Raw genomic sequence first — 72,089 nt, forward strand, 5'->3', positions numbered from 1 at the left:
AAATATCTAATTTTTAATATGTTATAATGAAATCAAAATTATTGAATTCATAATATATTGTTTCAATTTATTTCAAATGATATTGAAATTATTAAAAATACTTTTAAGAAAAATATAATGAATTAAAATTTAAAAATGTAAAGTTAGATTACAAGTTTTTTTTAAAATTACCATTTCAATAAAAGACCAATTTACTTATAATATACATCTTTTTTATAGTCATGCTTAGTGTCTACAAAATGGTAAATTAGTGGTAGATTAACAGATTAGTAAACTAAATTAATAGCAATAACATGGATTTGTAAATTGACTTAAATGTAAGGAGCAGAGGAGTAATTTCTTGAGAAGCAATATAAGCTAAAACTCTTGTAAATAATTCACATTCTCTCATCTCTTCCTCATTATCAATTATGAATTTAAAAGAAAGTGGGATAAGAGAGAGAGAGAGAGAGAGAGAGAGAGAGAGAGAGAGAGAGAGAGAGAGAGAGAGAGAGAGAGAGAGAGAATGGGAAGGAAATAAAAGCTTGTTCAGTGAACAAATCTTTTATTTGCCTGTGGAATCTTTGAAGACCTTGAAGAAGAATCAAGGTTATTTTGGTGCAAAGCATTGAGTGATTTACATCATCTTAAACTCACCTCCTAAAAATTCAAGTTTTTATTAAGAAAACGTGGGTTTTTAGGCTTCATTTTGGGATTAGGATCAAAGCATGAGGGGAATTGGATTCAATTTTTATAACTTGCATGTTTGACCATCTGAATTTCCTTTCTAACAATGAATATGTTTGAATTTAATGCTTGCACCTGTTTTATGAAATGTTTGGCAGACTTCCCTATATGTTAGTTTGTATATATCACGTGTTTGAATCTGAGAAAACATGAAAATCAAGTGAATTCTTTTAGTTTAGACGGCCTGTAATCGACTATGCTCTGATACTATCAGGTTACCTCCCCTGAAATCAAATATTTTCAAGTAAGTGTGGATATGTGAACAGTTTACGTATTTTTTGAAACATGTTACTGCCCTTGATAATTGCCCATATTTCAAATAGAATTGTCACGTAACCGATTACGCCAATTATATAATAGGTTACACACTTTACAAATTAGTTTTTTTCACTTGTATACCAAATTCCTTGTGAAATTTTGATAAATTTGAAATTGTCATGTGTTTCCATGTGTAGATCTTATGAACTATTAAGTTTATAAACAAATTATTTTTCCCAAAAATGTATAATTGAAACAACAAGTTATAAATTATAGTTTTCTTAAAATTTATTCTTATAGGAAACATTTTTACGTCACAATAAAAGAGTTGTAAGTGCAAATAAATTCACAAAATAAAAATTAAAAAGGTTTTTCCAAAGCTAGGAGTCGAACCCAGTATTCATCAAATTGAATTTGCCATGTGTGCTACTTTGGATGATCTGTTAAATGTCTACAAATTTATATTTATATACTTTATTAATATTTGTTTTTTTAATATACCAAAATAACTCACATTTTAAAAGTAGTCAATCAATGTAATAATTACTCTGATAGTTATATAACAAAAGTTGTGCACATAGTTTTTAGTGTTTTTGAAAAGTTAGTTTTAATAAGATTTTATGAAAAATAAAATAAAAATATACTTTTTTTAAATTTTATATAAGGACTTAGCTAAACATATTACAAGATAATTTATATAGAATTGGTTGTGGGTAGCTACTCCTTTAATAACAATATTTTATATTTTGTTTTTTTGGCAAAAATATCTAATTTTTAATATGTTAAAAATTATTGATTGCAAAATATATTGTTTCAATTAATTTCAAATGATACTGAAATTATTACAAATACTTTTAAGAAAAATATAATGAATTAAAATTTAAAAATGTATAGTTAAATTACAAGTTTTTACTGAAAAATACCATTTCAATAAAAGACCAATTTATTTGTAATATACAGATTTTTTATAGTCATGCTTAGTGTCTACAAAATGGTAAATTAGTTGTAGATTAGTATACTCAATTAGAAGCAATAGCATATGGATTCGTAAATTGACTTAAGTGCAAGGAGCAGAGGAGTAAATAGGGAATAGTCTGCTTTGGACTACGAGAAACCTAAACCAATAATAGTCGTGGTTAATTTGTTATGCCATTTTTGACAAGCCTGCTTTAGGCCATAGAGGGACTTATTTAACTTACAAACAAGGTTTTTCGAGGGGAGGACAAGTCCAGGAGGAGGTTTCATATAGACATCCTCATATAAATCCCCTGGAAGAAAAGCGTTGTTGATGTCTAATTGGTGTAAATGACATTGTTTAATGGCAGCAATAGATAAAAGGGTCCTTACGCTTGTCATTTTAACGACGGGGCTGAAAATTTCATGATAGTCAAGTCCCTCTATTTGGGTGAAACCCTTAGCAACTAAGCGGACCTTGTATTTTTCAATGGTCCCGTTGGAGCAAAATTTTAGCTTAATTATCCACTTGCGGCCTATAGTTTTTTTTTATGGAGGAGGTGGGTTAGATGCCAAGTGTTATTATCTGTGAGTGCCTTTAATTCAGAATCAATGGTTGGTTTCTAATGATGACCGGTAATGGCAGTGTTATATGAAGTAGGTTCAGCAGAATTAGATAAAGGTAAAGTAAACAACTTATAATTTGATGATAAATTATTATATGATAAATAACGAGATAAAGGATAAGGAGTACAACCTGTATCAAAGGAGGAGGGATTAGATTATCCTTAAAGAAAAGAACAATGGAAGCTTTGAGATAGGTGGGAGGTTTGGAGATACGGGTGGTTTTCCTTATTGTTTGGGAGGGAATGTTTGAAGGTGTGGGTGGATGATGGTGAGGAAGAGTTGGTTGCGGAAGTGTGGAGGAAGGGGTTATAGGTGTTTGATCAGTAGTGATATTAGGCAGTGAGGGAGGTAGGGGAAGGTAATCAAAGGTGAAGTCAGGGTCAGGGGTGGGAGGGGGTTAGTAGAAGTGGTTTGTTGAGTTGAAAGATAGGTAAATTGTGTTTCAAAGAAGATAGTATCCCTAGAAACAAATATTTGTTTGGATTGATGATCAATAGGATATGACCCTTAACTCTTGGTTTTGAACCTAGATGTAAACATTTGTGAGTCCTAGGATCAAGCTTTGATCGATTATGTCTAGGAGTGGAGGTAAAGGTAAGGCATCTCAATACTTTATGATGGAATAGTCAGGATCGGTGTTGTAAAGTTTTTGAAAGGGAGTAAAGTAATTTAACAGTTTGGAGGGTAATCTGTTGTGATAGCATGGCAAAGGGCATGAGCCCAAAAAGTTCTAGGTAGATGGGATTGTAGAAGTAAAACACGTGTGACATTGAGAAAATGTCGGTGCTTACGTTCTGCAATCCCATTTTGTTAAGGGGTATCAGGATATGAGATTTGATGAATGATCCCATTTGATTGATAAAAGTTTTTCATAAGAAGTTTGGGGCCATTGTCAGACCTTATTGTCCTGATAGTTTTTTGAAATTGAGTTTTGAAAAATTGTAGAAAACATTCAATTAAATGGGAAGCTTCATATTAGAGTTTCATTAAATAAAATCCTGCAGAATCTGATGTGGTAGTGGTAAGAATATTTATAACCAAGGGAGGGGTCGAAATAGAACCGCAAATATCCATGTGGACCAAATTAAAGGGGTGCAGTTACCGTGCATAGATAAAAATTTATGCACCGTGCATAGATTATTATGGACCCTTAGATTATTGGATCAAATTATAGACATCAATTGTTATTACTCAATACTTAATACTCACCACTCAATACTCAATACTCAATATTGGATTAAAAACATGATCCAATGGCTTATGTAGGCTTATACATGGTGTATAAGAAAAATCTTTATGCATATTAGCCAAAGCCCAAATCAAAGCAGGATTCAAAGTTATTAATGCTATTATAGAAGGGAAGCCTCTTTTTTTTTTAGCCATAAAACAAGTATCACAGACGGTGGCATATTTAAAGTTAATGTGTAGAGAAAAAACTTTATTAATACGAGACAAAATAAAGTTTGGGAGAAAAACAACACAAATCCCCAACATTAGCTTGGGAGAAAAACAAAAATATGAAGGAAAAAACAGAATATTAACTATTAAATCATGAAAATTTATAATGTTATAGTATGAACAAAGCATCATATGATATCACTGCATAAAGCATTCACATGAATTTATATATTGTTATTGAACATAACATTTATATTATATATCATATATCTTAGAGGCATGCCTCCGCGGTGGATCGGTTCAACGCAATGGAAGTCTTTGAACCGGACGGCCGCTGTAAATGGTGGTTGATGAAGTCTCCAGCCAACATGAGGTTTTCAAGATCAATGTTGGTTTTCACACCAATTCCATTCAGCATGTACACAGGGGCGGATCTAGACATTGTATATTGGTGTGGCTAGACATGGAAGAAATAATGAACAAAATTATATTGAAAATAAGAAACAAAAATTGCTAATAAAATACTTCTACAATGAAACTCATCTATTATCTATTTTTAGAAAATGAGTTAAAGTAACATAATTTTTAATTGGTCCAAGAACAACTCTTTGTAACTCTTAATTCAATTCTAATTATTTTATTAAAGAAATAATATTTAGAATTTAAATATTTGTTTTATAAAACAACAATAGCACACATAATATTATATTTGTTTAATAAATATAATACTATTTAAGTATTTATAATTATGTGGACCCATTAGCACACATCACAGTACCAATAAAATATAAATAATCACAACCACTACTTGTTATATATATAAAAGAAAAACTCTTTTTTTTTTTGAGAAATTGAAAGTTAAATTTCAGAGAACTTAATATAAGAATTTAATAACAAAAATACATTACTATCATAAATTAACATTAAACTAGACAACTACAATGAAAGTTGTGTATCCACTTAAAAATCATTCATACTTTCTGCTATATCTTTTGGCCACATCAGTGTTGATTCATGTCATCTCATTATATAACAATGTCATTCCATTTTTTTTACCATAACAAAGATATAAAGAATATGGTAATAATTCACGAGATGCAAAAACCATGTATATAATAGATTTTTTTTATAAAAACTGGTGTGGCTATAGCCACACTTAGCCTCAACATAGATCCGTCCATGCATGTACACAACATCTTCAGTAGCAACATTTCCTGTTGCTCCCTTAGCATAAGGACACCCACCAAGACCAGCAACAGATGAATCCACTATACTAACTCCCATCTATATAAATACAAATTCATGATTGCTTTCATTTATTTTCTTCGTAGAATCATTGGCGCGTCGATAAAAACTATGACATATACAAAGAAGACTCGGAAGCGATATAAGTTGATGACTTACTTGGAGGGAAACAAGAATATTTGAAAGTGATTGGCCATAAGTGTCATGGAAGTGGACAGCAATCTTGTCTATTGGAACAACTGCCATTACAGCCGCGAGCATAGGGACAACGGTTCCTGATCGCGACAGAATGAACATCGAACAATATATCATATTCATAGAACCGGCGAATTTTAAGAAAAATTCGTCTAGTCACTTACCTGGTGTGCCAACTCCAGTTGTGTCACCAAGAGAAATTTCAAAGCAGCCCATATCATATAATTCTTTCGCAACATATGCGACTTTCGAGGGAGGCGTTGGTCCGTCCACCGGGCATCCAACGACACATGATATATACCTATCACATTTGAAATTAGATCAACTAATTGAAATGTTAAGAATATTTTGAAAAGGTAAAACTGTAAAAGCCGTACCCCCGGACAGGAATTGAGAGTTCCTTAGCAGCACGAGTAACAGCTCGATAACGAGCAAGACTCTCTTCAATACTACAGTTAATGTTTGATTTTGAGAATGATTCAGAAGCTGATGCGAAAACAGCTACTTCTTTTGCACCAGCTGCAATAGCAGCTTCAAAACCCTGCAAAAGTAACCCATCAATCAACATTCTGAATAAAAACCTTTCTATTTACGGTTAGTCGAGGCTTACGTACCTTTAAATTAGGGGTCAGAACCGGTAATCTGATGCCTCTCAAGCGATGAACTTCTTGCATTACTTCCTTTGCATCAGCCAACTGGAAGGCAGAGAAGTAAAAGACAGAAAATCAGACAGAAAGGATTCTTGAAAAACATCAATGTGTAATACATAATGTATAGTCATTGTACCTGTGGAACCCATTTCGGAGATACGAAACTCGTTGCCTCGATAACGGATAATCCCGATGAAGCTAGTTTATGAATCAATTCGATCTTTACAGATGTAGGTACAATGTTCTTTTCATTTTGTAATCCATCTCTTGGACCAACTTCCACAATCTTTACGGACCTCGGTATACCTTCCAGAAACTACATTGTCCATTATCGAATTATTAAACTTCGGTAACAATGCTAACTACTATAAGCCAAAGAAATATGATAATGTAAGGCAAGTACAGAAAAATTGAAATCTATTGTAGCCATTGAATTACCTTATATGTTGAATTTGGAATGTCTTTGTTTTTGAAATTTGGACTATACTGGTATTCAGAGAATGAATCATCAATCATTCCAAATTTCATCGATTTCCTCGCTTTGGTACTAGCCTTTTGGTTTAAGGATTCATCTTGGGAGAAGTTTCTTGTCTGTCTCTTCCATGGGAATGTGTCTGCTGTATACTCATCATCATCATCATCACTGCAATTAAGATAGAAGGTTGTGTTATCGATAAACCGATCTTCCTCTGATCATAGCATTCTGAGGCATCCTTATCACGTCCGATCTTACGATCCAGTACTCGATCTTGACTATACTGGTCTTATCGATAAAGCTAATAGAGATGACAAATCAAAGAATATACTATAACAATGATTAGAATTAAATGTATTTAAGGTCCTAACTCAAGCCAAAATGTTTGATGACTCACTTGCAGCTGTTAGATGTACTGCAACTCCGTCCTCCAAGCCAGAAGTTTCCCATGTTGCCAATGTCATCTACTCTCGGACGACAAGTACCAGACGAGAATCTCTGAATCCTATCAATGGTCCTCATGCTCGGCAACTTGTCGACACCAAGCAGTTCCTCCAAGCTTGACATGGTGAAGTGAAATGGTCAAACAGAACTGCTAAACAAGACGTACGAGTAAGTGCGGCACAGGATCAATAACATATTTCAAACATAATTTGCCATCAACATATCAATTTTCAAGCCTCAAAGGGTAGAAAATCACTTTCAAGTTCAGTTTTCAACTCATTTTCATGCTATAGGAGTGGCTAGTACTAAAGCATGTGTGAAGTGGTTTCCATTACCAAATTTTTCCTCCTACTCAAACATGAAACAATGATGAAAAGGATATTGACTTATAATATAATCAAAGGCAAATGTATATCTTACTCTTCAATTTTCTTATAATCTCATATAAGATGAGAACTCATTCTACTCACTAATGCACGCATTCACGCATTCGGTTTCATCGGTGATCATTTGATCAATATTAAACAGTCTAAATTTAAGTTTTATATTTCAAATTCTAATTAAAAAATTTAAAAAAAAACATATTTTTTAAGCCATTAGATCTTGATCAAACGGTTCAAAAGATAGTGAAATAAGAGAAATGGAAGGAAAAACAGACCTGAAAAGAAGAGAGAGTTGAAGAGATGCAAGAGAATGGAGAAACACTTGAAATTGAGGGAAATAGAAATAGGTCAAAAGGAATGAGAATGGAAGAAGGTAGATGAGGAAGAAAGTAGGAATGAAAACGTGTAACCTCGTTAAATTAATCACTTTTTTTTCAACTTTCAACTATACCAATTCAGTTGGTAGTTGGTACTATTTCTCTGCCAATTATAGTATATTAATGATGTATTTGACTACTTGTTTTCAATTGCATAGAATTTTTAGTTTATTTTTCACTTTATTTTCGTAATCTACAATTTATAAGAAAATTTGTTGGTCTTGAAAATACAAAAATACCCCTTTACTATCTTAATCTTAATTTAAAGATAAAAAATGTATTTTGTTGGTTTTTTCCAACTCACTTTTCACTTTTTAGTTTTCACTTTTCACTTTTTATTACTTTATTATTATTATTTCTAATAAATTATTAATCAAAATATTTCAATAAATTATTTATAATATAAGAAAATTTGTTGTTCTTGAAATTACAAAAATACGCTTTTGCTATCTTAGTCTAAATTAACAATTTAGAGGCAAAAAATGTCTTTTGTTAGTTTTTTTTTTCCAACTCACTTTTCCCTTTTTCACTTTTCACTTTCCACTTTTCACTTTTTATTACTTTATTATTATTATTTCTAATAAATTATTAATCAAAATATTTCAATAAAATATCTAAAATATAAGAAAATTTGTTGTTCTTGAAATTACAAAAATACCCCTTTGCTATCTTAGTCTGAATTAATAATTTAGAGGCAAAAAATGTCTTTTGTTGGCTTTTTCCAACTCATTTTTCACTTTTCACTTTCCACTTTTCACTTTTCATTTTTCACTTTTTATTACTTTATTATTATTATATCTAATAAATTATTAATCAAAATATTTCAATAAATTATCTATAATATAAGAAAACTTGTTGTTCTTGAAATTACAAAAATACCCCTTTGTTATATTAGTCTAAATTAATAATTTAGAGGCAAAAAATGTTTTTTGTTGGTTTTTTTCAACTCATTTTTCATTTTTCACTTTTTATTACTTTATTATTATTATTTCTAATGAATTATTAATCAAAATATTTCAATAAATTATCTATAATATAAGAAAATTTGTTGTTCTTGAAATTACAAAAATACCCCTTTGCTATCTTAGTCTAAATTAATAATTTAGAGGCGAAAAATGTCTTTTGTTGGTTTTTTCCAACTCACTTTTCATTTTTCACTTTTTATTACTATATAATTATTATTTTCTAATATATTATTAATCAAAATATTTTAATAAATTATCTATAATATAAAAAAATTTGTTGTTCTTGAAATTACAAAAATACCCATTTGTTATCTTAGTCTAAATTAATAATTTAGAGGCAAAAAATGTATTTTGTTGGTTTTTTCCAACTCATTTTTCAATTTTCACTTTCCACTTTTCACTTTTCATTTTTCACTTTTTATTACTTTATTATTATTATTATTATTTCTAATAAATTATTAATCAAAATATTTCAATAAATTATCTATAGTATAAGAAAATTTGTTGTTCTTGAAATTAAAAAAATACCCCTTTGTTATCTTAGCCTAAATTAATAATTTAGAGACAAAAAATGTCTTTTGTTGGTTTTTTCCAACTCACTTTTCATTTTCTCACTTTTCACTTTCCACTTTTCACTTTTTATTACTTTATTATTGTTATTTCTAATAAATTATTAATTAAAATATTTCAATAAATTATCTATAATATAAGAAAATTTGTTGTTCTTGAAATTACAAAATACTCCTTTGCTATCTTAGTATAAATTAATAATTTAGAGGCAAAAAATGTCTTTTGTTGGTTTTTTCCAACTCACTTTTCACTTTTCATTTTTCACTTTTTATTACTTTATTATTATTATTTCTAATAAAATTATTAATCAAAATATTTCAATAAATTATCTATAATATAAGAAAATTTGTTGTTCTTGAAATTACAAAAATACGCATTTGCTATCTTAGTCTAAATTAATAATTCAGAGGCAAAAAATGTCTTTTGTTGGTTTTTTCCAACTCACTTTTCACTTTCCACTTTTCACTTTTCACTTTTTATTACTTTATTATTATTATTTCTAATAAATTATTAATCAAAATATTTCAATAAATTATCTATAATATAAGAAAATTTGTTGTTCTTGAAATTACAAAATACCCCTTTGCTATCTTAGTCTAAATTATAATTTAGAGACAAAAAATGTCTTTTGTTAGTTTTTTCCAACTCACTTTTCACTTTTCATTTTTCACTTTTTATTACTTTATTAATATTATTTCTAATAAATTATTAATCAAAATATTTCAATAAATTATCTATAATATAAGAAAATTTGTTGTTCTTGAAATTACAAAAATACTCATTTGCTATCTTAGTCTAGATTAATAACTTAGAGGCAAAAAATGTCTTTTGTTGGTTTTTTCCAACACACTTTTCACTTTTTCACTTTTCACTTTTCACTTTCCACTTTTCAATTTTCATTTTTCACTTTTTATTACTTTATTATTATTATTTCTAATAAAATATTAATCAAAATATTTCAATAAATTATCTATAATATAAGAAAATTTGTTGTTCTTGAAATTACAAAAATACCCCTTTGTTATCTTAGTCTAAATTAATAATTTAGAGACAAAAAATGTCTTTTGTTGGTTTTTTCCAACATTTTTCACTTTTTCACTTTTCATTTTTCACTTTTTATTACTTTATTATTATTATTATTATTATTATTTCTAATAAATTATTAATCAAAATATTTCAATAAATTATCTATAATAAGAGAAAATTTGTTGTTCTTGAAATTACAAAAATACTCTTTTGCTATCTTATTCTAAATTAATAATTTAGAGGGAAAATGTCTTTTGTTGGTTTTTTCCAACTCACTTTTCACTTTTCACTTTCCACTTTTCACTTTTTATTTTTCACTTTTTATCACTTTATTATTAATATTATATTTAATAAATTATTACTCAAAATATTTCAATAAATTATCTATAATATAAGAAAATTTGTTGTTCTTGAAATTACAAAAATACTCCTTTGTTATCTTAGTCTAAATTAATAATTTAGAGGCAAAAAATATCTTTTGTTGGTTTTTTCCAACTCACTTTTCACTTTTCATTTTTTACTTTTTATTACTTTATTATTAATATTATTTTTAATAAATTATTAATCAAAATGTTTTAATAAATTATCTATAATATAAGAAAATTTGTTGTTCTTGAAATTACAAAAATACCCCTTTGCTATCTTAGCCTAAATTAATAATTTAGAGACAAAAAGTGTGTTTTGTTGGTATTTTCCAACTCACTCTTCACTTTCCACTTTTCACTTTTTAGTTTTCACTTTTTATTACTTTATTATTATTATTATTATTTCTAATAAATTATTAATCAAAATATTTCAATAAATTATCTATAATATAAGAAAATTTGTTGTTCTTGAAGTTACACAAATACTTCTTTGCTATCTTAGTCTAAATTAATAATTTAGAGGCAAGAAAATTTCTTTTGTTGGTTTTTTCCAACTCACTTTTCACTTTCCACTTTTCATTTTTCACTTTTTATTACTTTATTATTATTATTTCTAATAAATTATTAATCAAAATATTTCAATAGATTATTTTATAATAAAAAGATTATTAAAATCATTTTAAATTATTATTATTTTACATTTAAAATAGTATTTAATTTTTAAAAATTAACTTAGTAATTGAATAATAATAACAAAGAAATATAATATGAAATTATTTTTATTTTAAGATACAATATTTTTTAACAAAATAATAATAATTTTAGTTTAAAAAAATTATTTCAATTAAAATGAATTTAAAAATATAGTTGAAAAGGTGTGTTATTGGATAAAATTCAAAAATGTGTGTCACTTATCATTAACTTTAATTTATATGATTTAAAATATTATTATATTAATATATGTTATTAATAAGTTTATACAATTAAAATAATGTTTGCACAATTAAATATTTAAAAAATTATGTGTTATTGATGTCAGTTCACAAATATATGTTATCGATGCAAATAGGAGAAAAAGTATATTACTTATTCAATTGTAACATACTATTATTATTTATAGTAAAATTCTATTAATTCAGATATTTTTGTAATTGATACCTTAACAAAAATAATATTTATATATGAGAAATTTTTTATTATTGATCTAAATATTTTTATATACGAATATTTTTATTTTTACAATATTATTAAATTTTCTTTTAATTTTCATAAAGTAAAAATGGTTTCAGCTAGTGTGAGGGATGAATTTAATCCCTTACCGGTAAAACTTAATAAAAATATTTTTATTAATGGTTTATGATTATTAATAAAGAAAATGAAAACATTTGAATATTTTAAAAATAGTTAAAGATGAGAAGAAACTCCCACATTTGCATGATACATTCTACTATTCAAATACAATCATTGTCTAGTATTCCCATAATAGATTTACTCAAAATGTCACAATAAGTAAATTGACAACTACTTTGATACACTGAAAATGAATTACAATGGCTGAATTTTGAATCACAGGGAAATATTGAAAGAAAGCTTGAAACTCTTCGCAACATTAGGACGAGTTTAACAAGTTTCGGGCGACGTCTAAACTCAACTCTTCATTTACCTGAAGAAATATAACAATCAAAAAAGTTTTTATTGAACACATTATAACAACATAAACATAAATGAGAAACATCGTCATATATGTAATTCTACATGCATAATTTTGAAACACGGTTTTATGTTTCACCGAAAATACTTTCCATGGTTTCTTCTGTGAAACAATGACCAAAATGATAATCATTTTACACATACCAGTCTTTTATGGATTTGTTGGAATGCCTGGCAAAATTTCTCGGCTTCTTCTGTACCAACCTGTAGAAACATTAGAACCAATTTGCTAAGTCTCATTATAAGTCTTCTTGACAACAATGACAAGTAAATGACAGAAATCTTTGTAAAATCGCCATCAAAATTATAACATGGATACTATGATATAACACACCCTAGTCAAAAACACACACCCGTCTCACTTCTCTCTATAATGGTGAGTTATAACACCATCACAGATATAACACAGATCAGAGCAGTGATATCTGAATGGTGGCGCGGCTGACTCAAAAAGTGGGATAGCGGGATAGCTTATAGCAGGTTGACCGCTCTATTTGATCATTTTTTGGACAAATTACATATAATAATTATAAACATATATTTAATGTAAAATTAAACAAATTAATCTTAACTCATAAAATATTCATAAATCAAAACACACATTACTCTTGAAGTGCATAAACGACTGACTATGAAGGAAGATTAAGATTGAGTCTCAGCTCAAATATGATTGAAAAAGCCAAAATTACCGTTAAAACGTTGTAAATTTAAGAGGTAATTACGGTTTCTAAGAGGGGAAAAGGATAGCAGGCTAGAAACCGCTCTGCTCTGCTATCCTGCTATTTATCCTATAACGGACGCTATAGTGTTCTGCACCGCTAAGGCTCTTCCCATAGTGGTCGGTCGGCCTCGGCTCCGCTATAGTGTGATGGCACCGCCATTGGCCGCTATTGACTACTCTGACACAGAAACTATGTTCCCTTTTAATAATTTAAGCAGTGAGGATAGTTCTAGTAGTACATAAATCAATGTGCATGTAAAAGTAAACAGATGAATTCAAAATACCTTTTTGGCAGCCTCTAACTTTAGCTTGCTCCAAAATGAATCTGTTTGTTTGAAGAATCCACACAAGCAAAACATTAATTTAGAAAACACAATTCAGTTGATTGTTGTAACAAAACTAATTAGATTGCTCAGAAACACACGAATTTTGATGTACTTTGCCGAATATCAAAGATGATCAAAACGTTCCAAATATATTAGACAGAATAAATTTGTCGAACAATAAAGGTTATATGTGATACCGTTTTTGTTGATTCCTTGATTCTCAAAATCCTTATCCTTTTCATTCCATGCATCATGCCATTCATTTAACTGCAGTTATATGTTTGTTAGACAACATTATATGTTTACACAAACATCGATACATACAGCGGTTTCAGGATTACTACCTCTTCCTGTGCTGATTGAGATCCAGACCCAGATGCTAATTGTTTGGATGATTCTTCTTCTTCCTAAAATTTAACAATTGTCAGTTAGATGCTTCGGTGTACTCTCAAACATAGAATCTTGTGAAGTATTTGAGCTAAAAATCCAAAATTTGAACTTTGCTTTAAATAGTTCCGGACTATGTTGTGGGAAACAGGACTTAAATGCAAAACTTCACTGGTGTGAAGGCTTTTAAGGTAGAAAAATCGTAGAAAATGATAGTGCCTCCCATAATATTACATATGCAAATGGAAAAAAACATGGAAATCATTCCAATCTCTTTCTTAAATGAAAATCAAAGCAAAATGAGATGATATACTTTTATCTATTCTGAAAACTCCCTGGAAAATTTCCTAGCATTCATAAGGCAATAGCACGGTTCAAAAACAAAAGGACGGGATTTTACAGGGTCTAGTAGCAAATTCCTGCACACCATCCTAGCACCTGCCAATCGTCGACCCCCACATAGAACATTCATTTCATATAGATTCACAAAGTTATATATTGACTGTCAACCCCCATATGACACAAATAATTATAAATTGATTCAATACCTAGCTCCCAAAGTTATCCTCATTGCTCATAATACAGACATCGGACTTATCAATGACACTAACACTAATTAGTAGATGTTCTGGGCCGTTCGCCCGGCCCATGATGGAAGGCCTAACAACAGACATTGCACGGAAATACATGCGGAACAGGTAAGACCTCGCCCCAGTCGAAGACAGGTGATTCCAGCCTCTAGCGCATCTCCCACCTTAGATCTGATCAAACGGCAACCCGCATGAGGCACCCTATCCCACAGGAATGAGTTTAACCGACCACACTATATAAAGTCCAATACGCGTCATTTCGGGTATTTTCTCAATCCTACACTGTAAACAATTCTCACTCATTCAGTGACTTGGATGTTGGAATGCTACTTGTAGGTTCACCCCCTCAATCGTACCGGAAGCTTACTCCACCGCAATAGAACTTCGTTCCACTTGATCTATAACAATTTATGGTTCCAGTTCTCTAGACAACAATAATAATTTGACCAAATGGAAGTTATTGAATATAACCACATATGTGGGTGTCATGTCATGTATGCACCGAACACCCGACACACGCATTAAATCAGACGAATCAGTGCTACATGATCTGCGATTTCAATACCTAGTTCAAGTTTAAACTGACAACACTATTTCACAACTCCTTTTGCATCAAGAATTAACAGTTAAATTCCCCCTTCTTTTTTTGACCAAATTGTTGAACTTCCCTAATTCAAAACAGGAACCACCTCCTTAATATCAAATAAACCTAATCCATGTCTAGATGGACCTAGTTAAGATCTCAATCTCATACTCTCTCTTGTCAGTTTTCTATGAAATATCCTGATAACCTAAACTACCTCAAAACAAAGTATAAGAAAATGTGTAATTGGGAATCAGAAAAGTAGCATGTAAACCACAAAATTCACGACATGGGTATCTTAAAAATCGAAACTTTAAAAAACAAAGAAGTGAGATTCGTGATTATGAGTAATAGAAATAGAAAATCAAAGAGAACCCATGAGTTTTAAACCCTAAAAATACAAACAGTAGAGAGCGAAAGAGAGAAGTACAGTGTAATCGCGAGAACGAACAGAAGGGAAGAGGTGAAGGAGGCGTTGAAATTCAGCTTCGTCCATGGTTAATGTTGACTGGTACAAGTTTCAGTTTTCGGAATGTGAACTTGAGGGAAAGGACTTCACTGACACACAACCTTTGGAAAACGAAGCATACACAACCTATTCTGTTCTCTAGTTTTTGTCGTGTTTCTCCCATTTTTTAATTATTACGATCATTTTTTATTTAATTTATTGGTTACCTAGTTTTAATTAGGGAATTTTCTATACCATTTCATATCTAAAAGAAAGACCTTTGTAATTTTGAAATTGTCCCTCAAAAATCAGAAATGTAGTTTTCGTTCGCACCATATATTTGATAAAAACAGGTCCAATATGGTTTCACCTTTCAAAAAAATAAAGACAAAATCGGAGATATACATCTGATTTTGTACCGGTATTATATGTCGGATTGTTAGAGCGGGAAGATTGATTTTTTCTGTCACCTTGTCATTTCATATATAATCGGAAGTATACTTCTGCTATTATGAAAAATTCATAATGCTTAAAATAATAGCAGCATAATCAACTTTGATCATTTTATTTCTTCTTCTCTTCATAAAATCTCTCAAAAACTCTTCCATTCTCAATCCATTTTTTCACTCTAAATCTTAATATTTTTTTTGTTCATCATATCAAAAGGAGCTCAAGGAAGTGGAATTTAAGTTAAAGTTTATTCATTTCAATCCTCATTCCTTACATTTGTTTATCATTGTGAAAAAATGTTACGCGAAAACAAGATGTATACTTTCGATTGGTAGTTATACGTAACCGGAAATGCAATTTAGGTTTCTATATGTGTTTATTTGACAGCAGTGTCTGCCATAGAAATGTTCTATGCAAGTGGTTTTATGTTTTTTATAACATTATGTATGGTGCATCCCGATAACATTCTCATACCTAATGTGTCTCAAGTTATTTCACATCTCGTATCTCCTATAGTAACTAAGGTGGTAGATATTCACGAACATTTTGAAAATGGAGAAGAGTTTGAATTACGTGAAGACATGTCGCAGTGGATTCGTACAAAGGCTACGAAACTAGGATTTGGTGTTGCGATTGGAAGGTCCAATAATGGTACGGATAGAAGAAATGCGTTTGTTACTTTGACATGCGAAAGAAGTTGGAAATATATCAGTCATATATAAAAATTGAAACGCGATAACTCCGGTTCAAGAAAATGTAAATGTCCATTTAGGTTGCGTGGTTATCTTTTGGAAATTAAGAAATGGAGATTTAATGTGATATGTGGTTTAACACGGCCATGATTTAAGTAAAATGTTAGTCGGTCATCCAATTGCATGTCGGCTCCTTCCGGATGAGAAGGCATGTGTTTCTGACATGACTTTGAATTTGGTACCGCCCAAAAACATACTTGCAACCTTGAAGCGCAAAAGACCCGGGAATACATCAAATATCAAGCAAGTTTACAATAGACGCTATCAATCCAAATTAGCGATTAGGGGGGATCAAACCGAGATGCAACACCTCTTGAAACTTCTAGATAAAAACAATTATGTTTGTAGGCATCAACGATGTGATGATGGGGTAACATTAAGAGATATTTATTAGACTCATCCTGACTCCATTAAATTGTTCAATACGTTTCCCACCGTGCTCATAATTGATTCAACGTATAAGACCAACAAGTACAGGCTTCTATTGTTGGAAATTGTTGGTGTTACATCGACTGAGAAGATGTATTATGTTGGTTTTACATTTCTAGAGTGTGAAAAAGATGACAACTTTGCATGGGCTTTAGTGATTTCATGCAGGGCCGGCCCAATCAACGCAGAGGCCCCGATCTAATTTTGAAAATGGGCCCAAATTTAAAATATAAATACAATTATAATAATTAAAAAAGATACATAAAAATTATATTTATGTATTAATCAATAATATATTTAATTAAAATTATTTTGAATTTTGATCTATCTCAATTTTTGTATGTATTGAGTTTTTATTATATCATTTTTTGATTTATTGAATTTTTATCATAACATTTTATTTATTTCAATTAATATTTATGGAAAAAAATTGGACCTTTTAAAATTTTGGGGCCCCTAAAATCCGGGGCCCTGTACTGTAGCACTTCCTGCACATGCACAGGGCCGGCCCTGGTGATTTGTAGGTCAATGTTGAAGGATCAAAAAGATATGTCAAAAGCTATTGTTACCGACCGAGATACAACATTAATGAATTCGGTTGCAACTGTTTTTCCTACTTACGCCTTACTTTGTAGGTACCATATTACTAAAAATGTGAGAAGTCGGGTTAAACCCGCAGTGGAGACAAAATAGATTACAGGTGAAGATGGAAAATTGGTCAAGGCATGCGTCATTGTGGAGAAAATTATGGATGCATGGAATTTTATAGTAAATGCATCTACAAAAGAGCTTTACGTTGATGCTGTCTTACAATTTAGGAATGTTTGCGTGAAATATCTCGATTTATTGAAATATGTTGAAAGCACAATACTTGATCAGGTAAAGGAAAAGATTGTTTATGCTTGGACCGATGAGGTTATGCATCTCGGAAATACAATAACAAACTGATTTGAGTCTGCTCATGCTTGTCTGAAGAATTGGCTGGGAAATATCAAGGGTGATTTAATTACGGGTTGGGATTCTGTGAACCAGATGATACTAAACCAGCATAACAAGATACAGATAACATTTGATCATATTATCATGGTGTTGGAACACAAGTTCAAATACAACACCCTATATTCTCAGTTGGTCAATCATATCTCTCGGGCAACTCTAAATTATATTTTTCACGAAGCCGAACGAGCTTCTAATGTCGGTTCTGACACCTAAAAGTGTGGTTGTACAAATGTGAAAACATATAATCTCCCTTGTGCTTGTGTCATATTTAAGAAGTTGAAAGTTGATTGCCCGGTACGTATGGACGAGGTCTCTAGTCATTAGAAGAGACTCAGTTTTGAAGGTGGCGGTAAAATGAAAGACAATAAAACAAATATTTCTATCTTGACTAAATGGGAAGCGATACAGGAAAGATTTTTGAAAGCCGATGACGCCACCAAACTCCACATCAAAGAGCAATTGAGGAAGAGTGCGTACCTAGAGACCACCTAAAACCACCTTCTCAACCGGTAAAAACTAAAGGGGCACCTAAGAAGGTGAAATCGACACCGGACAACAGTTCAACTACGAGGAGTCCTTCATATTATGAACACGTTGACAAAGTTTTTCCTAGTTCACCTATTCCGAAATCTCAAAAAAGTGCTTTCAAAGGTGCCCATATTAGAAAACCACCTCATACACCGACTCCACCCAAAATACCATTCATAGATCACATGCCAGTTTTTATGCACAAGTATATTGAACGGATCGTCAATGTCGGGGGTGACGGTAACTATGGTTTTCGAGTTGTTTCTGGTTTTTTTGGTAAAGGGGAAGAAAATTACCATATTGTCCTACATACCCTTATCAAAGAATTGAGGGGCAATAGAGATTTATACATACATGTGTTCGGGAGTAAAGAAAAGTTAATATATATAACGCCCTTGTACCTTTCGTGAGTGGATTTGCACCGGACGATAAACCGACGTGCTTCCCTGATATGGGTCATCTGATAGCAAGTGCGTATGAGAGAGTGTGTATTAATCTTACAAGATATGGTTTCCCTGATATGGGTCATCTAATAGCAAGTGCGTATGAGAGAGTGTGCATTAATATTACAAGATATGGTTTCCCTGATATGGATCATCTGATAGCAAGTGTGTATGAGAGAGTGTGTATTAATCTTACAAGTTCTGATCGAGCTAGATGCGACTATTTCAAAATCGGTCGATGATATTATCATGATGTTGCAACGTCCACGTGGACGTTGATTTGTAATGTTTGATTTATGTTAAAATCCTTAATGCATTTCTTATGTTTATGTTATGAATTGTATTTTGAGTTTGTGATATTGGTGTTATTCAATGATGTTTTTCCGGTATCTGTGTAGCACAAAACCGAAATTACTACTTTAGGTCAAAACCGGAAATTAAATTCTGATTCCAATGTATAGTTTATCAAATTTTGGTGTGCACCGGAAATATACTTTCGATTTTGAGGGGCATTTAAGAAATTTCACGTGGTGCGTAAGAAAAGCATGGGGTGGAATAAGAAATCCCCTTAAATTATGGGTGGACAAAAATCTAGACCCGTCCAAGAATTATTTTTTCTATTCGAATTTTGATGAAAATGCCGGTTTCAAATAGGTAAAGATTCTAAGGATGGAAAAGTGATTTCCCATGAAATTTTATATACTTTTTAAAAATAAATTAATTAAAATTACAAATTTTCTAAAGAATAAAAAAATGTTTGCCCAACAATTTTTTTAAAGAATAGTATGGAAAAAAGTTCCTACACTTATTTTCTTCGGATAGTAGTTTCTGTGAATAAATTTTGACACTATGAAACAAACACTCACATAGTCATTAAATATTATGTAAATGTCTCTTGTCTAGTTATGTTCAATGTTTGTGAAAGTCTATAATTTTCTTGAGTGAGGAGCCATAAATGATTATACTTTTACTTGATTTTCTCATTTATTAATTTTAACTTTCTTATCTCCAAAATTAATTTCTACCTTTGTCTCAAATTTTAAGTTATTTTGCCAAAAAAAATTGTTTTAAATTATATGTCACTTTACAATCTCAATACATCATTAATGACTTTTTGCCATATCATCTACTATTTATATCTCTTTCTTCTCTCAATTCTTTTAATTTTGTTTCCCCATATATTTATTGAAGATCATTTTTGTAAAGTCATACATCATTTTAATTTTTCATAAAGTAATCATTGTATTTTTTTTAATTTGTGTGAAATGGATAAAACGTCTTATAACTTGGAGCGCATATAGTATATTGTTTGTTTCTCTTTCTTCTCTCAAGAGTCTTGATGTTACACATAGAAACATAATACTACGGGAAGGAGTTCGTAATTACATTTTAATTTCAAGCGTGTGATTTTTTAAAAGTTGTCTCCTCTAATTTTTATTATTACACCATCTTCTCTATGGTCACCATCTAGTATCCATGCTTGTTCATGGCGACAATTTTTCCAACAAAGAAGAAACCATGTCTCTTCACATATTTGGATTCACTTCTTCCTTTTTTATTTGAGATTGAGTTATAATTGTTATGTTTTTGCGAGTTTCAACTGATTTAATCCTATTGATCGTTAAATCTTCTACCTGAGAGAACCACCTCTAATGAAACCAAAACTCTAAATCGATGAGATTGGATTGATATGTTAAAATTTTCAGCCTTGCTCAGTGGAAAAAATTTAGTTTAAAATCCTCTAGCACCGACCGTTGTCAACCCCTAGCTTAAATATGGAGAACTAATGACTTTAAGCTCAAATTCGATCACGAGTAGACTAGAGAGTAAGCTAGTGATATGAATAAGAAGATGAAATTGGATTAGGGTAAAACGTGCACGATTGTTGCAACTAACGGTGGACAACATAAAACTAATTGGGCATAACAAATCAATCTAAATGAATGTTTAAACATTTAATCGGGTTTATTCAACTTTGAGGGTTGAACGAGTGCTTATAACATATTTAAACGGATAAGTGTGGTCAGGTTTGAATAGTTTTATAAGGTCAATTGGAACCCCGAAAAACACCCTATAAAAATCCAAAAATGCCCATCTGATTCCAAAAATGCATCTTCGGATGCACCATGTGTCTCACCAAATCACACCCACTTGAATCTTACTTCATATTTATTCCAGCATTTATTCGGGAGACACATATCTGGAACCATACAATGTACACCCCCATGCATTCTTCAATGAAATTCCCTTTTTTGACATAACTTGATCCAGATATGCATCTCCTTATCTTATTCACACCAGAAAGAATCCGAAGATGCATCTCCGGAGCCACACCACATAGTAATTTCTTTGTTTTTAATATGATCTAATGAAAGTGAATATATATATATATATATATATATATATATATATATATATATATATATATATATATATGTGTGTGTGTATGTGTGTGTGTATGGAGTACACAATAAAGTCAAAATAAAATAGAATAAAAAATAATGCTTATAATACAAATACTATATAGTATTATGTGTGACGGACTAGGGTCCACCTGTTCCTACGTTACCTCTTGTACTATAGTACCTCTCGTGCCTCCCCCATCATGGCGTCTAGAACGTCCATCGCCTTAGAGCCAGGGCTTTAGACCTAAAGATTTTGAGCTTAAAAAAGGCCTCGAAATTTGTTATCCAGTTATGAGAATATTTAATGATACATTAGTCACGTATATTATCATAGTTGAGTTGGTAAAATGTAGGTCTCTTTTTCTTTTGGTTTTTGATTCAACTCTTAGCAACCACAAAATTATTATTTTGAAATACATTTTAAAGGCCTCATTTTAAAATTTGCTTTAGGCCTCTAAATAGGTTGGGTCGACCCTGCATCTGGAAACAGTCATATACTCACATTCCCAATCTCCATGATACAGTGACATCTAGGCAAGACACCAACAACATGATCTGCCTTAGTCTGCTCCTCCTCTAGTATCTCTTAATGAGCTGGCTTAGGTCATAACACATGACCATCTGGATATATGTGGGAAGTGCTGAAGGATCCAACCTGAAAATGGTACATGTGAATCATTAGTAATGGCGTTGCAAAAATTTTGTGAAAATAACAAACAAATACTTAAAGATGCAGAAATATTATTATCAACCGTGTGATGTTGTCTGTCATCTATTTGGTCTTCCACATACAATTTTCAGCTAACTTGGAGTACAAGTAGACCAAACAAGCGCCCCCCAAACGAGTAGACCAAACAGGTCAGCAAAGTATCGCAGATGAACCACATCCACATAAGAGTGTTAGCCTAAGATATTTTTATTTCTTATTATTGTGACATATTTACAAAAAGAAATGAAAGGGAAAAAAGGTTTTTTGTTAGGGTGAAAAAGTAGGTTTTTTATTAGGGTGCAAAAAATAGGTTTTATATTAAGGTGCTTGGCGAGACGTTGAATTTCACTCCTACGTACAAATCCCCAGGTGCAATGAGAAACTCAAATCTACATAGTTCTGGATATCAAATGTTTGTTTGTTGGTTGATTTTAGTGAAAGATGTTTAAGTCGCATTCGAGCGATTAAACATTACATGCTACTTGTGCATGGGAGAAATGAAGTGTTGTTTCTGCTTTACGTCGGAATGGGTCATAATTTGAACGCATTTAAGCGAAAAACATTGCTTGCTAGTCGTGCATGGGAGGAATGAAGTGTTTGTTAGTGCTTCGGATCAGAATGGATAAAACACCGTTCGTTTATGAACAAGCTTTTTGTCGCGTTAAGGCAGAAAAAGTTGTTTGATTTGTTGAAGTTGTTTTTAGTTGGATAACGACTATTCGAAAGGCAAGCTATAAGGCTTTTTTCCAAATACGCAAGGGGAAAGGGGATATACGTCTAATTATTTCTTTTTCATTCGATTGAATTTAGAAAATCTGTGAGACGAATTAAATTACGATTCCTTAACGGAAGACAAACATCCAAAAGGCAGGCTATTCAACTTCTATCCAAATGCTCAGGGAAAAAAGAGATATACATCTAATTAGTTATTTTCTCCCATGAAAGAATGAACTAAATTGAGCTAATTATTGTGAATACTCGGGGAAGAAAGAGGCATACACCCAATTGATCCTTTTTCATCCAGTTTTTTATCGTAAAAAGATGTTTGATATGAATCGAGTCTAGATTCCTCATAGATGACAAACACTCGAAAGACAAGCTATACGGTTTGTATCCAAGTAGTCAGGGAAGAAAGAGATATATGTCCGATTAATCCTTTTTCACTCGTGAAGGAAACGAGTTGAATTTAGTTGTGTTAATAAATTTTGAGAGGATGACAAGTATTCGAAAGGCACATTGTAACACCCCAACTTTAGATTAATATTTTATTTAATTATCTGAATGTTTATATGTGTTGCTAGATTTATTTAATTATTTGAGTTATTTTGTTGTTTTAGAGGATTTATGGATATTTTAGTTATTTAATAATTAATTAGAATATACAGTTTGGGAGTAGGGAAATAAAATAGAATTTATTTAAATAATTTGACATTTTTAATTTTTTAGAGATGATTGAAATGATTAAGATTACTAGAAATAATTATAGTATTATAATCAGGATTTTTATTAAATAATTATTTAAGTGCAATTTTTATTTAAATAAAATAAAAGTGTTATATTTATTTTTTAAAAAATAGAATTTTAATAAAATAAAATTATTAGTGGTATTATTTTAATTATTATAATTATTTTGTTATTACCGTCAAAAATACGAGAAGTCAAATTTTTTTAGAGAGGGGTGTAAGTGAAGGGGGTGTGGAGACTAATTGAGATTTTAAAGTTAGTATATATTCTAACATGAGGGACTGAGCTAGGGTACGAGCAAAAAATTAAAAGATTTGAGAGGCGGCAGATCGTGAGGGAAAATTTGGGATACACAGAGCTTTTGAGAGCAATTGCGAGGAACGAGAGGAATTTGTTAAAGCTTCATTTGAAGTAAGGGGAAATTGCTTTACCTATGGGTGATAGTTAGGCAGTAAGGATGGTGAGGGGTACTTACCCTCCCATCAGCGCCATTAGTTTATGTGTGTTTACAGTGACCAAATGGTATTTGGGATAAATCTCATATGGTCCCCGTACATTGGTTTGTTATTAATGATAACAAGTATATGTGAATAATTCTTACTGTAATATGTTGTTATAACATGTTGATAGTATGAATTATGTGTTGTGTTGGAATGTTTGAAGGAATTGGTTTTGTCGTGAATTTTAAGATATCTCAGTTCTATTTGATCTACGATTTCGGCCAGTTCTCTCAATTTCTATAAATTGTGAGATCTGTGAAATTGTTTCCAAAATTTTCAAAAAAAAAATCACAATTGGATTATCTCAAAATATTTAATATTAGACTTTTAAGGGGGCCAAAAATAGGTCAAAGCAATGTCGCGCCAGCAGACAACAAAGCCACCAAGTTTTAAGAGTCGGGTTTCATTGCCGCGACGGCTAGCGACGACAATAGTCAGAGCCACGATGACGAATGAGTCTGAGTTGGGCTGCGCGGAAGCATGGTCTGCGCCTGGAGGGTGTCGTGTGGTGGCAGGTGACCGGCGGGCGGCGGTGACCGTACGACCGCTGGCAGCGGTGGGCCGAGCCCAGGCTCGTCAGGCGTTTTTCGGCAGTTTCGAGTTCATGGGTCTTTTCGATGATTTTTGAGTAATTTTTTATATCAGTGACATTTTTGTTACCTTTCGGTAATTTTTGAGTAGTTTTGAATTATAATATCATCCCCTAAAGTTTAGTAGAGTGATCACTCTTGAATATTTTCAGCAGAGTAGTTTTGAGTGCTTTAGGAAACTTTTGGGTACTTTAGAGTTGTTGAATTATAAATAATAAAACACTTCGTTGAGATGTTTTGAGGATTTTGGTTGATTTTCAAGTTGTTGAGTATTAATATAATTTTACTGAATTATTAATAAATTTTGAGTTGTAAATATAATTATAAATTATATTTTTGAGTTTAGTATTCCGGTGGGATTATAATGAGGCCTGACTATTGGCAAGTTTATGGTTCAATAGTGGAATCTATTTTGAGTATAAAATTTATGAGTTTTTGATGATTCTTTATGAATACTGAGTTGTATGCTTTTGTTGTCACAATCATACGTGCATATATATTAGAGTTAGGCAGGACTTCGGTCCAGTGAGGCCAGACTCAGAGAGGAACCATGAGGGTCTTATGTCCAGAGAAGAACCGAAGACGGGGATAAGTCAATATCACAACCTCCGATGCCCAAAAACTCAGTACAACATGTATATTGAAGGAGAAGTTAGTGCATTTGCATTTGCATTATAAATTAAATTGCGATGGTGAATTATGAGAATAATATTTTTTTAATATTTCATTTACCATCTTGTTGTTAATTTTCACCATTAACATTTGTAAGGTGTATTCTCACCCTTTATGTTTTGTATGCAGCTTTGTGCCTATATTGCAAATTCAAGTAGCTCTTAGTGCTTTTGAGGTTAAGGAATGACGGTCACTGCTTTCTTCTTTAGTTCCATTTTATTTTAGTACCCTTTGAGAAGTGAGGATGGAGAAAGGGTTTGACGCCCTTTTGATTAAAACAGCATCTGGATATGCATCTTCGTAAGTTACACAGAGATGTGTATTTGTAGTTTCTTATATGACACTTTCCCTTCACATTCTTGTCTCTCTCATTGAAACGAGCTTGCAAAGCTATCTTCACATTTGTCTTGTCAACATTCCTTTCCTCCATTCTCTGTCCATGTGCCTTAAGAGAGTTTTGTAGCTCTTTGCTCATTGTCGTAAGATCATTCATTTTCTCAATCGCTACAACTATGTTAACGAATCTTGCCGTCAAAGAACACAACATTTTCGTGACAACATACTGCTTCACGATCGTTTCTCCACATGCATTTACTTTATTCACCAACCAAGTATTTCTCGTCATGAAATCGTTGATTGTCTCCTTCTCCTCCATTTGAATCAATTCAATATGACGTTCGTGAGTTTGTAACCTCACCACCTTCGCCTTGTTACCCCCTGTGTATGCTTTCACAAGAATCTCTCACGCTTGCTTCGATAATTCAAAATAATCGATTTTTTCGAAATCATTTGTTTCAACACATTGATGGATTAAAAATAACGCCTTAAAATGTTTCTTCTTTTCTTCCTTATGTGTTGGTCGTTTCGCATCGTTGCACTTTCGAAAAGAGGATTCACACCGTTCTTGATCACTTCAAGAACATTTTGGTAATCAAATAACACATTCATTTGTTTGCACAATTTTTCGTAATTCTTCGCATCAAGGATGGATAGGTTTGCAGAGATACTTTCATTGGAGACTGAATTCATGTTGCACGCTAGATGTTTGGTGGATCAAACCAAACTCTTAATGTCAAATGTTAGAAATTAAAACTTTGAGGTTGGTGGAAAATAGAGCAATTGAGGGTGGAGTGGGAAGGGAAGAGAGAAAATGAAAAAGAGTAATTGAGAGTAAAAAATATAGTAAATTCCTCATTAATTTTCTCGCAAGATACAAAAAAAACATGAGGTACAATTAACTAACAATAAAACTAAAATTTTCAGGTGTAATCGGTTGCACTCAGCATGTTACACTTTGCTTCTGTTTCTGTTTTAAACCAAAACGACTCCAAGTGTTACCGACTGCACTATGAGTGCAAACAACTGCACTTTGTTTCTGTTTGATAATTTACAAAGAGGTGCAACCGGTTGCGTAAAACTGCAACTTGTTGCACTGATTCTTAACAAATGTGAGGTAATGGACTCATTCTTAACAAATATATGAGGTAATGGGTGGTGTGTGCGGTGCTAGTGAGCTAGTGCTTTTTCATGTGTTTTTTTAATTTTTAGGATCTAAACTTTCTAAATCTTAATCTTGCAACTAACTAATGAAAACAAATCATGAACATGAAAAGAAAAATTCAATCAAGAATTTAAAAATAAATTCTACACACATAATTTCGAATTTATTCCGAAAGAATTTCTTTTTTTATTTCACTTACACAAGTATTTGGAGTATTTGATGTAAGTCCGAAATTGTATTGCCAATTTTTAAAAACACTTGAGTTTTTCTAAGTAAAAAAACAGCACCAGTGTGAGAAAAGTAATGCCCAATTTTTCCAACACTTCATCGCTGCCCCAAAATCTACTTTTTCTTCCCAGTTGACCTATCCAAGTCCAACCAGTACGTATTCGAGGGTGGCAATTCCTCCGCTTATTCAATTAGAAAATCTTCAAAGATGCCTCTATTCATTATTTATGCATATGTAGCTTTTGTTTTTTGGTTTCCACTTTTGGATTGTATTCTATTTTTTTCTTTATGAAATATACTCTGGTAATGATTCGGAGAGTATTACTAACATAATAATTCGGAGAGTGTATATAAGGAGCCAAAATTACTAAAAGAAATTAACCTTAATGTCTACACTCTAAATGTCATTAATATTGATACAATAACCTGTTTACATGCTGACATTACGCCAAACTCACATCAACAATCACCGGGTATAATCTAAGAACTACCTTTTAATTCTTGCCTATTTCTTTAAAACTGCACCACTCTGTAAATACATTTTTTGCCTGGCTTCCGATGAGTTAATTAGGACTTTCTGTTGTACAAATGGTTAAATCCAGATGGAAACGGTTTTAAGAATCATGAGATAGAAAAAGAAGCTCTCATAATGTAACAGTTTATCCATGTAACTGAATTATAGCTCGCACAATCTATCGTTTCCAGTCTTGAAGAATGTTTACGCACAGTCTTAATAATGATTTTGCCCCTTCATTCTTCTCTATCTCATACTGATGAAGGAGTTCTTCTTTGAATTCTTCATTAATGGGAATAACTGAAGGCACGGCCACAGAGAGTTTCATGATTTCCAGAAGGCATTCTGAGGCAGAAACATGAACCTGATTTGGGCATATGAAACAGATAAAATAAAAATATGATTATTGACAGCCAATTAGAGTACTGAAACAATTACCAATAGCTAAAGATTAAAGTAATCACATATAATTAAAGTAATCAATGTATAAATAGAAGTATTGCTCATATTATGACAAATGACAATCTATTGACTGTTCAAGGCTCGAGCAAACAAGATCGTAACATACCTGAGCAATTTTTATTGTGCTAATGCAATGTAGAACCTTCGGGGATATAGAATGAAACATCTGGTGAAAAATAAACTGATTTTAGATCAATCAAGAATTGGAGTTATTATAAGTCCAACTGAAACTGAACCCTAATTACCTCCTGAACAAGGGAAGTTACGCTGGCATGTTCATTATTTCCTTGGGAGTCCTTTATGATATTGTGTAGCCTTGAACAAAGTTCTTTGATGGATAGAAATGCGGTAGTTTTGACTGCGCAGAAATTAATGTATTATTTTATAATGTTAAAAAAATGATGGCAGGTCACTGAAACAAAATATGAAGGATCAAGAATACCTGTCCATTTATATTCAGGTAATAGGAATGCAGCATAGATGCGTATTAGGTCCTTTTGCTTTTGAAGAATATCATTTATATGTGCTACGTGGATGCAAGAGGTCAAACAATCTATAATTTTGTTATGTGGAATAGAAGTCTCTTCAACACTGTCCAACTCTGCAGAAAAGATATGTCAAATTCCATGATGCTAAATTTTTTTATGAGAATCATAATACATATCATCAGGTCGTTGATATCAAAGAAAAAAATTGTGCCTGCCAGAACAACATGATAACAAGGAAGGCCTTTATACTAAGAACCAATCAGAATAATGAGGCGTTTAAAAGAACTTTTGAGCTTGTTTTATAACATAAGCACTTATTTAAATGTTTGGATAAGGAACGTATAAAAATAGCTAATGATATACTCATAAGCTGTTTTCAGCTTCTAAAACAAGTGCTGGAAAATAAATGAGACTTGGAATGTTGTATAGAAGATGAAAGACAAGAAATTGAGATCCAAATGGATATACAGTGAGATTCGATGGCAAAAGTGAATACAATTACGATTATCCACTTTTGGGAACACTTTGACTGAGACCAGTTTGACATTATATAAATGTTTCGGTGCATGGAGACACCGACAAGGAGTATATCTGGAAATCTCGCCAGGATATGACTCCATAACAGAGTGAATAAGATATGCATATTAAAGAACGTCTTATATGGATTCAAGCAGTGTACAATTGTGGTTGGTTTGGGTGGTTCCCTTGAGCAATGGTATCCTTGGAAATTGGGTACAATCAGACCCAAGGTGACCATACTCTTTGTATAAAACATTTTTAGGAATGAAAACTCAGACTTCTAGTCTACGTAGATGATATAGACTGGGAAAAAACTAATCATCTTGTTAAGAAGTGTGGTTGGGCCTAACTCATCCCTACAAAACCGGCTTGTAGGGTGAGGATTGCCCCCACTTATAAGGACATGTTCAGGCCATATATTGTCCGATGTGGGACTCTTAACACACCCCCTCACGCCCAGGACTAGACAACTGGAGCGTGGAAATAAATGGTGGGTGGCCCGATAGCGAAAACCATAGAAGGTGGCCCACCGGATCTTAAACGAGACTCTGATACCATGTTAAGAAGTGTGGTTGGGCCAAACTCATCCCTACAAAACCGGCTTGTAGGGTGAAGATTGCCCCCACTTATAAGGACATGTTCAGGCCATATATTGTCCGATGTGGGACTCTTAACACATCTAATCATCACCTACAATGTGTATATCATCTACGTAGGATAGAAGCTGTCTACTCCATACAAGGTGTTAAGAATCCCATATCGGATAATAAGTGGGGACAATCTTCACCCTACAAGCCGGTTTTGTAGGGATGACTTTGCCCTAAAACTACGAATCTTATCAACAAGGCATTGATATCTCCAAGAGGAAATATGTCCTTGAGGACATCCCATAAAATTGGGAGTGATCATTAGCGCCCAAAAGAGAACTTTCCTATAATGTTAGCACCCCTTGATCATCATCACAAAATAATACTCACTTTTTTCTGCTCTTTCCAAGCCATCAGTGGCAGCAATCTAAACCAATTTAGCGCGAGAAGATTTAACTTACCCACCACATTAGCCATACACTACCTCATACAAAGAACAATTTTGTTGCAACATAGAAATAAAGATATAGAATTAGTCATAACCTGCTTTAGCAGCATCACTGACCGATGGTGACTTTTGGGGCTGTGAATTGCATAGATCAAACAACAGGGGAAAAACCATATTAAAGAACTCTGGATTGCCAAAGGCTTTGATAACCTGAAATCATGCGTGAAAAATGATTAAGCATCTAAATATTTAAATTTAGGAAATATATGAAAAATGGCTGAAAACTTACAATAGTTATATCATGATTCAAGGACAAACATGTATATAGAGATTATTGACAATTTTATGAATTCTGTTAATAAATGTAAACATTAAATAGTTATCCTCTTCAGTTCTTCACAAATTTCCTCTCCCACAAACCCGACAAAATCAACAAGTTAAACTGGAAATGAACATTTGATTCTTAAGTTTGCTATGATAGATACATCTATAAATAAATTAATAAACAGAACCACTCCGATCAAACCTTTTCTAACTAGTACAGGTTAGCTATATAGTTCTGTTATGTACCTTAACTACAGATAGACAACTTATTTCAACATCTCTCATAATGAATGAACACATTAAATAATACCCCACCGTTTGTTGATTGCCGCAATTTTCATCTAAAGCTTGATTTAATTTCTGCCATAAAACTCACTAAGACTCAATTTAGGATGCCACCATTCTGAATTAGTTTAGCACTTGAAGCTTGCAGCACTACTAGTTTGTAAGCTACTGATCAAGCAGAGCCTCTTGTTTATCCATTTATCATCTTTTTTTGCAGAAATATCTGATAATGTTCTCAACATTGAGGAAGAAAAAAAGGTCCAACCTGGTCAAGCCTAACTACATTCATTTATTCAATAAGGGATGGCAATTAAAACTGAAGGGTCCTATATCATTTTCCTAATCGTCTGGTAACTCCTAGTATAAATCCTTTTGAACTGTTAAAAGTCCCATATCGAATAATATTTAGCCTGAACAGGTCCTTGTAAGTGGGAGCAATCCTCTCCTTACAAGCCAGTTTTGTAGGGTTGAGTTAGGCTCAACCACATTTCTTAACATCTGCCATTTAAAATCATAATACTAACTATTAACTAGAAGTAATATAATATTCTGAAATTATATTCAAAATAAGTTTTTATTTCACTCATAACTATCTAATTTAGTTCTTCAATCGGAATTGTGAAAAAGAAAATAAAGATAATGAAGTTTTCTATTCAATTTATTTGCCTCCTTTCCTATATAGTACTATAAAGAGAGGAGCATAGCAATAGCATCGAATAGTTTTTCGGTTTCATCGAATCGCAGGTAGAGATATTGAAAAGACACATAGAGTTAATGGTATTTCATAACTATTTGATTGAGCAGCAGCTCGTAGACCACCCAAAATGGAGAACATTTATAATCTTCTCTCTAGTAAGGTTTCACAGTAAGCAAGGCTGTTAACAACTCATTACATAACTGATTATTAACAATGTGAATCATGTAAATATTAATGCTTACACAATAGACATAATTACTATATTCACTTTTCACAATGGAAATAGAGTTGCCTCAAGCTATTTTGCTAAAACCGGGAACACTCATTGGCTACCGAATAAATATTTACCCACAAAGGATAAAGATTTTCTAAAATAACTACCTAGCAGTAGCACCCACAATTAATAACTTACCTGTTCAAGAGAGGTAAATGCTGCTTCGCGATATTTTTTCTCCTTTTTGGTGCATGCTGATGATACCAAATTCAAAATTGCAATGGAAGAGGCAGCAGAACCATCAGCAGAAATAGCTTTATGGCAGGATTTAGATAGAGCACCTACTGCTAGCAATAACACATCTTTCCCCTGTCACATGCAGTAAGTACATTTTGTCTACAATTAAATTCTGAAGATAGTCTTTCTTGTCATGTTAAAAACTCAAGTGCCATCATACTCGATAAAAACTAGTTGGTTTTTTTTGTTTACCTCCCATAGACGACCGGGAATTTCCTTTATAAGAGACTGAAGCAGAACTTCATAGTGAGAAGAAAGAGAGTCACCCAAAACATCACTGAGCTTACAAATAGCTTGTGCAGACTGCACGTACAACAGCAGAAAATAAGCACAAATCTAGACCCTACTGACCAAGCTTAAATCAACATAACAGAAAGGGCTCAAAGGAGGCAAAATTCACAACTAACTTTTTTTTTTCTTGGCCATGATGATGATGACATGCCATCACAGATCAGGGAAACAATTTCACCTAAGTATAATTGGAGAGTGATTCGTTCCCCGCTTGTATATTCTTCCCATAGTTCTTCAAATTGGCTGGAAATACTTGTGTCATCCTCGAATCTGCATGCAATTTTTTAAGTACCGATGGAATAAGAAATACTTTTAATACTCAAAATGAAGAAGTCAGTTCGTTACAAAAGCATCATCTAAAAACATAGCTGGCGGTCCTGGCCAACTATAAAGTTTAGAATCTTACAAAAATTTACACCTACGTACTCAAACTGTTATACATCATTTACCACCTTTAGGTATAAATACCATTAAGGCGCCCACCTAATAGCTTAGGCTTTTAGTAATTGTGGCTCCTTGAAATGGTTTTTACTTTTGAAAACTGTGTCCACATTCTTCAGATTAAACTGAGATTTGGCAACAAGATGTTCTGGGCTAGTACTTTTAGTATTTCTTTTATGGGCGTAAATAAACATAAAATTATTCCCAGGTCTCCACTTAACCATTTACTATAAGGCTTGCTTAGATTGGAAATATGTTCCGTTTTTATTTCCAATTTTAATTTCTAATTAAAAAACACCAGTTTATCTTTACTATGTTTCATGTTTTTCAATTTTTTAATAAGCATAAAAAAAAACAACTCATTGTTTTCAATGGAAGTCTTTGTATAATCAACATAATTTAACAAAGACAACTGTGTCACCATAATATAGTCAATGTTTCCCAAAAGAAAATAAATCATTATTGCGCCTGGCATCTAATGGCAAGAACTTCTACTTATACATATGATTTTTTTGGTGTTGGAATATATCATATGAAAAACAACTCATACTATTTTGATTGAATTATAGGGGAATTTAGTTCAGCTTAGATTATCTGTTAGCATTTAGTTGTCATATTTCTTTATAATTATATATGATTATTATTTCATTATTTGATTAGAATAGTATTATTAGTATAAGGTTTTGTCTTTTGTAATAGTATACAACCCATCACTTGACCCATATATTAATATTTGGGTATTGATTTAATTCTTTATATACCATAAAGATTAAATCATATAACTTCAATAATGAATCACATAAAAAAAAGTGTTACAAGGATGTTTCTAACCTTGAAAGGAAAACAACTGGAATGATAACTGCATGATATCCACCAATAACATCTGTTGCCCTGGATGAATAGCTCTTTAAGAGAAATGCACATGCAGTTTGCGAGCTTTTGTCACCGGCGCTCAAAGCTGCGGTATCTTCAATAAGTTTCTGGGCTTGTGAGACTGCTATATAATTCAAGGCTTTTGCACAGGCACCTGCAAAGGCACGTTTTGCAGCAGTGCTTTTTTCTTCTTTAACAACGGAAAACAACAACCTTGCCAGCATATTAGCATATGGTTTGATGTCAACACCGACACTTTCAAGCAACAGAGTAATGAAATTGGCAACACCAACTCTGCACAGTTACAGAAACCATCCGTATATATCAGACAAATCTGAACTAAAAATTACATGTAAGCTTCTTGAACCATATATGCATAAGCAGCACTGACACTTCAAAATGTCATTATTAAGAAGTTTCATATACAAGCCAAGGGTATTATTGTAGAAAATGTAATTATTTTAGCCTTGCAATAATACTGGTTACATAAGCGGTATAAATAGCCTATAAAGAGTACAACAGTTCATGAATCTAGAGAATAATTATCAGCTGGTTGTTAGGATCTGCCATAAACAGCGCAGAACAGATGGTGATTGACTGGAATTAATTCCAAATCCATATCCAACAATTATTTGTGTATACCTCCGAAGTCAATTGCATATAGACCTATTTTATACATTGTACCATTTTATACACCTAAAAATCAGACCCATATACAAACTGAAAACAAGGATAAACCCGAAAGAATTAACCACAACATTAGAAGCACAGATGTCATAAAAAGTTGATAACAAACCTAGTGTTAAGACCCACACCAGAACGCACTAAATGAGCAAGTCGTGGGATCAATGTATCCAATGATTCGGCATCAACAACTTTAATACATGAGTCTAAAGTCTCCCACATTGGAGAACCTTTGGCAATGGAAATTCTCAAACTTTCAAGCTTCTCTGACTTAATTCCAACGTTTGCTGCGTGAAGCTGAAAGATGGACAACATAAAAGCATCAGAATATGCAAAGATTAATAATCGAATTCAAGGAAGAATTAAATATCAGTCAACAAAACCTCAACATAATTGAGCCCTTGGTCTTCTAAGCTTGATAAACTTTCAAGCATGCAGCACACTAAATCAGACAAATGGGGACGAATTGCAGTTCCAGCATGCTGAAAAGAGACAATAAGAGAGAATTGCTCAGATTTATTTCAATGGCAGAAGAAATGTTTAAAATAGAAGAACTTTAATATTCCGTAATCATTAATAATTAATCTTATACAATGACAAAAAAAGTCAAACTACAAATAAATTTCATGACATAGAAACCAAAAATATATATAACCCAGAAATATGAAAGAATGTGAGCACAAGTTGAAGAGTTAGTGGGATAGCAAGATATTCCAAACCTTTGTAAGCTTCATAACAATTCCAATTGATGCCTTCCTAACACTGTCAACTTTACTTAATATGCCTTCTGCAAGCAAGAAAGGTAAAACAATATCCATTGTTTTGTGCGCATCCGACATATCAGTTAGAGAGATATCACAAAGCCTTGTTGTCAATGATGCTACAGAACGGCATAGTTTTTCGCCAGAAATTCTGACGGTTTCCTTTATGTCATCCATTGCACGAAATGCTCCTGACCATAATCTTTTTAAATGCTTTCCAACCTGTGAGTGGTGGAAGATGCAAGAAAAACATGCAAATGAGAATTAAGAGGTATGGAGATACTCCAGATATATGCTAAGATTGTAATACATTAATATGATTACACCTTTTTTGTGTTTTTAGCTCTATTTTGAGTTTTACATAAATACCTAACTGATCTTTATCAAGACATATGGCAATGTAAATAAGGAAAGACCAATGTTATAAAATGGGGATCGGTATCGACTCAGTTCCTGAGTCACTGAGTCAATGATTGAAGCAGTATATATTCCATAAAAAACATATTTTGTAAAATTTGTGTTTTAAAAAATCATAATTCATACAATCCTTCAATAAGTATTTGCAAATCCCTTTTTAATTTCATGGTTTTTGTGGAATAGTTAATACAGAATCAAATGATTCTGTTTGTACAGCTCATTAAGGATTAGGATTAATGTAATTAATTAGTTATTATTTCCTGTTCTTTTCTGTAATTAGAATCAGCATTCATGGGAAATTAATTCCCTTGATTCTTAGGTCAGATTTCTCTTTCAAATTCTGCCTTATGCAGTCTATAAATACAGCATATGTAATTCTCATCAAATAGTAGAAAATATAAAATATATTTCTATATGGTATCAGAGCACGATCTGAACCATCCCTAAACTAGTGCTGCCAAACGATGGAGGATCCCAAAGCCGATGAATCACTCAAAGTGGAGACTGGATCATTTCCGACCAGTTCACACGAAGGGCTCACTCACCTCATCACAGGCCATAAATTAAATGGTCAAAACTATACCCAATGGGTAAGGTCAGTCAAGATCTTCCTCGAAGGAAAAGGAAGGGAAGGCTACACTACAGGAGATTCTAAATGTCCCGAAAAAGGAGACAAAAACTTTCAGAAATGGAAACTTGAGAACAGCCAAGTAATGTCATGGCTGCTCAATACCATGACAAATGAAATTGGTAAAAATTTCATGTTCTATGACACTGCAAAAGAGATATGGGATGCAGTGAAAGAAACATACTCAAATGTTGACAATACATCTGTCATATTTGAGATTAAAAGCATTCTTCATGACCTTCGACAGGGAGAATCTTCTGTTACTGAGTATTTTAATATACTTAACAAACACTGGCAGCAACTCGACGTATATGAAGAGGTTACATGGTGTTGTACAGAAGATCAAAAGAAGTATAAGGAGCTGGTGGAAAAAGATAGGATTTACAAATTCCTATTAGGGCTAAACAAGGACCTAGATGAAGTTCGTGGAAGGATCCTTGGAACCAAACCACTTCTCAAAATTCGAGAAGCCTTTTCAGAAGTGAGAAGGGAAGAAAGCAGGAAGAAAATCATGTTGGGAACACCCAACTCAGTTTCGTATAGCGAGAGCTCTGCAATGGCAGCAAGAGGGAATCAGCCCCGGCCACCACAAAAGAAAACCCGCCCCTGGTGTGATCACTGCAAGAGACCAGGCCACACAAAGGAAACATGTTGGATCATACATGGAAAACCTTCGGAGACCAAATTGTTCAAAGGCAAGGAGGGCAGAGGTAACACAGCATTTAACAATCAAGAAGCTGAGGTATACTCTAACTCATCTCCTTTTAGCAAAGAACAAATGCAGGCTCTTCAAAAACTCCTTCAGCAAACCATGTTAACTGCAGAAAAAAGTGGTACTGCTGTAGTGGCTCAAAGAGGTAATTACTTACATGCTCTAAGCACTATTAAGGAAAAAACAAAATCATGGATTGTTGACTCAGGGGCTTCAGATCACATGACTGGTGATTTTACTTTGTTTAGTAGTTATTCTCCATGTCCCTATAACTATAATGTTCGAATAGCTGATGGTACACATTCTAAGGTCATGGGTAAAGGGTCAATTGTCATTTCACCAAATATTACACTTGACTCTGTTTTGTATGTGCCTAAATTGGATTGTAACTTGCTGTCTATTAGCAAGATTACAAGAGATTTGAAATGTGTTACTAAATTCTTCCCTAACTTGTGTGAATTTCAGAATTTGGAGTCGGGGAAGACGATTGGCAATGCTGAAGAATGTGCTGGACTCTACCTCCTTCAAGTGGAAAAATCAGAAGCAAAACTCAAGAATAATTATCATGTTGCAGCTGTAGTTTCAAGTGATGATAATCCTGTAATGATGTGGCACTATAGATTAGGCCACCCAAATTTCATATACTTGGAAAAAATGTTTCCCTCTTTATTCAATAAAAACAAGGAATATTTTCGGTGTGAAATTTGCCAATTGTCTAAACATACCCGAAACCATTACCCACCCCAATCCTATAAACCCTCCAAACCTTTTTCATTAATTCATAGTGATGTATGGGGACCATCACGAGTCCGCAACATTACAGGCTCGAGATGGTTTGTCACCTTTATTGATGATCACACACGTGTTACCTGGGTGTTTCTAATGAAGGAAAAATCAGAAGTAGGGAGAATATTTGAAATTTATCATAAGATGGTACAAACACAATTCCAAAGCAATATTCAGATACTTAGAACTGACAATGGTCGTGAGTATTGCAACCTTGCTCTAAATTCCTATCTTCAAAAGGTTGGAATTGTTCACCAAAGCTCGTGTGTGGACACCCCCCAACAAAATGGAGTAGCGGAAAGGAAGAATAGACACCTTTTGGAAGTGACTAGATCAATCATGTTAGCCACAAATGTCCCACAACACTTTTGGGGAGAAGCTGTCCTTTCCGCAACTCACCTTATAAATCGAATGCCCTCCCGTATCCTTAACTTTAAGACCCCACTCTCCACACTTCAAAACCTATTTCCAACCAGCAAAATATTTTCCTCTATTCCATTAAAAATATTTGGATGCTCAACTTTTGTCCATAACCTCAACCCTCACCGAAGCAAATTAGACCCAAAATCCATCAAATGCATTTTTCTTGGTTACTCTCCTCACCAAAAGGGATATAGGTGTTACTCTCCCCATACCAAAAAATTTTACCACACTATGGATGTAACCTTCTTTGAAAATCAACCCTATTACACCAAAAATGGTATTCAGGGGGAGCATATCGTAAATTCAGAATACCAACTTTTGCCTCTTGAACTAACCGAACATGACAAAATCTTACCAGACCAAACCGACAACACTCAATCAGCCGAACCTATGCCTAGACCAGCTGGAAAATTACCAGAACAAACCTCTAACATTCAGCCGAGTGAAAGGACAAATGAAGTTATGACGGAAACAGGACCAATTATAATCTCAACCACATCTCAACAGGATTGTGATCCAAAAACAGGTAATTGGAAGGGTTTTTGTTATAAAAGAAGGAGGAAGGAGGTAGAGTCAAGCATATCTCCAATGCAAGGCCATGAGTCAAACCAGGCTCTAGAAAATGAAGTTCCCACAGGTAATATTCTTCCTAACTCTGAACATGTTGATACAGCAGATATTGATATTCCTATTGCTATAAGAAAAGGGGTTAGAACTTGCACTAAACACCCTATTGAAAAATATATCTCCTATGGTAAACTATCACAAAGTTACAGGTCCTTTGTAGCAGCTGTTGACAACATAGAAATTCCAAATAATATTCAAGAAGCATTGCTGAAACCTGAATGGGCAGCAGCTGTAACTGAAGAAGTTCAAGCACTTGTAAGAAATGGCACATGGGAGATCACTGCTATACCAGAAGGGAAGAAAGCAGTAGGATGCAAGTGGATATTTTCAATTAAACACAATGCTGATGGGAGTATAAACAGGTACAAAGCTCGGTTGGTTGCTAAGGGATTCACACAATCATATGGGGTGGATTATGAGGAGACTTTTGCACCTGTTGCGAAGCTCAATTCTGTCCGGGTTCTACTATCTCTGGCAGCAAATCTAGATTGGCCCCTACACCAACTAGACATAAAGAATGCATTTCTAAATGGAGAGTTAGAAGAAGAGGTATATATGCAAATTCCTCCGGGACTTGAATCACCTGGAACCTCAAACATGGTGTGTCGACTTCGCAAATCTCTATATGGCCTCAAACAATCACCAAGGGCATGGTTTGATAGACTAACAAAAGTTGTCAAGCAAGATGGTTTTGTTCAATGTCAAACTGACCATACTATGTTTGTCAAGCACTCTTTGGATGGGAAGATAGCTTTGTTTATTGTCTATGTTGATGATATCGTAATTACGGGAGATGATGATACACAAGTCAACCAGTTAAAGAAAATTCTAGCAAAAGAATTTGAAGTCAAAGACTTGGGACAACTCAAGTATTTTTTAGGGATGGAAATTGCACGAACAAAGAATGGTATTTCAGTTTCTCAAAGGAAGTACACTTTGGATTTACTTCAAGAAACAGGTATGCTTGGATGCAAAGCTGCCAATACTCCCATAGAACAAGTAAAAAGGAGTGAAGACGAGGATGTACCAGCTAATAAAGATAGATATCAAAGTCTAGTAGGAAAACTAATCTATCTAACACACACCAGACCAGACATTGGTTTTGCTGTAAGCATGGCTAGTCGTTATATGTCAAATCCAACTGAAAATGACATGAGAAATGTGAACAGAATTCTCCAATACCTAAAAGGTACGCCGGGCCGAGGACTTTATTTTCAAAAGAACTCAAACAGAGGTATTGAAGTCTACACCGATTCTGATTGGGCGGGATGTTTATCTGACAGGAAATCGACTACAGGCTACTGCACCTTTGTATGGGGTAATATGGTAACTTGGAGAAGCAAGAAACAATCTGTTGTGGCCAGGAGTAGTGCAGAAGCTGAATTCAGAGCTATGTCACAAGGTATTTGTGAAGGAATTTGGCTTAAGCGAATGCTAGATGAGATCAAAATTCCTACCAATCACCCCATGAAGATATTATGTGATAACAAGGCTGCTATTAGCATTGCTAAGAACCCGGTACAGCATGATAGAACAAAGCACGTGGAGATAGACCGACACTTCATCAAGGAGAAAATTGATCATGAAGTTATAAGTGTTAACTATATTCCATCATGCCAGCAAACTGCAGACATTCTAACAAAAGCCCTTCCAAGGAACATATACGAGAATATCAGATCCAATCTGGGTATGATAGACATCTACCACCCAGATTGAGGGGGAGTGTGGAATAGTTAATACAGAATCAAATGATTCTGTTTGTACAGCTCATTAAGGATTAGGATTAATGTAATTAATTAGTTATTATTTCCTGTTCTTTTCTGTAATTAGAATCAGCATTCATGGGAAATTAATTCCCTTGATTCTTAGGTCAGATTTCTCTTTCAAATTCTGCCTTATGCAGTCTATAAATACAGCATATGTAATTCTCATCAAATAGTAGAAAATATAAAATATATTTCTATAGTTTTAATACGCCACACATCCTTTATAGCTGTTTGCAATTTTAAGAGAACAAAAAGTTCTCTAAGTATGACGTTTCTAGTTTTCTATATTTTGAACCCAACTATTAGAAGATCCATGCCGATAAAAAAGTTGTAACAAATGGATAAATGATGAAAGTAAAATACTTAGTTGTAAAGGAAGACTAGAAAACACTATGACAAACCACTAAGAGTGACTCCATCTAGTTGAATAAGGCATGGTCATTATCATTGTATTAGAAGATGAAAGTGTCTTAGTTCTAACAAACACAACTTATGCAAATATAAGCTGATTACCGTACAAAAGATACACAACTTTGACTTTACCTTATATTTCAAGCATGAAAAAAAAATTAAATTCACTAATAGAAACATTATATAAATAACTCGTTACACCAGGAGTACAATTGCCATACTTATCACTTTCATAAATCTTGTAGAAAGAAAATTCAACAAAACCAACAGTTGAATCATAGAATGTTATTATGATGATCATGTATTACAAAAGTTAAAACAAATTATAAATTAAAGGTCATGCAATTCAACAATGGATACTTATTTATATTCTATATAGCATCATCAAAAAGTTTTCGAATTGTATTAAATTTTGTAGAGTTCATTTACTTGAGGAGAACTTTCAATTTTGGATTTGTAAAATGCATACTCTTCAAAGCTATTAATAATATTAGCATTCTAATTGGCATAAATATAATTGAAAGCAAATCACTTCAAAATTTCATGGATATTGTTCTGAGCTTGACACTCATACTTAAAATAAACAGTAATCTTAATGACCTCATAAAATTTTCGTCCTTGAATAATATCTGCAAGGGCAAGACATGATGCTTCACGTGACCGCCAAAGCCTGGATCCACACTGAACTAGTAAATCATCAATAATGAGATCTAAGTGTTCATCAATGGTTTTCTTCGAGTCAGCCACTAGTGACTTCCATATGTGTACCATTGCATCCTAAAGAGCAAAATAAAAATCGTAAGCAAATGAAATTGTGTTTGAATATTAGAATTCATGCATTCATAGAGTATGATGCATAATGTCTTCATGCAACGGAATAGGAATTGTTGATAGAAACAGTAGAGAAAATTGCAAACGACAAATGTTTTAGTTGTTGAAGTTATGGGTTTTATGTGTGTGTGTGTGTGTGTGTGTGTGTGAGAGAGAGAGAGAGAGAGAGAGAGAGAGAGAGAGAGAGAGAGAGAGAGAGAGGGAACTTTGAATACTATTAATAATTCTTAGAATGTGCAGATTGTTCCTACTTATAAACATATGGTCAGGCCATATATCATCCGATGTGGGCCTCTTAACACAACTCCTCATGCCTATCACTAATGGGTTTGGTGCACAGATATAAATAGTGGGTGTCGCAAGTGGTCCAACAAGTCTTAGTTAGACCTTTATACTATCTTGGAATTTGAGTTGGGCTTAACTCAACCTTACAATACTGAATTGAAAGGTGAGGATCGCCCCTACTAGTAAACATATCTTTAGGCCACATCACATCTGATGTGGGGCTCTTTACAATAAAACAATAGATACAAAAGACTAAAACTAATCCTTATTTATAGGAGTACATAGACTTAATCCTAAATAAATTTCTTTACAATAAAACAATAGATACAAAAGACTAAAACTAATCCTTATTTATAGGAGTACATAGACTTAATCCTAAATAAATAGGGAAATGAGGATACAGAGCATAAAAATAATAAGTAACACAAAAACTAACTATAAGAAATAACCTAAGATATTAAGATTATAAACTGATCAACATAAATACACTAAAATGCACTAAGGTCTTTGATATTATAAGAGTAACTATTTGAGGTGAGATAATAATGAGACGAGAAAATATTCCAAGTATGACACTTAACATGAGAGGGACAGAGCATCAATACTATTGTAATTTCTTATCATTTTGGTAAATCTTACCTGCACATTTTTATCAGGATCATACTGGTAGCGTACAAGCCTTGGAATCAAAGATCGTAAATGTGGCTTAAGAGCATCCCCTGCTTGCTTTGCTATTTTTGAGAAGCCAAAAGCAGCTGCTCTCTTCGAATTCAAAGAAGCTTGATGATTTGCTAAATCCATAAACTTATAAATTAAGTCTGGCTGTCCCATCTCATTTGCTAAGCTACATAACTCCTTGTAAGTGTTCAGTTTCCCTCCACTAGCAGTTTCACCAAGAGATCCATCTTGAAATACTTCAGAATCTTCAACAAGCTGCACAATTTATTTTCAGAAATACAAGTTTAAAAAAGAAAAGGAAAATTAAAGAGAAAGAAAAATTGCCTCATCCAACTAAAGCAAAAGTTTAAATATATATATACTAGAAAATTACTTTGATTGCTCTTTTCCTTTTGCCTGACCCAGTTAATGTATTCACAAGTGCATTCACCAAACTTTGTTTCATAGACTCATCACCAAGGTCATACACAATGCTCATGCCTTGAGAAGCCAACTCTTGTGTGAGTTCATTTTGTTCACCAAGAAGGTGAGAGAAAGCCTCCTGCATTTCGATTAAAATTGTCAAACTTGGATCTGACTCCTCTAAAAAATTACTCATTCCCTTTTGGGAAAAAGGTAAAGACTAGAGTTATAAATTTTATGACCATTGATTGAAAAAACATCGGTTGAAATTTTGTTGTGATCATAAGCAAACTCATAGAACGATTCACAAATTATGAGTTGTTTGAACTTTGAATCTTAGGAATATGATTTTAGTAACGTCATACATAATAACAAAGACTATTATTCCTTGACCATGCGCTTCTCTTGGGCATTATAATACATGTATCACCATCACTATGATTAAATTTTGAAATGATTGGTGTCAACATCTTTAACAATATTCCTCAAGTATGAATAAAGCCACAGGAAAACTACAAGAATCGGGCCCATCTTCCTATCCATTGTCACATAAATTTCTCCGATCTTTTGTAGATTATAAATATGGAAAAAAAAATTATTGGACAACTACACAACTGAACCATCAGACATAAGGAATATTTTCCTTGAGTTCAGTACATATGACCTTGAAAAACAATACAATAAAAGAAGTCTGGAATGTTACTAAAACTTAGTAGATGAAAAGCAGGGAAAATTTTGTTTCTGAATTCTAAACCTGGATTTCTGGAAGCATTTTCTGAATAATAGGATGACTGCCGCAGTACTTTGTAAGTGATACTAGCCAGACAGTTCCAGCACATCGCTCTTCTTTCCTGCTACTATACAAAAGCACATCAAAAAGCTTTTTGATAATTGCATCTCTTGCAGAAGCATGGTATTCTTCACTATGTTCACTTTGTCCATTAGGGAACAGCTTTGACTCAGAAGAGTTTAAATCTCCCATCAGAAAATTTGAAGCAGTCGATAGTGAAGTGAAGTTAGTTCTGAGAATTGTGTCAGCACTGACAGGAACACCACCCCACAAAAAAGAAAGTGCCTCCCCAGCAGCAAACAGAACATCCTCAGCCTGAAATTATGGCTACATACATGAGACACACTCTTTAACTCAAAAAGAAAACATAAGAACTTAAGCGGTTCTCGTTCAAGATCAAAGGATTCAAGAAAAACATTATATCACCTCTCTAAAGAAAAAGCAGAAAAATTGAAGATGTAGAGAAAATTAAAACAGCAAACTGAACATTAACTCTGGTATAAGCCATTTATTCATAACAAGCAAGTAATACAAAAGCGGATGATGAAGCATTTGAATTACCTTAGATCGACAAAGACTGAAAATCAAATTTAAGGCCATATCTATATGAGAGGATGATGATTCCTTTACACATATATGCCCAATGGATATGACAATCTTCTGTATTGCTTTAACATCATCACTCAAGAGAAGCTTACTCAATTTATCATACAGAACTATCAGAATTCCATCTGCAGATTAATCAGATATTCCTATAATTTCTCAACCAACAGCAGAATTATGAATGATCCAACAAGAATTTTGTCAGCATATATGAATTAACTTTACCTGAATTAGAATCCTCAAGTGAGGGTAATGAAATACGCAGCCCAATATGACCTAATGCTTGCATTGCAACAGCAGCAAGAGCAGAAGTTTCAGAATTAACCACATCAACTAGGCATCTAAGTGTTTTCCTGAGAAACATTTCTGGCATCTGCCAAGATGTTGTATGTGCAATATTAGAGAATTATTTGAAATTTTGAAAAGTTAAAGAATAAAATGACACCAAATCTGATCTGAACTGTCTACATTACATCATCTTTATAAACAGGCTAAAGATTCATCAAGTTCTATGACACTATCAATGTTATTGATTGCGGAAAGCTAAAAATCTGCGGTATGAGGCCACCATAAAATGCCATGGTATCGCCATCCTTCACAAATTGGCTATGGTAGTTGTCAAAAAATCTACCTAACAAAGATTACTAACTTACTCAGCTAACAGCTGCAAGCTAAGCAGTGCTAACACCTTGCACAGAAGTATTATAATGGGCAGTGGGCACTAACACACACACACACACACATATATATATATATATATATATATATATATATATATATATATATATATATATATATATATATATATATATATATATATATATATATATATATATATATATACATATATATTAAATACAGAGACATGATTATAACAAGAGTTCCACATTGGATGAGATAAGACATGAAGATAAGTTTACAAGCGAGGAATTCTCACCTTTCAATCCGGTTTTTTATGGGTTTAGTTATGCTCAACCCGAATTGTAAGAATTATTATACCCAAAAACTGATATTTAAGTTTCATTTGATAATTTTGCTTTGCAAAAGATACACTTTTTCAAAAGGAAGTTGTTGTTCAAGGTTAAAAGTGCAACTACACGAATCATAACTTGAGCAAAGCTATTGAAAACATAAATAAATGAATAAATAAATTAAGTAAACAAATAATACACAAATAAATAAAAGCTTAAACTAGCGCCTATTGATCCGAGGGTAAGCTTGTATATAAATGTTACGTAATTTATTATTTAATTCAACTATTAGTTAAAAAAATATGCAGTAAAAGTAAAATAAAACTTACAAGTGCTCTTGACAAATAATCTGCAGTGATATATCCTACTGCACAAAGCGCACCATGCTGAGTCTCAAATCTATCAATAAACCAATTCAACATGAGCATGAAGAAAATAGATTCAAAAGGGGTTAATTCACAGCATCTGGACTTAAAAGTTACAGCACCAGTACACAAACCTCGACTTATGTGTTTGGCTGAAAATTGAAGTCAATTCCAAAATAACATCCGATGTTGCAGTCAGAGGAAGAGCAGAAGACACAATTCCAAGTAAACATGCAATGGATTCCCGAGTGTCCCAATCCACGTGATTCAGTAGTAGTTGCTTAAGCCATGAGACTTTTAGAGCATAATGTGATGCTACCACCTATAAAAAAACAATTGTGTCAGAAAGAATACAACAAAGAAAACAATCAAGAAACAGTAACATCTGACCTCTGGCATATGCGATCCAATTATAAGCAATGCTTTGGATGAAGTGACGTGCAACTCAACAGAGCCTTCAAAAGACATAGAGTGTTCCAGGAGCAAACAAAATGTCTTCACTGATGATATAAATTCAGGCGAGCCTTCTAAGGACTTGTTCTTTTCCAATTCTGACTCAAAGCACTTCATTAAAAATTTGATCATGGCAACATATGTGTTTGAAGGAAAAAGCAGGTTCTGGTCTCTAATATTTGTGGACTCTAATAACTTTGGCTGTTGCCGGATAATGTAATCTAGCATCAGACCAAGTTTGGGGTACTTAAAATCATCAATTTGATTTCCATTTTTAAGCAAATAGAGGCCTTCAAGTGCCATTTCTCTGTTTCAAACAACAAAAACAGCTACATAATCAGTTAAATGAATTTATATGACTCTAGATCACAAGAAACTTCATAATAAAATCGCCCCATAAACCTAAAAATGATACAAGCAAACTCAAAGATATCACATGTTATCCAATGAATGAAGCTCCAAAACCATCGGCAAAATATGCATTACATGGTTTAGAGTTCCTGACTCCCTGTTTTACTTTAAAAAAAGTTAAAGCAATTTAGATTTTTGCTAAAATTTAACACATCAGCATGTTATTTTCTCTGCTTAAGTTTTAAGAGTTGTGATCAGTAATAGCAATACTACTAGAGAAAGCAGTCTTTTAAAACTTGAACAAAAATGTATATTCTAGTTTTGTATCCATGCTTTATAATTATTAGAATTGTGATGTGTACAGTGAAAGCAACGCATACATTAGTTTGATTACAGATTGAATGAAGAAACAGTGTTTAAATGGTTCATTCTCTCATTATGCACCTACTTTGGAAAAGACATATGCAAGTAATCATCTTACAGATTTTCAACAAAGAGATACATTATACAACAATAGCCTTGGTCTTTTCTTTTTTTGTTTAAGGAAGAAATTCAATCAGACAGAGGGAAGATAATTAAAGAGTTGGGAGGACAGTGAGCTCACTTAAAGTAAAAGGAAAACATAAACAACAAAGAAAAATATCACTGAAGCAAAGCAACCCAATCCCTTGAAGCAAAACCCCATCAAATGTCTTTTATCTCATCACAGCGTGGAATTTGTTATACCTGATATCTAATTTAGCATCTGCTGATCCTAGCATACAAATAAAACGACTGGGACAATGTTGAAAATCAAACAAAGATGTTGCCCATCTTACGGCACAAAATCGTACTTCACTTTCCTCCTGTCAGAACAACAAAACAAGTTCCTGTAAGAACCTCTTTCAAATTTTATTTGGATAGAAGGAGGATATTATTACAAGGAAATAGAAAGGGGGAAAAAACGCATCTTCCTTGGATGAACAAAAAATGACAAAGCCAATCTTGAAATTAAAATAACAATAACAACAATGAAACTAATAATAATAAATATTTTTTCATTTTGCATCATGCCTAATTAAATGAGCCCTGAAAGTGAAAGAAACCATGTGAAGTGCGCACCAAAAAGAAGTTAATGAAACAATCTTATCCCAAAGCACGTCTCAGCACAGGGACTTCAATTGAAAAATCTAAAAATTATACTCCAGCCAAAGACAGCATTCAATATCATAAATTCAAAACAGAGTTTATTTTCCAATAAACATATTCCAGTTGTAACTAATGCTGAGCAATGCAAAACTGAATGTGTTTTTGTTTTCTTACATTAACACACTGCATATACAGTACTCTTGTCCTTGAAATAAATAACAAAACTCTAATTCATCAAAGACAAGGAATAGTTGAGTTCATTTAATGCTGCTCTAAATTAAAATGGGTAATGCTAACTTGTGCCCTAGGGGCACAAGTTAAAGTTAAGAAACCGAATCGTAGAAAGTTTGTATTTAAAAAAATTAATAAAAAATTTAATTCTATACTTCTATGAAAATCAATGCACAACTTTCAAGACAAAATTTCTTCATTTAGTTATTAACTTGTGCCCTTAGGACACGAGTTAGCATTACCCAATTTAAATTTATTCCATGAATACCAATATTAATTACTCCTATTTCACCAATTTATTTATTCCTAATATTCTCTCTCCATAATAAATCAGGGCGTGAGTGAATTTTTTTTTAAGGTGGTATTTTTTTGAATTAGAGTTACTTTTTCATCATAATAAAAAAGAAAGAGTAATAAATAAGTAAACAGTCCCATAGGGAGAAGAGTAGCCAACAAGTTGTATCATACCACTTGAGAATTTTTTAGCAGAAGCACCTCCAAATCTTGTAACACAGCTAATGGGGCTACCTGATACACAAGATAAGTCAATAAAAAATGTAAATGGAAAGTAAAGTCTCAAATCAACCAAAAGCTCAGAAGTAAGAGCATAATAAAAGTTTTGAAAATTGAAACAAAGTCCAAAAGAAAATATTGGCTAACACTCAACATTATAAATGTTGAGATAATTTCACTTTATAATATGAACTTAGTCAAAGACAATATAGTCATAGAGTAAAAGGATTCTAAAATATTGCATTTTTACAGTACAGAGTCTCACATTATATGTGATACAACCTAAAAAAGTGTTTATAAGTAGAAGGCATCTCTTGCCTTTACAAATCAGTTTTGTAAGGATGAATTAGTCTCAAACCCAAAACCTAAGATATACTAACTTGATACAAAAGACTAGGCAATAACCCCCTTACTTATTAGGGCTACAGGACACCTATTCCTAGATAAATAGGAAAATCATGAAACAAATAGTGACAATAACTGAGCAATATGGAAACTAAGCTTAGATAATCCAATAGATTCTAAGATTAGAATCTAATGATATGAGATAATTCAAGATACACTAACATAATATCAAGACATTCTTTGGTACTTATATTCTAACATCTCCAATAAAAACAAAACACTTCTCCCAAAAAAAATCAAAATAAGGGATGGAATGTTAGTCTGAGTGTGTGTGTGAAAGAGAGATTGTCTCTTGCTGATGTGTAATGCTTTTAATAGGGATAAAGAAGAGAACAGGTGATTTCCATCCCATTAAAATTATAGAATTCTGTAAATTTTGTGTGTCTATACTCAGATCACACTATTTGTATTTATAATAAATACATTGAATGTTAATGAAGAAGCACTAACCGAGGAAGTTGTATATTTTAGGAATACTAACAATCTAGAATATCTAGATGTTTACAAAAGAAGTTCATAGGAGCATCATAGCTCTACATACTATAAATTGACATGTCACGTATCATATATGCAAGTAAGGTAAACATCAACAGTACTTAATAGGAGTAGAAAGAAGAGAAGAGGTAGTTTCCATCCCATTATGTTAAGAAATGCGATTTGTCCTAACTTAACCCTACAAAACCCCACTTATAAGCACATATTTAGGCCATATATTGTCCGATGTGGGACTCTTAACACACCCCCTCACGCCCAGAATTAGACAATTGGAGCATGGAAATAAATGGTGGGTGGCCCCAATAGCGGAAACCATAATAGGTGGTCCACCGGATCTTAAACGAGACTCTTGATACCATGTTAAGAAATGTCATTTGGTCTAACTCAACTCTACTAAATCGGCTTGTAGGGTAAGGATTGCCTCCACTTATAAGCACATGTTTAGGCCATATATTGTCCGATGTGGGACTCTTAACAATCTCATTAAAACTAAAACTAAATGATATCTAAAACAAAAGAAGTTCATCGGATTATCATAGCTCTACAAGGTTGTAGTTTTTACTTGTCAAATCGTCTAAAGATACACACTATAAAGTCGCACGTCTTGTATCATATAGGCAAGTGAGGTAAACATCAACCATGTGACGACTAATATTGGCAAACTATTTTCACATAATATAGAGTAGCAATTAAAACTTCATAACAAAATATTCCATTGCAAATAGCATTGATAAAAAATAGATTCGCACAAGAGGCATTTTATTTTTACTTTGTATGCTGCAGCAAGAGATATTGTTGCTTCTTGAACAACAAATCGGAGAGACTGCGATTCAACTTTCAATGCATGAAAAAGACGAGCTGCCATGTCAATCTTTTCACTGAAAGAACAGATAATAGATCCATTAGCAACCACTTAATACAACTTAAATAAGACCTAACTCAATTGTCTGCAACAACAACAACCATTATCCACTATGTGGAGTCGAGTCGGCTACATGAATCAAACGACATCATAATGTTCTATCATAAATCATATTTATATACAAATCATAAGCTTCTAAATCTAAGGAATGCAGTTGCTTTCTTGTCAAAATATAGCAACTGAAAGATGAGAAATACATGGAAAAACAACACGAAATCATCGAAAAACAAAAGGGGCAAGAGAGAGAGAAATTTAACTCGAGCTATCCAATCCCTTGGTAAATCCATAGAAGAAATCTCTCTAAAGAAAACATGTGTTGACACTCCAAGGAAAACAAAGAACAAATCCAAGTCTGCGACATTTTAATCAACTTAAATGAATTTACAAAAAAAATCAAGACCTTTTATTGGGTTTCTTTTCAAAATTTGTCCCTTACCCTTATATCAATCCATCTAAGATAGGCTTGTAAGGTGAACAAACTCATTGAACATAAGAAGCACGAATAAAAAAAAATTTAAAACCTATAAAGCATACAACAATATCAACAGCAATTATTAGCAGTGGTGTAACATTGATATTGTTGTGTTGTGTTCTGGTGTAAGGCTGGTTGTTGTGTTGTGGTGTAACTTTGATATTGTTAGATTAGTAGTTTGGTATGCAGTAAAGGAAACGGGGAAGCTAACTGAAACTTTATCAAGCGGATAGCTGGTAGTAGTAATCAGCTAACTGTACTCTGTTGTTAGATTAGTAATAACAGTTGTATAGCTACAGTATTGCAACATTCTAACAGAGCTGTGAAGACCGGCATCAAAATCTAAACATATTAAATACCTCTTGTAATCTCAGTTTCAGATCATCAATGTTATTAAAAAAAATCAGAATATTAAACACTGCAATTTTCTAGTTCAATTACTCAATACAGTACTTAGTAGGTGTCAATAAAGCAGCATCCTTGCAAAATAATAATTATTACTCCCTCCATTTCATTCTCTGTATCCCATTGAGTTTCGCACAATTCTTAAGGAAATGATTAGTTGTGTTGACTTTAATGATGAAATGAGTTTCATTTATTAAAATATCCTTATAAATAATAGTTACTGGAGTAGTTTTTTTTTTTAAATAAATAGTAGTTATTGGAGTAGTTAATTCAATTGAGATACAATAAATAAAGATAACTTATTGGAAAAGGTTAATGAATACATTCTTGGTATTCTAAAGTGACAAATAATTTGAGACAAAAATATTGCAAAAGGGAGGCATATAATGAGACGGGAGAGTAGCTTTGAAATCATGTAATACACAGATCAGCAGAAAACCCTTGTTGTATGGACTAATTCTATATAATACAAGTGTCCGGCCTCGCAATTGCATTGTAGAAAGGCCAGACAATAAGCTTTGAACAGGCAGATTAAGAATCATACGTTGTTTATTTCAAATTAGCTACAACATTTTGCAATCTAAGGCCATATATTTTGGTCCAGCTAATGCAAATAAATTCCAGAAAAAAACAAATTTACCCAAGGGAATGCAAATATATTTTGGTCCAGCTAATGCAAATAAATTCCAGAAAAATACAAATTTACCCAAGGGAAATAAACTATAACCACAGGAAATAAAGAGGCTGGCACCTGAAGAGGTGAGGCATACGTTGCGCAAGCAGTCCAATTGCTTGAAAAGCATAAGTTTTGACCTCCCTAGCACTGGCATCTGAGTCAATACTTAAAAATTGAATATGAAATAAAATAAATAATATCATTCAAATACAAAATAACTTTAATTCATTAAGCAAACCTGCTTCTGAAATAGAATAATTGTCAAGAGACTTCATAATTCCACTCAAAATAACAGGACCCATTAACTTAAGCTGATCAATTTTTGCCTGCATTTATATTTACAATTATTAGAGATGATGAAGGAACAATGCTTCAGTATGGGACAAAAGCATGTGTGAAACAACAGTACATGGGACAAAAAAAGATGTGAAATCATTTGCAATGCATCTGACTAGGTATGTTGAGATTCATCTTTAACGGAACTCATCACACCGAAGTAACGTCCATAAATAAAGATAATTCAATTCAATTAGAACAAATACTCCTCTTTTATGATGTAGTGCTCACATGAAAATATTTTCAACAAATGGCTCGTATGAAGCAACAATGCACTGAATCCTCTCGCCTCAAACCTAATAGAACCTTATGAGTGTAGAGCCAATGCTGGCTGAATTCTTTTAATTGCGGCTTCTTAAACCCGTTACAAATGGGATTTGATTTGCAAAATTCCCAAAAATGCATCCACGAGAGGGCATTGCCTTCCATAGCTGCCAGAACAGCTTCCTTTTTTCCCCCACACACCCTTCAACCTAAAATACTTCCTATTCTACCGGTCCACACAGTAGCATCTTCTCTTGCAAACCCAGGAACTGTAGTCATTGCCATCTTCCACCTCAACATGCTACCAGTTGATAGATTCAACTGGTATTAGGAAGAAAATAAAGAAACTCTGCAGACACACAGATGCAAAAAGAGTGCTCCAGAGCTTCTTTTTTTCAAAGATTCTATAATTAATTATTTTATGCCAGTTAAAATTTCAAAATATGTGTAATTATTCAATAACTATAATTTTAAACACATTGACTTATATTGATAATATTTTTGTGATTTGTTTAAAAACCTTGAGGCTTAGTAAGTATAAAATTTGCAAATGTGATGTATATCAAATATCAATTCGACTCCAACCACGGATTCAAGTAATCCAGTAACACAACCAAGTTAATCGAATTAAGCCTTATAACATTAGGACATCTATTGGTTAAACTTTCAGTTAGCATTCCCTGTTTCCTTTACCGCATACCAAAATGCTAATCTAAATAAAGAAATAAAAACATACTACAATTCATTTCAAAGTTCAACCAGAATTTGTATTGAAAAATTCATGCAGTATCTTCAACTGAACCATTTCTATTTAATATGTTACGGGCAAAAAAGAGAATTTGTATCTACAAGTGAAACTGAAGACAAAAACCAAAAGCCAAGTAATATCATACTCACATGCTTAAAGACCCAAACAGTAAATTCCATTCCCAATTGCTTCAACCTTGATGTGGTACCATTACCTATGAAATTCAAGAATATGCAATAGTTTAGATAAAACAGAAAAGAAATTAATAGAATGGACAAAACAATAAAGTTTGGACAGATGTCCCAATCTTTAATCCATACACATTTGTCTCTTGAAATTTGGATAATGAACTCATACACAATAGATGAAGGCGGTAATTTGTTCTAGGTGCACAAGTCGTTTTATTATATTGACATGTGTTATGAATGAATATAAAACCATGAGCAATTAACTTTGCAATTAAATAGTCCAACAATACAAAAGCAAAAATATTAGCACATTAAGGGCTATGATTAATAAATAAACAATTTACTATACCATAAACACAACCAAAAATGCACTGCAAGGTAGATGGGAAACTGTTTGCTGCTGCAATGGACCGGCAGAATATAGACATCAACTTTGCCTTTAGAGCATGACTCCCTGGACTCACTCTTGACTCTGAATCAACACTTTCAGCTCCAACAGTACCTATATTCACCGTCAAGGTCAATCACTAAAGAACATAAAACTGAAAACACTTCCAAGATATAGTAAATGCTCTCCAAGCAAGAGAAAGAAAATATCACACACATGCTCACACAATAGGTTTTAACTTGGTAGAAAATAGCTAATAAATACCATAAAAAATCACAATGCTTAAATCGTTCACTTGATTTTAAATTTCTGGACAGAAGAAAAATATATCAAGAGCAAAGTGTGGTTGAGTGCCTTCTCTTGATTATTTTGAAATTTATAACCATGAACAAGCAGTTACCTTATACCCACTTTCATATGAAAAAAAACGTAGTTAGGAACAACCTAATTCAAACTAAGCAGACTCTGAAGCACTCGGATATTTTTAAGAGTTAATTTATGTGAGAATCGTGAAAGCCCACATTTAAGATTTATATGAATTTTTCAAACATATACATATAAGCATGAACAAATTGAAGGGAAAAACTGAAAATATTGTAACTCTATAATAGACAACATATGTCCTATATCTCAACAAACATTGTAATAGCTTACCATTAAATAGCAAAAATAGTCTCTTGAGCAGATTTAAATCATCTAAATTAGCACTACTGGCCTTCTTCTTTAAAAGCTCTTCACCTCTCTTGACCACAGGCTCTTCACTTGAGTTAATTGATCAAACAAATGTGATCATTCATAAATAAAACACAACAAAGATATAACTCAAAAAGATAAATTAGTAAGAAAGAATAAAAATTATTTCAGTAAAATGAGATCTACAACATACCAATCTACAGAAGCAGCAATATATAAAGGATAAACAAGCTCGGGGTCATGCTCCATGGCTTCAATGACATTCAAAATACCCAACTGCACTAACAAAAGAACAAAATAAGACACCGCCTATATTAGCTTTCATAGTAAAGGCACAATTGGACGTGCTTATAACTTATAAGCATCCAAATGTGGATATACTGACAGGTTTCCATGATTGTTCAGATGAAAATTTAGAAGTCAATAACAACAACCAGCATAGTCCTTTTCCACTATATGTTCAGCTACATGAATCAAACAAAACCATGATATCCTATAATGAATCAAGTCCTGAATTATATACTCTTGAATTTCTAGGTCAGAAAGATATACAAAATGAAAAGAATATCCTATGGAGACAAGACACTCTCAAATTAGACAGTGTTCCTTCTCATATGAGAACAAATGTGAAGGGATCAAGGGAAGGGAGACAGATAGGAGAGGAAGAAGCTACCAGTTCTCAGAACCATGGTAATAACATCAACAACATACACTATCTGAACTTTACATGGTAAGATAATGGTATAACTAGTACATGATTACCTTTCTTAATAGAAGTTCATTACTTTGCAACTGTTGTTTCCCTGTAACACGGTTGACTTGAGTAACAGAAAGACCAGGCGGGAATCCACCGCTGCAACAAAACAGAAACTACCATTTGATTAAATAGGAATGAATCAAACTAATTTGTGATAAAACAAACGCAAATATCACAGGCTCCATGTAGTATAAATCAAATTCCAGACCTTTGAGAGACCCTCTGGTACAACATTGTATGAAGACAAAACTCAATAAACAGCTCTCTATCTTGAGAATTCTTCACCTCTTTAAACTTTGCAGCAACTTCATCAGCAATTTGACGAGAGTGGCACTCACCAATTACCTAAAATTAGGAAGTTATTTATTAGTAGTCAAAAATAACTCATATCCCAAAGATCAATAACTAAGCACGATTCTCGCAAACATGTATTAGGGAAAATAAGACTTTAAACTGGGTTTAGGACAGAATAATAATGACAAGCAGCATTCGGGTGCAGATGGATATTTTGAGTCCTTTCTTGAAACTTTCCTCACAAACCAGCCAAAAATATATTGCAACTAATGCCAATACTCAAATTCTCCCAGCTTCTCATGCGAGGGTGTATTGGGAGATAACAAAATAGGAAAACATAATGTAAGCGAGCACTTTTGCTTGTGTTAGTACCTACTTTAGAAGCACTTTGATAGGACCCCAGAAGTTGTACAATTTGCTCCAAGTAGTTATAGAAATACTTAGGTGGTTATAGTAAGAGCAGGGGATTAGCTTAAATAGATTAAAGGAAGATTTATTCTATTTAGCATTTGGGAACTGATAATTTGCTTTGTAGTACAAAGGGGAAACACTTGGAAGAAGAACCGTCTCCATTTTCAGCTCATACTTCTTTGACCAATGATAGATTAATTATTTTTCTTTCTATTTATCATGTGGGTTAATAACAGCTACTTGTAAATATAAGCACTGTTACTCTGTTAAAGTATATGACCACTTCTGTTACGTATATAGTCATGCTTCTATGAACCCGTGCTTATTGTATTGTATCTTACGATATGTAGCTGTTGTTAACAGCTGTCAATAATCTGTTAAGTATGAAAGACTAGGAGCATGTAAACCCTGCTTAGCTTATGACCAAATATAACATAGATAAATAAAATCACTGACCAAGAGAGAAATAAATGGCCAACGTTAATACCAGACGTTGTCCTCATAGTCCCACTTACAAAAACTCAAATGAAGTGGTGTACAATATTTAGTTATATAACAACGGGAATATTCAGAAAGGTTGATATACCTTAACAATGATTCTAAGAATAATTTCCTGGTGTTGAATAGGAAGTTTTGAGATGTTCATCAATAGATCAGGTGCCAAATCTTCCTTTACCTAACCAAAATGCATGAGCATTAGATTCTCTCCACAAACTCCATGATAAGCATTCAATAAGGCAAAGTGAATGTGAATGTGTGTGCACATGCCTAGTTTATTAAAAGATGAAAATAAGTTTCAAAAGAGCCCAAGCCGTGCTATCAATTTTTAACCAACATTATAACAACAAAACAGTAATGCTAATAACTAAGTAACAAACAGACACTACGAAATAAAGAATAATCGAGAAACCTTTGCATCAACACGTTGAAAAGCCATCTCTATATAGACAATGCAAAAATTCCTTATCATTGGAGCAGCACCAGGTTCCGAATACAATCTCCACAACTCAGTCAAAGGCAAACCAATATCAGACTGCAGCTTCACTCTCTTGTTCACGTGACTCAAAATCTCAAGAACCTGTCATATACACACAATTTCCAAATCCATTAAACTGTTACCAAACCACTTCCTCATCACAGCTAAACAGAATGAAAATAAACCCCGTGCAAACCGATAAACAAAACACGTAAACAATTTGTTACACTCAAATGTCTCTTAAACCTAATTTGCTATCAAGTATAGTTCATATCCTTTTCATTCATCAATTTCAACCGTAAACCTAATTTGATAACAATTGCATAATGAACATTTTCCGGTGAAGGAAAAACGATAGAGGAATTGAAATTCGGCGAAGTACCTTGTTGCGAACTGCGATGGCTGGAGAAGAGAGAGAGGAGATGGTGAGAGGGAGAAGCTTAGAGAGTAAGGGTTCGAGGTTGGAATCATCGCAGAGAGCTAAACGAGTTAGCATCCGATCCAGCATTTCTTCTATTTCTGTATCGGACTTCGCTCTCAGTGCTGGTGCTGTTGAAGATGATGATGATTCCGCCATTTTTGGTTTTCGATTCGGTTATTCTTTTCTTCCTTCAAAAACAAAATGAAACTCTAATTGGGATTTATATATACGTGCGGTGCTTTGCGGCTTGCGCTCTAAGATAGTTTGAGTCTGACTTTTTGGGTCTCTATACTAGTCTTTGTTCTTGCCTCCAAGTAAAAACACAATGAAGGCATTTTTTGGAATTTTGTCATACTCTTTTGGTTTTCATATTCATTTAATTTTGAGTTTCACTTCATTGATTAAGATTTACTTATCTAAACAATTTATAATTATTGCATAAATTAAAGTGTATGTAGATAAAAAAAAATTAGTGGATAAGGACTTTAAAATGCAATAAATTACCGATTGTTTCTTGGTCAAATGGCGATTGGTACTAGAATTAGTAGGGAGGATCACGGTTCGATCCATTGATTGTAATATGAACTTGACATGGCATCAAATATATGCTCATTTAAACTTCAGAAGTCTGAGCATGCTAAAAATGAAGAATATAGTGTATGGCTTGTCTCACATTAAGATCCTAAGAAAGAGTATGAAGAGGTTTGTGCAACCAAACAAACGAGAAGGTTATTCAAGATCGAATTTTTTGTGAAGTCAAGAAAAATTAGAGTTGATTTATTCATGTGTGTGTGGTCCATTTGAAGTGGTGAAAATGAATATGTTTTCATAGATTTTTCATAATTATGTGAAACGGTCGGAGTATAACACAAAGTTGTTGTTCCTTATACACCTCAACACAATGGTGTGTTAGAAAGAAAGTGATTATAGTAAACATGGCTAGGAGTATGCTAAAAAGGAAATATATGCCTCATAGATTTTAGGGTGAAGCAATTTCTACATATGCATACATCGTTAACCGAAGTCCTACTAGAAAACTCTTGCTCAATATACCAAAAAAAAACTTTGACATGTATGAAACCTAGTATTATCCATCTAGGATATTTTGCTTACTATGTTTTACACATGTTCTTAAACAAAGAAGAAAAAAACTTTGCGATAGAAGTGAGGTTATGATCTTGATAGGATATCACTTAACTAATGCCTACAAATTGAATGCACAAAGAGATAGCAAAGTAATCAATAGTAGAGATATACTCTTTGATGAAGATAAGTTTTGGAATTTGGAATAAGGTGCAGACTTTATCAATAATGTTGAAAAAGGAGATAATGCTAGAGTCGTGCTTGAATATTATAAATAAGTATTAAAGCTTCTAAGAAATAGCTGAGAAGATCAACCAGAAGAAAGACTGAGTCAGTTAGATTAAGTGGCTATTAGATATTTCTTGATCAACTGATGATGGTAATTTAATCGTCGGGCAATGATGGTTGAGTCAGAACCAATCAACTTAGATAAACATATGAATTATTCAAATTGGACGGAAACCATGAATGAATAATTAAAGGATGTTGAGAATAAAAAAACTTGGGAACTGGAAGGTAAGTCAGGCAATAAGAGTTCAATTGATGTAAAATGGGTCTATAAGGTGAATATGTAACCAAATTATGAAGTTTCAAAATAAAAAGCAAGGCTAGTATCTTGAAGCTTCTTACAAAGACTTGGTTTAGACTTCAATTAAATCTTTGCACCGATATTAAGACTTTAAATAATTAAAATTACGGTGTCCATATTTGCACATAAAGGTTGGCCCATGTATCAAATTGGTGTGAATTTATAATTTATAAATTAAACATTCAAGAATGAAGTTTATATGAGCCAACAACCAGGATTTAAGCTCAAATATCGAGAATAAGAGGTGCTCATGCCGAGAAAGGCTTTAAATGTCTTGAAGGAGGCACTAAGATGTTGGAATAAAATAAATGATAAGTTCTTTATCAAACTAGGATTCACATATAACACATAAAAATATCGAGTGTAAGTTAAGCATGCAAATGAGAAAGAATCATTCATCATTTGTTTATATATGGATGATTTGTTAGTATCATGCTCAAATTGTTTAAAGATGTAGAAAGCAAGGCATACTTGATGCGTAAATTTAAAATGTTTGAACTTAGAAATATGTCCTACTTTTTAAGAATGGAGTTTAAGAATGTAATCAAAAGGGTTTTTATTGTACTAGGAGATGTGTTAAAGAAATTCAACATCCCAATTGAAATGCACTTGTGACATTTATTTAAACTATATCTAAACTCAACAAAAAAAATCACACACAAAGCTTATGAATGCCATTTTTCAACCAAATCATATGATCATTTATACATGTATATTTTAAGTAGCAAGTGATAGAATAGTAAGGATGTCGAACCCACAGAGAGTGAAAAGTAACTTAGAATGAATTTATAAAGAACTGTCTATACGGTGTAACAAGTGCACGGATATATCGAAGTAATATAAAAGATTGTCGAACCACAGAGACCAATGTCAACCTACTGTAATCTATTGTTGCTTTGTAAAGCTAAGGCTAATGAGTTTATACGGTGTCAAGTGAAGAAATATTTATAGAAGAAGGAGAAGTAATTTCTCGTTCCTATTGAATCACCAAAGAGAAAGCTTGATCAATATCCGGTAAAGGGTACATCATCGTGATTTGCAATTTAAACGATGCAAATTTTTTGTCGAGGCCTTTCAGAAATCAAATCACATAATCTTGCTCGCAATTGCTTTTGACGAATCTAATAGCCCCCCATGAACACGAGATTGCACAAGAACAAGAGGGAATTAAGCGATACGATTCGAGTTCATCCAAGAAAACTTTTAGTTGAGTAAATTAATCAAACACGGGTAGGGTACCTTGTCCGAATTTGTAAATATCTTCTTGGATGTCAGAGATGCGGACGATGTCACTTTGAAAAAATTGTGTTTGCAAATTCGCCCAAACTCCAACAGTAGTGTGGATCCAAAGAGCGAATTTTGCAATTGATTTAGAGATTGACAGAAAAAACCAAGCAAGAACCATTGTATTGCATTGTGTCCATGGTGCATGGAAAGGGTCACTAAATAAGAGTTTTGTGAGGGTTCCATCAATGAAGTGATGTTTGTTCTTCGAAATAAGGACAATCTCCATTGATCTTCACCATGTGTGATAGTCAAGAAGAGGTGAAACAAGAACAAGAACTGGATTCTCATTTGGGCGAAGATATTAAGAATTTGTGAAATTTGTGACGAAATCATAGTAACTCTAGTCATTTGAGAGACGATTAAGATTGATAAAAGTGGAAAATAATGAACAAAGACTACCCGAGCATATGTTTCTGATACCATGTTAACGAGAAATCATTTTTCCAATAGGGATTAAATTTCACTACAAAGGAGCATATCATAGCCTTTTATAGTTCTAGGCTCAAGACTACTCTCTTAAGCCATTAATACAGTTGGCATTACTGTATTTTAAAGGTTAACGGGCCTAGATAAACCAGAAAAGGGAAAAGCCTAATACATTTTACAAAAACTAAACAGAAAAATGATATAACCATAAACAAACAAACATGATCCTTGATATAAAAAGAAAAGTCACATTGTTCAAACTATTTCAAGTTAAACTACAATCCGTCATAATAACATGTCTAAGAATTGCAACAAACATTGCGGCCTCTTTAGCTTTGCCATTAACATCTCTGCCCCACCATGATTTGGCATTGATTCATATAGATAATAATAATCATATTTTATTATTTTCATATAATAATAGGACCTTCAATGAAGTGAAAAAGAAAAACAAATTTCTGGAACTTTTATTCTTTTTCAATATATATTATTTGAAGTTTACACCATAAATATAATTTGAAGTTTATACAACAATATAACATATATGGTATATCCTATCTCACACCTCACATCAACAAAATAATAACACCTATAAAAAAATTACAATAAAATAAATAAATGGTATTTTCACTTACTAAAACAACAAAAACATTCCTAACAAGACAAGAAACACATAAAACTTGCTGTAAAGTTGTGCATACTTCAACACTGAACAAGAATCAGATTTCACATCACTTGATTTATCATCATCTTTGTCTTCCTTAGGATTGTTAAAATTGGAAGGAACAGTCGTGTCCGGTGCCGAATCATCGTCACCGGATACCGGACTTGCGGGAGCCGGAGAATCATCGTCTGGTAGAAGACTTTTCGGCAACCCTAATCCATGAGTCACATTTATTTTGAAATGTTGTCCATTCTTGCATTGCTCACCATCATAATCACTTGAGAAGAAATATGTTGGTCCTTCTTTCAGCAAAGGAACTGCCACTGTGAGTGGAGTTACTTCACCGTTGGATTGAGCACCTGATGACCATTGGACTGTGTCTTTGTCTTGTGCATCGTCGTAGTCACATTGTTTGTATGTTGTGAAATTGTATGTTTGAACAATAGTGTGGTTACTGTCGGTATTGAAAACTACATACAAAATCAAAATAACATCATAAGTACCACGTCCACTCTCCGTGTGACCACTCTGAATCAATCTGTCAGTAATCAGTGATTCAGAGTGGTCACTCGGTGTGAAAAGAGAATATTTGTAACGAAAGAAAGGAATAAAAACAAGAAAAAGTACTGAAACTGTCATTTTCAGTAACTAATTTTCTTTATTAAGCTACGTACTTTGAGAATAATTAGAGTTGTGAAAGATTCTATAACAAGAATAGAACATTGTACTTTTGTTAGTGCTTCTAATTTAAGCATACTTTTATAAATTGACTAAATGCTTCAACAAAAGCAAAAAAACAGCATAAACATCACATGGAGGAAATAAAAAACACAACCACTTAGGTGATATCAGTAATCATAATTCATACTAATAAATAGTATAGTTGAAAATTTTAACCAATCTAATTTTTGCCTCTCTCATAAACTACTTTGAAGAAATGAATAAATTAAATCACAAACAAGACTCGTAATAATATGCTTAAAAACAAAAGAATTACAAGATGAATGATCATACCATCAAAATTTATCTTGTTTACCTGTCATGATTTTTGTCAATTTGATTAGATACCATAGTAGTGTTGACTATTTAATCTAAAAAGAGTTTAATTTTATAAAACATTTTTCATGATCTAATATTTATGATTATAAACAGAACATAGTTCAGTGTAAATTGGAGATCAAATTATTGAGATCACTAAAACATATATGCTATAAAAAGTGATTAAAATGACTTACTGAGAAAATCCCCCAAGCTGAATTGTTTCTTGGCAACCCATTTCTGATAATTAACAGCAGGTTTTTCAAGTTTGTCAAACCAGCCTAGAGAATCTCCCACTGTGTAATTTTTGTAAGCTCCAACAGATCCTAAGAAACATGAAAGAAAAATACAAGAAAGAGTTGAGAATAGAAACCATGTTGATGATGATGAGTTTCTTCTATGTTCCATTATTCTTGATGTGTGTGTGAAATTATTGTGAATAGAAGCAAACTAAGTAAGTAGCTTTTTTTTATGAGTTAGTGGATGAGAATGTAGGATTCATATGCTGCCAGCTATGGTTTGTCAAGTGGTTTATATTTAAGAAGCCTTGCTTTTCTGATGAATTACTAAAATATACAATAGGTTGGTTAATCTCAATTATTTGAGTTAATAAATCTCACCCGGTTTGTAAAGTGAAAATTGTATGCATAATTGCATATATTCAAAATTAAATATTTGAAACGTAGATATATTTTTAAATCGTAGTTGTGGGGATCGAACCGTGGTCCTTCTTACTAAGTTCAGCGCTAATCATCACTGAGCCAACTAACGATTGGTTAAGGTGAGACATTTATAAATATGTATAAACATATATTTAGATTTGAAAGTTATTACCGACATTGTTTGGTATAACAAATAGTTATTTTGGTATTCTAATTTGATATTCTAAATTTAGTAATATTAGTTAAGTTATATCACGACAAAAATCATAATAATTGAGGAGTCAAAGAAACACCAAGAATAGACAAATGATCATGCCCACCAAAAGATTATAAATAGTTGATGATGATATATTATATGAGTCATTAAAAATTGAGAATTCAATATCTCTTTTATGAAAATGCAAAGAAAAATTATAATTGAATTGATTCTCTTTGTGTAAAAGTTATAAGGAAAACTAAGTTTCAAGCATTAGAAATTCCTAAGTTCAGATCTAAGAGTTAGAGTCATGTGATCACAACATGATAAAGCCATGAGGAAGTTGACACGTGGAAGAAGCTATGGCGGTAAGTCGGTGGCATTCTGACACTGCATGTGTTTCATAAAAAAAAATGGATATTTGGGTGGGTAGGGTATGTAATAAAGAAATGCTTTTATTTTATTTTAATTATACATATCAATTATTAATTTATTAAAAACTCTTTCAAAATTATTAGAAAAATAATTTGTTGGCTACTTAGTGCAATTAATAGGGGTTTGTATGGATGGATTTATTTGAGTTTACTATCTATTATTATAAATTTTGTGACTCTTAGAAAGTTTAAACAAAACAGTTCATATTATTTTTGATATATTTTTTAAATTTATTTTCATAAAGTTTTCAAAATATCTAATAAAAACTACTTATAACATATATGAAAATAATTTAAATTTATTTTATCTTTTAATATAAAAATGACAAGTTTATTACTAAAAAAATATAAATAAGTTGTTTATCTAAAGAGGCTCTAAGTCAATGATTGAAAGTGTTGAAATACGTAAATCTTAGGTAAGAAACTTTGAATTTTTGTTGAAGAAAAAGGCTAAGCAAAATAAGTATATTGATTATTGAAAATGACGTGAATTTTATTTTATTCTGATATAAAATGCAGCACTCCATTGACAGCTGAGGCATATATAATGCACTAAGGATACAGCTGAGAGCTACATGGGTTTGGGTTTGACTTTATTTTCAACAATTGGCATTGAAAATGATATCTAAACTCCAATGTGTGGTATTTAATTAGTTCAGGTATGACTTGCATATCAAAAAAAGTGAGTGTGGTAGGCGAGTTTGCAAAATTATAATTAGCCTTATAAGATTGAAGACATGTCAAAATATTTTGATTTTATTTCTGCATTGTTGTTTTACATGATAAATGGAAAAAATGTGAACCGAACAAACAAACATACACTTTTAACAATTAGTTTTTGTGTGTTAAATGAGTTTGACCTAATTAGTTTTTGTGTGTTAAATGAGTTTGACCTTTAGAGTGTGTTTGGATGAAGTAATTGGAAATTTTAAAGAAATTTAAAATTCAAAGCAATTCAAATGATTCAATTGAAATCCATTCATTTTTAAATTATTTTGTTTGGATGGAATATTAAGATAATTCATTATTAGATTTTTAGGGTTATTTTTTATAAAATTTAAATTTTTTGGCCCAAAATTAAAAAATTGAAAAGTAGGGATTAATTTGCAATTTTTGAAATTTTTAAGGATCAAATTGTAAATTTTAAAAATTATTAAGGACCAATTTACAATTTTTTGAAAATTTTTAGGGTCAATTATGTAATTTTGAAAAATATGAGGACCAATTTGCAAATTTTGAAGAAATAATAGTAACATGGAGGATGAGAGGAATTTCAAATTCTTTGGTTTTTGGTGTCATTTCAAAATGATTAAATTTAACTTAAGATGAAATACTCCATAAATTTCCATCATTTTAACAATTCTTTATTTTTGTATCCAAACAATAAATTTTGTGCAAATCATTTTAAATTCCCTCAAAACATTACATTACCTCATTTAAATGCTTCATCCAAACACACTCTTAAGATTTATACATGAATGATTTCAGTTGGACTTACGAGATTGTTTGAGTGACCTACGAAAATTTTAGCATAGTTTTTACTTTGTTGTTTTTCATTACTTATGTTAAAATTGATTAGGTTAAGTTTTGGGCTAGCCTCAAGTCCAAAACCGGAGATTCAATTTCGCCCCATCCTATAAAGACCACATTGGCACGGAAACAAGTACGATTGTTCGATCCAAAATTTACTTCATATTAATTACTCAAAGACTAATTTGGACGTTAGAGTGCTAACGTTGCAGGTCCTCCCTACGCAACTGTGTTGGAACGACTTGAGTTACCTCGTGACCGCACCAGAGCAACGTGCGTCGTCACTCTAGGGATTTGTATCAATAGTTTTGTTTCCTACAGAACAGTGACCTCGTTTGTCTGTGAGAGTCGTCTGTTAATTTCTACGAATCTCCACAATTGGACATTGATCTAGCCAATCCTCCTATTCAGTCAGGTTTTTATCGGTTCGATGAGATTTTTTCGATTTGGATCCAAACCAATTAGACAATTACATTTAGATGAACACGGTCTAATTTTTTAGATCAACTTCTTCTTCAACTTTCGCCATAAATATGATAAGCAAATATTCATTCATAAAAATTGAATCCATTCTTCTATGATTTGACGAATTTACCACCGCAGGCAAGGAAGGAGCAAGGAGATGATAGATAAATTTTGGAATTTCGAGATCATGAGAAGGTGGAAGAAGTTCCCAACATTTTTCTTCCACTGGTCTTTACTGTTATCATCACTAATCTTTCCATTTTAAGGATCCTCGTAGATGAAGGAAGCTCTGGCAATGTACTATACTTCAAAATTTTCATTAAACTCGGTCGAACAAAACAAGATCTAAAGCCATGTGAAGGCCAAAGCCTACTTCCCTTTAAGGAATCTTCTACCCGTCCCAGCGAATGAATATACTTATCGGTCACCTAAAGAGCGGGGATTAGGAGAAAGGCGGTGAAGATTTTTTCCTTCGTTGTTCCATGCGACAATGTTTACAACCTTATTCTCGATCGACCATTTATGGCGGCTCTAGATATCGTAGCTTCCCATGTGCACATGAAATTGAAATACAATTACGATCAAAGTTAGCATCAGTGGAGCTCGTCATATACAATTTGAGGTATTGAAGAAGTCTGTAGCAGCCACCACCGTCCATAAAAAGAGTGTCGGGGAGGATAGTAGGCGAAGAATATAATCAACCTTGATGCTTGCAAGGAGGAGTTGTCTCTAGGAGACGAATTGGGACTCTCAATCAGGACTAAGGCAAAGATCTTGAAACCAGTTTTAGATTGAGACTTCGAGACCATCCAGCTGGACGATAATCATGCGAGGTATGTAAAATAGGAGTCGACCTGCCTGCTGAAGTAAAGGAAGGATTGATGAGATATTTGAGAGTCATCGCCAATATGTTCGTCATTTCCCCTCATGAGACGTCGAGAATAGATCCCAGTGTGGCGTGTCACCAAATGAATGTTGATTTCTATGTTCAATATGTGTCACAAATGTGAAGGCGACAATCTCCTGAGAAGGCATGGGCGGCGATAAAGACCGTCAAAAGGTTACTTGTTGCAGTGAAAATAACAAGTGCAATATTATTGTATCCATAGAAATTGATTGTGTTTAAAGACTGGTTCAACCGTTTTTATGATTCTAAACAAGGGTTGTTTATAATTGTTTTGTCATGAAAAATAAAATGACATAAACTAAATTGAGATTTTGGCGTTAATAGTGAGAAAACTTCTCAGGGGTAGATTTTGTCATCGTTCATTCTTATGTATAACTATTGACCACTAATATGCTCTTTTACTCAGCTATTAATATTATCACATGTTACTCTCATCGTATTTCATCTATTACTCAACAATGTGAAATCAGCTATTTTACCTAATATGCGATCTCTAACACTATTAAATACACTAACATTAAATAGGGATGGCAACGGGTGTCCGTGGGTGCGGGTTTTATACTACCCAAACCCGCACCCGAAATTACCACCCGAACCCGAACCCAAACCCAAAAGCTATTCGGGTGACAAAATAACACCCACGCCCACACCCGTTGGGTTTGGGTTTTTTCACTCAAACCCAAACCCGCAACAAAATACATAAAATATATTTTTCTTACAACTTTCCATAAAAATATATATATATATATATATTATATATATTATATATATATATATTATATAATATATTATATTTATAATATATATATATATATATATATATATTATATAATATATTATATTTATAATATATATATATATATATATATATATATATATATATATATTCGGGTGTGATTTCGGGTTTCGGGCGCGGGTTTCACACTACCCAAACCCACACCCGAAATATCGGGTGGCACCCGAACCCAAACCCAAACCCAGTCAACTCGGGTTTTCACCCGTTGAAACGAGTTCGGGTGCGGGTGGGCCCCGCGGGTTTGGGTCTGTTTGCCATCCCTAACATTAAAGTTTCAATATAACTCACCATTTAATCATATTAATTCTAAATTTTTTCATAAATTCGAAGAGAATTAGGACTAATATTCATGATTCTAACATAACTTATTAGTGAATAATTGATCAGTGCATTTTGATGCACATTCCTCTACGGTTGTAATTATACATTTCCATGGTTTGCTTGTCTTATTTTTGTATTTTATAATGTTTTTATATTTTAGTTTATTTTTATTGTTATTTGATTTTCGTATTTAATTTTCAGCTTTAACAGTCTGCACGGAAACGATCATATCTGGAGTTCCAGGAGTCCGATTGAGGCGTTCTAAGAATCGCCGGAAAGCTAAGAGAAAGAGCTACAACTTTTATGTTGTAGTCAAAGTCAGAATCGGAACCTATATTTCCCAGAATTGCGTTTAAAGCTGCAGCACTATTTAATTTTCAGTTTTTGGGTCGTTTAGTAGTGGGCCTGGTTTTGTCATTTGACCCAGTTGGGTCATAAACGTTTTTTGGCTGATTCCTAATAGGTCTAGCAGCCGTGTTACTGTTTATCACGTTTTACTATTCAGAATTTTGTTTCCACTCTTTTGCTTTGTACGCTTGAATGGAGAACTAAACATCCAGAGTCGATCTACTGTAATCGAATTCCAAAAGCTTTGAGGTTTTTATTTTATCAATTCAATTTCGTTTCTCTTTCAATTATATTCTATGAATTTGCATTTGCTTAATCTGTTATTTCGTGGAATATTTTGATTAATTTCGTATGATTGTATTCCTAACCGTTAATCGTTGTTTACGTCGCTTCGTCGTTAAATTGCGTTTCTATATCGTGTTTGCTTAATTCGCGATTGTATTAATCCGTTTGCTTAATTCGGAATAGGAATCCAATCTGTTTAATATCTTTTGCGCTTGTCAATTGATATTGAAATCGAATAGAGATCGAAGCCGCTTAGGGAATTGGTAAGGTAGAAACCCATGATAAGCCGGAACCGAAAACAGTAGATTGGCTTAATTTTATAATCACTTTTTCAAAACAGCTTATTTCAATAATCACTTATTAAGCACTTTTTTCTATTTCGACCATCAAACCAAACCCCCCCAATTCGATTTCAGTTAGTAATAACAAGAATCCTTGAGACGATATTCGAGTCAATTGTCGCTGTACTACGCTTTTTAAAGTTACTCGTTTTTAATCCGCGCGCGACAGCGGATCAAATTGGCGCCGTTGCCGGGGATTCTTGTTGTTATTAACTAATATTAGGCATAGTGTTGTTGCTAGGATTTTTCTTTTTTTTGTGTTGTGTTTGTTCATTTTCAGGGTTGCAATTCCGGTTGCAGTACCGTGATAAGTTTTCCAGCCTATCAGGTAAGTTTGAAAGCTACTGTTTCGAATCGTTCCGAATTTTTTCCACAAAGTCAGGAAAAAATCGACGAACAGTACTCCTTTAGAATTTTTATTTGTCTTCATTAGATTAAATTTCGTGCTTTTGTATTTTTTTGAATTCATTTTAATCATATTTGTTTTTTAGTGTAAAAAAAAATGGGAGACTCATTGGATCAATTGGCTTATCTTATTAATTTGATGGAAGCAAGAGAACATCAATCGTGCTATCAAAATCATATTCCACTTGCGATTTGCAATATTTGTTCTTCAAATTTTCATGGTAATGATGCATGTCCTATGTTGTTAGATACTAATTTTTATGGTGAGACCCAAATGGTAGGTGATCTTCAAGGACAATACTCATACATTGAAGAGCACCCTATTTGGCCATATCAACAATTTCAACAAAATGCATCATTGAAAGCTGACACACAATCATATTTGGAAGAAATTATCAAGTAAATGGCTGAAAATAATAAGCGAATGACTGAAAATAATTTGCAATTTCAACAACATATGCAATCTATGTTTCCAGTTAAAAAAGTCCAAGGTGAACAAATAATCTCAAGTGTCCATCAAATTCAAGAGAACGTGATGTTTCATGATGATGTACAACCTGTTGCATCGTTAGAGTTAACACGATGTGATACCAACCTTGATGAATTTCCAGGTGAGCCCATTAAAATCGTGTTTGTTTCATATGATGAACTCATAGTAAGAAACAAAAATTCAAGTGAATGCATGAAAGAGATTATGCCACAAAATTTCTTGAAATCTGATTTGGATGAATTATATACTTCTCTTGAAGTAGATAACTCTCTTGAAATTTTTGCTTGTGAATGTGGTGTTTGTAATATTTGTCTTGAGATCAATGCAGCCATTTTAGGTGAAGATAGTTTGATGTTGACAACCACTTGTGCAGAAAGCAAATTCAACAACTCTTGAATTTGACAAAAAGAATGTGGATTTTTGTCATAAGCAACCATTGTCCATAGCAGAATTTTTTTTGGTGGAAACTCTAATTAAGCCAAACAACATGGTGTTATCTTTCACCATTTGTGCATCTCTTCCACCTATTTTATCTGACTCACAAGCTAAATATAGATTTTCTATTTTTCATACTTTTGTTATTGCAGGTTTACCATATGTGCAGACTATTCCTCCTAAGCCACCAGATTTTTTACTAATATCCAAGTTCACTTGCTATTTACTTTTTCCTATTTCATGTGTTCGTAATGCAGAAAGGCCTCCACCAAAACCACCAGACATGAAAGCTACATTCCACCTTAACCCCTCGGGTGTGTTCTTTCCTTTCTCTCACTCTTATTTCATATTTATGTCCTTTCATTGAGGACAATGTATGTCTTAAGTGTGGGGGAGAGAATCATTTATTTGTTTTGTTTTCTTTCAAAAAAAATTTGTTTTAATTTCAACCAATAAAAAATGCATCTTCTTGAAAGTTTTAGGCTATAGACTGATTTGAGTCGAGTTTGCGGAGACGTGGGAAAAATTCACAAGATCGGTATCGTTCTAACACCATAAGTCTCCTGCATATGGAAATCGATTTGAATTTTTTTATTATGTTTTAGCCTTAAATTCTCATTCTCTGACAGCTCTTGAGTAGTTTATTTTAGCAGTCGGCACCATCTCTCACACACTTTACGCAGGGAAGCCGATGAATATAAGTGAGTGTTCCGAAAAAAAATAGAAAAAGAAAAGGGGAATGCACCTTCTAAGTTTGGTAACCCTCACCCGGTCACTTAACCCAACGATTGTGGAACTTTCAAAAGAAAAAGTTGAATAAGACTCTTTGTTAGTTGGTTCAGCGGTTTCTGGTGCTGAACTTGGTAGGGAAGATTACGGTCCGATCCCCCGCAACTACAATTGGGGAATAAAAGGGGTAATACCACTTAGGTACCAGAGCCCCATGCAAAAAAGGATCAGTGTCACTAACCGGTCGTCCTGCTATAAGTGTGTGGAGATAACGGGCTTAATGTGATTGCGCCTGAATGAAAAAGAGCAAAAAGGATGAGTAAGTTAGGCTATGGTATAATAATATGATTTTAATTGGTTTGTGTATTTAGGAGGCTTATGTCTGCATATCTGTGGTTAGTGTCCTTACGATGTCCTTAGTGTGCAAGATTAGTACCTGTCGATGCAAACTTACCGGAAGAAGATTGGTAGCCTAGGATGAGTAACTGTTGATGTATTTGTGCTTTCTTTGTTTTGTTTTTCATTTTGCTCGGAGTGCAAAAGTTCAAGTGTGGGGGAATTTGATCAGTGCATTTTGATGCACATTCCTCTACGGTTGTACTTATACATTTCCATGGTTTGCTTGTCTTATTTTTGTATTTTATAATGTTTTTATATTTTAGTTTATTTTTATTGTTATTTGATTTTCGTATTTAATTTTCAGCTTTAACAGTCTGCACGGAAACAATCATATCTGGAGTTTCAGGAGTCCGATTGAGGCGTTCTAAGAATCGCCGAAAAGCTAAGAGAAAGAGCTACAACTTTTATGTTGGAGTCAAAGTCAGAATCGGAACCTATATTTCCCAGAATTGCGTTTAAAGCTGCAGCACTATTTAATTTTCAGTTTTTGGGTCGTTTAGTAGTGGGTCTGGTTTTGTCATTTGACCCAGTTGGGTCATAAACGTTTTTTGGCTGATTCCTAATAGGTCTAGCAGCCGTGTTACTGTTTATCACGTTTTACTATTCACAATTTTGTTTCCACTCTTTTGCTTTGTACGCTTGAATGGAGAACTAAACATCCAGAGTCGATCTACTGTAATCGAATTCCAAAAGCTTTGAGGTTTTTATTTTATCAATTCAATTTCGTTTCTCTTTCAATTATATTCTATGAATTTGCATTTGCTTAATCTGTTATTTCGTGGAATATTTTGATTAATTTCGTATGATTGTATTCCTAACTGTTAATCGTTGTTTACGTCGCTTCGTCGTTAAATTGCGTTTCTATATCGTGTTTGCTTAATCCGCGATTGTATTAATCCGTTTGCTTAATTCGGAATAGGAATCCAATCTGTTTAATATCTTTTGCGCTTGTCAATTGATATTGAAATCGAATAGAGATCGAAGCCGCTTAGGGAATTGGTAAGGTAGAAACCCATGATAAGCCGGAACCGAAAACAGTAGATTGGCTTAATTTTATAA

The 72,089-nt window shown here is 33.0% G+C and overlaps 4 protein-coding genes across 6 annotated transcripts; all 4 read right to left on the reverse strand.

The window, feature by feature from the left end:
• Positions 1-4,012: 4,012 nt before the first annotated feature.
• On the reverse strand, positions 4,013-7,800 carry LOC131617855 (hydroxymethylglutaryl-CoA lyase, mitochondrial-like). 3 transcript variants are annotated; one of them, XM_058889117.1, is made up of 10 exons: positions 7,631-7,800; positions 6,926-7,120; positions 6,492-6,696; positions 6,190-6,369; positions 6,018-6,098; positions 5,781-5,944; positions 5,568-5,704; positions 5,368-5,483; positions 5,145-5,247; positions 4,013-4,377 (listed from the first exon to the last, which is right to left on the reverse strand). In XM_058889117.1, the coding sequence occupies exons 2-10, from the start codon at positions 7,093-7,095 to the stop codon at positions 4,235-4,237; spliced, it is 1,299 nt and encodes a 432-aa protein (XP_058745100.1). In that variant the 5' UTR covers positions 7,096-7,120; positions 7,631-7,800; the 3' UTR covers positions 4,013-4,234. The 3 variants fall into 3 exon arrangements, with proteins under 3 accessions (XP_058745100.1, XP_058745102.1, XP_058745101.1); XM_058889119.1 differs by lacking the exon at positions 5,145-5,247 and having other exon boundaries at positions 4,013-4,420; positions 7,631-7,799; XM_058889118.1 differs by lacking the exon at positions 7,631-7,800 and having other exon boundaries at positions 6,926-7,542.
• A 4,269-nt stretch (positions 7,801-12,069) lies between these two features.
• LOC131615929 (uncharacterized) lies at positions 12,070-15,584 on the reverse strand. The gene is made up of 6 exons (XM_058887118.1): positions 15,406-15,584; positions 13,760-13,822; positions 13,613-13,682; positions 13,374-13,414; positions 12,513-12,572; positions 12,070-12,321 (listed from the first exon to the last, which is right to left on the reverse strand). Exons 1-6 carry the CDS (start codon positions 15,469-15,471, stop codon positions 12,268-12,270), a joined length of 354 nt encoding a protein of 117 aa, XP_058743101.1. The 5' UTR covers positions 15,472-15,584; the 3' UTR covers positions 12,070-12,267.
• An 11,886-nt stretch (positions 15,585-27,470) lies between these two features.
• Positions 27,471-57,530, reverse strand: LOC131615930 (uncharacterized). The gene is made up of 35 exons (XM_058887119.1): positions 57,162-57,530; positions 56,714-56,881; positions 56,390-56,479; positions 55,307-55,443; positions 55,104-55,194; positions 54,535-54,617; positions 54,303-54,409; positions 53,610-53,762; positions 53,222-53,286; positions 51,963-52,050; positions 51,800-51,878; positions 50,019-50,127; positions 48,305-48,364; positions 47,204-47,322; positions 46,064-46,433; positions 45,808-45,995; positions 45,638-45,707; positions 44,563-44,710; positions 44,296-44,465; positions 43,699-44,049; positions 42,916-43,083; positions 42,504-42,797; positions 41,349-41,525; positions 34,937-35,200; positions 34,601-34,699; positions 34,330-34,514; positions 33,492-33,827; positions 32,336-32,489; positions 32,121-32,231; positions 31,830-32,000; positions 30,207-30,321; positions 28,512-28,670; positions 28,315-28,427; positions 28,176-28,235; positions 27,471-27,971 (listed from the first exon to the last, which is right to left on the reverse strand). The coding sequence occupies exons 1-35, from the start codon at positions 57,354-57,356 to the stop codon at positions 27,786-27,788; spliced, it is 5,433 nt and encodes a 1,810-aa protein (XP_058743102.1). The 5' UTR covers positions 57,357-57,530; the 3' UTR covers positions 27,471-27,785.
• Positions 57,531-61,040: 3,510 nt separating this feature from the next.
• LOC131617856 (early nodulin-like protein 18) lies at positions 61,041-62,805 on the reverse strand. The gene is made up of 2 exons (XM_058889120.1): positions 62,485-62,805; positions 61,041-61,719 (listed from the first exon to the last, which is right to left on the reverse strand). Exons 1-2 carry the CDS (start codon positions 62,693-62,695, stop codon positions 61,220-61,222), a joined length of 711 nt encoding a protein of 236 aa, XP_058745103.1. The 5' UTR covers positions 62,696-62,805; the 3' UTR covers positions 61,041-61,219.
• Positions 62,806-72,089: the final 9,284 nt, after the last annotated feature.

The sequence above is a fragment of the Vicia villosa genome, linkage group LG7, assembly GCF_029867415.1.
Source record: "Vicia villosa cultivar HV-30 ecotype Madison, WI linkage group LG7, Vvil1.0, whole genome shotgun sequence".
Classification (NCBI taxonomy): Eukaryota; Viridiplantae; Streptophyta; class Magnoliopsida; order Fabales; family Fabaceae; genus Vicia; species Vicia villosa.

Excerpts from the sequence above, each read along its gene's own strand:
- LOC131617855 (XM_058889117.1), bottom strand. The coding sequence starts at position 7,095 with ATGTCAAGCTTGGAGGAACTGCTTGGTGTCGACAAGTTGCCGAGCATG. Across the intron at positions 5,945-6,017 it reads TTCTGACCCCTAATTTAAAG|GGTTTTGAAGCTGCTATTGC; the intron begins GTACGTAAGCCT and ends TTACTTTTGCAG. Across the intron at positions 5,484-5,567 it reads AACTGGAGTTGGCACACCAG|GAACCGTTGTCCCTATGCTC; the intron begins GTAAGTGACTAG and ends TGTCGCGATCAG.
- LOC131615929 (XM_058887118.1), bottom strand. The coding sequence starts at position 15,471 with ATGGACGAAGCTGAATTTCAACGCCTCCTTCACCTCTTCCCTTCTGTT. Across the intron at positions 13,823-15,405 it reads TTCGTTCTCGCGATTACACT|GAAGAAGAAGAATCATCCAA; the intron begins GTACTTCTCTCT and ends GTTAAATTTTAG. Across the intron at positions 13,683-13,759 it reads CTCAATCAGCACAGGAAGAG|TTAAATGAATGGCATGATGC; the intron begins GTAGTAATCCTG and ends ATATAACTGCAG.
- LOC131615930 (XM_058887119.1), bottom strand. The coding sequence starts at position 57,356 with ATGGCGGAATCATCATCATCTTCAACAGCACCAGCACTGAGAGCGAAG. Across the intron at positions 53,763-54,302 it reads ACTATTTTTGCTATTTAATG|GTACTGTTGGAGCTGAAAGT; the intron begins GTAAGCTATTAC and ends CGGTGAATATAG. Across the intron at positions 46,434-47,203 it reads GATGCTAAATTAGATATCAG|AGAAATGGCACTTGAAGGCC; the intron begins GTATAACAAATT and ends TGTTTGAAACAG.
- LOC131617856 (XM_058889120.1), bottom strand. The coding sequence starts at position 62,695 with ATGGAACATAGAAGAAACTCATCATCATCAACATGGTTTCTATTCTCA. Across the intron at positions 61,720-62,484 it reads CAGCTTGGGGGATTTTCTCA|TTTTCAATACCGACAGTAAC; the intron begins GTAAGTCATTTT and ends TTTTGTATGTAG.